Source organism: Schistocerca cancellata, chromosome 1 (genome assembly GCF_023864275.1).
Source record: "Schistocerca cancellata isolate TAMUIC-IGC-003103 chromosome 1, iqSchCanc2.1, whole genome shotgun sequence".
Taxonomy (NCBI): domain Eukaryota; kingdom Metazoa; phylum Arthropoda; class Insecta; order Orthoptera; family Acrididae; genus Schistocerca; species Schistocerca cancellata.
The window spans coordinates 852,709,450-852,781,538 of record NC_064626.1 but is presented as its reverse complement, the minus strand read 5'-3'; positions in this window follow the sequence as shown (position 1 = coordinate 852,781,538).

Genomic DNA, 72,089 nt, shown 5'->3' with positions numbered 1-72,089 from the left:
AGATAAACTACAAACTTCTGACAGCAACAAACACGCCACCGCCTACTGCGTTTAGCCTATCCTTTCGGAACACCGTTAGGTCCTTCACAAAAATTTCGGCTGAACTTATTTCCGGCTTTAGCCAACTTTCACTGCCTATAACGATTTGAGCATCAGTGCTTTGTGTTAGTACTTGGAGCTCTGCTACTTTCCCTACACACATTCGACACTTTTTAACTATTATATCGATGATTCCTGGATCTACTAGCTTCCTGTGTTCGGCCTGCACATTTTGCGACTGAAGCCCTTTTTGTGTTTGTCCGAGACCTTCTGACCTAAAAATCTCCCAGTCCACGCCACACATGCCCTGATAATCCAGTAGTCGCCTTCTGCGTGTAGTGGACTCCTGACATACTGACTTTAAATGAGGGTGAAGTATGTGGGTCAAACAAGTGTGGCTAGAAAGAGTAGTGCAGAGGAAGCATCTTTTGTAATAAGTGTGCATTCGCAATGCGAGAAGTTAGCGTTCTTTTCTGAGAAGGAGCTGTAGGTAGCACTCGCAATGTACTGGAAATTGCGTCGTCATTCTATTTAAAGATGTTCTTAGAAAGCAGTAGCGCCAGCTATCCCACTGACTCATTAGTTAGTGATTTAATAAAACAGCTACAGAACCTAAATATCATTTATCTTTCATGTTTTAAAAATAAAAACTGCTCCTTCTAAAGTTTAGTGAGGCGCTAATGTTGATCAAGAAGAGGGAGGGGGAGGGGCGGTACTAGCTAATAGCTTGTTATAGTCAGGTGTAACATACTCCAGTAGGTATATGTCGAATAGTTGTCAAACGTTGTGTCGAACCACATTTTCCTATGATAACGCATGTGGCTTGGTTTCGTGTGATGCCTGACTTCGTTAAGTTTGAGATCCTTTTCAACGACGTGAAGGTGCCTTCCATTTTCTCTCTGAATGCTCCTGTTTAATTTGTTTTCGGATTTCACTAGCTTCTTCAGAATATACTTCTTCTATGTTTCATTTCAAGGACCAAGATAGGTAAAAGGAAGTAATCAAGTAATTAGCGTGGTCTAGAAAGAGAGAGCATCAGAGAAGAAGCACTGACTCCACATGGGGGAGATTATCAGTAGGGGATATGTCGGGGGAACTATCGCTTCAGATTCCTGAAGTGAGCTAGGAAATGGTAGACAACATAAATGGAGTTAACGTGTCTGAAAGACAAAGATGGGAGTTGCGTGTATAAGAGAGGCGTGCAAATAAGTAATGCAACACATTTTTTCTCGGCCGATTTCGGCAGAAAAAACGCGGAGTTTGTTGTGGGGTATCGTGGAATATTTCCACTTCAGCCCTTTTAGTTCTACGAATTTCCGATGGACTACAGCGCTAAATGTAGCCTTCAAAATGGCGTGTGTAACAGAGGAGCGTTACAAACAGATACACTACTGGCGATTAAAATTGCTACACATAGAAGAAATGCAGATGATGAACAGGTATTCATTGGACAAATATATTATACTAGAACTGAAGTGTGATTACATTTCACACAATTTGGGTACATAGATCCTCAGAAATCAGTACCCAGAACAACCACCTCTGGCCGTAATAACGGCCTTGTTACGCCACGGCATTGAGTCAAACAGAGTTTGGATGGCGTGTCCAGGTACAGCTGCCCATGCAGCTTCAACACGATAACACAGGTCATCAAGAGTAGTGACGAGCCAGTTGCTCGGCCACCCTTGGCCAGACGTTTTCAATTGGTGAGAGATTTGGAGAATGTGCTGGCCAGGGCAGCAGTCGAACTTTTTCTGTATTCAGAAAGGCCCGTACAGGACCTGCAACATGCGGTCGTGCATTATCCTGCTGAAATGTAGGGTTTCGCAGGGATCGAATGAAGGGTAGAGCCACGGGTCGTAACACATCTGAAATGTAACGTCCACTGTTCAGAGCGCCGTCAATGTGAACAAGAGGTGACCGCGACGTGTAACCAATGGCACCTCATACCATCACGCCGGGTGATACGACGGTATGGCGATGACGAATACAGGCTTCCAATGTGTTCTCACCGCGATGTCGCCAAACAGGATGCGACAGTCATGATGCTGTAAACAGAATCTGGATTCATCCGAAAAAATGACGTTTTGCCACTCGTGCACCCATGTTCGTCGTTGAGTACACCATCGCGGGCGCTCCTGTCTGTGATGCAGCGTCAAGGGTAACCGCAGCCATGGTATCCGAGGTGATAGTCCATGCTGCTGCAAACGTCGTCGAACTGTTCGTGCAGATGGTTGTTGTGTTGCGAACGTCCCCATCTGTTGACTCAGGGATCGAGACGTGGCTGCCCGAACCGTTACAGCCATGCGGATAAGATTCCTGTCATGTCGACTGCTAGTGGTACGAGGCGGTCGGCGGTCCAGCACGGCGTTCCGTATTACCCTCCTTAACCCACCGATTCCATATTCTGCTAACAGTCATTGGATCCCGACCAACGCGAGCAGCAATGTCGCGATACGATAAACAGCAATCGCGATAGGCTACAATCCGACCTTTATCAAAGTCGGAAACGTGATGGTACGCATTTCTCCTGCTTACACGAGGCATCACAACAACGTTTCACTAGGCAACGCCGGCCAACTGCTATTTGTATATGAGAAATCGGTTGGAAACGTTCCTCAGGTCAGCACGTTGTGGGTGTCGCCACCGGCGCCAACCATGTGTGAATGCTCTGAAAAGCTTGAAACGTCCCCTTTGAAAAATTATACAAGACTGTGCTTAAACTGACACACAATATTTTTTGCGCAACGCAATCTGACTTTCAGAAATCCCTACAAAGGAATGGCCCTGACTAACATTAACCTGTACCTTTCACAAATCACTTACCTCACCAAAAATCTTCGTTACTCGAACTACTGCAATACAGCGAGCGCCACTACTGCCAGCTAAAGAAAAGATTCAAACTACTGAAGGCACTAACTACTGATAGGCATAGTTAGCAAATGAAAGATTTTAATAGAGAACAAACAATGTATTTACCTTAATAATCATAATATATATGCCATCCAGTCTTACAAATTTCAAATCTCCGCCATTTCTCTCCCTACATCCACCACTGCTGGCGGCTCACCTCCTACTGCGCAACGCTACGCGCTGTTCACATCCAGCTGCCGCTGCCCAACACTACAATGGCAGACAACAATGTAAACTAGCACACAGAGCACTACGTAACGTTGCCAATAAGAAAACATCAACAGCCTACTTACAAGCTAATCATTTGCATATCACAGCATCTTCTTCGTGTCGGTTAAATTTCGCGTCTGTAGCACGTCATCTTCGTGGTGTAGTAATGTTAATGGCCAGTAGTGTAGCTTTCAATGAGTTTCTTTTGGCGGAAAACCAGAGCACACGGGTATTCATAGGCACTTGCTGAATGTCTACGGAGACCTGGTAGAGAACAAAAGCATAGGCAGACGTTGGGCGAGGCATCTGTCATCATCGCAAGAACGTCGCGCAAACTTGTCCGACCTCCCGCGTGTCGCCCAGCCGCACACAGCTCTGACTCCTGCGGACACTCTCATTCGAGGTGTTCGACGGATCACAATCAAACACGTCGTTGCTCAGTTAGACGTCTGTGTTGGTACCGGTGATTCACAAGTTTACCAGTTGGGGTACTCAACAGTGTGTGCCCCGTGAGTTCCTTTCCGTCTAATAGGAGACCATAAAGAGCAACGAAGGACCATCTGTGCGAGATTGATTGGGCGTTACGAAGTTGATCGTCACAATTTCTTGTCGAACATCGTCGCAGGCGATGAAAAATGGATTCAGTACTTCGAACTGGAAACAGAACGGCAATGTATGGAGTGGCCCCACACCATCTCCTTTCTAAGAAAGAGTTCAAAGCTGCACGCTCAGCCGGTAAATACATGGCGACCCCCTTCTGTGACTCTGGAGGTCTATTGCGTTTGATGTCCTCTCTCACTGTGCAACGATCAACTCTGAAGTATATTACGCTCTCCTCAGGGAATTGAAAAAACCGGCTGAGCGTGTTCGTCGCAAAAAAAAAAAAAATGCAAATGAACTACTCCTTTTCTATGACAACTCAAGGCTTCACCCAATTCTGCGCGCCAGACGGGGGCTCACAAAACTTCATTGGACTTTTATTCCTCGTCCACCCTTCGACCCTCATCCATAGCCCGAATCACACGCCTTCCGACTGCCGTCTGTTTGGTCCAATGAAGGATGAACTCCACGGGAAGCAGTACTTGGAAGATGGGAAGGTTATTGATGCAGCAAGACGTAGGCTCCGACGGCGACCACTATAGTAGTGCCATGTGATCATAGAGGCCACCCCTGTAAGGTGGCGCATTGTACGGAGATTATGCTGAAATATAATTTTCTACCGAAAAGGGAAGGGAATAATACAGTGTACTGCAATCCCTCAAATCACCTACAGATTTCGTTATTTGGTATGCCTGCCGGTGGTGCAGTTTAAATGCCGAGAAGTGTACATCGCGTGCGTCGCTAATTTCTCATTACTGCGATGCCCCGTCTCATTCGGCGGTTAATTACTAGTGCGCTGTTTCTGTACTTGCTGGTTTCTTGTTTGTGGGGGATTATGCAGCAGGAAGCTCGTATTTCATATTACAGTGTACTCGCGGAATGTGCCGGAGCCGTTATTTCAGTGCCCGCAGTAATTACCAGCGCGGCCAGGTGCGGCGGCGCGTCCTTCAGGAAGCGTTTCCCTGTCCTGTCCGCACAATAAGCCGCGCCCTCCGGCTGGTCCAGCAGCGCCGGCGCAGCCCCGCGGTCGTCTTCGGCGCGCCTGCCCAGCACAGGCCCGCCCACAGCGCCGAGGCCCCCCTCCATTGTCGCCGACATAATGACGTCCTCCTCTGCACCCCTCTGCAAATTAAGCTTTTATCCCTTTCTGTCATCCACCCTCTCGTCTGTAAGTAATCTGTTTATTTTCCGTCGAGTTCATTGCAGCTGATAAACCGAAACAAGCTGCTATCATCCTGTTCTTTCAGCTCTGTAGGTAGCGTTGTGTACTGGATGTTCAGTTATTCTAAAACATATCCTCATTTCCCCGTTTCATGTGTGTGTGTTGTGGTCGATTTGGACAACGCTTATACGGCAAGGCCACTTTCAATGTGCAACCTCTTTGTGTCAGTACGCTTGCCCCCAATACTTTCTCTGCCGCGTCGGCCATCTTTTTTGAGCGTGTGACTGCAACGTCGGCCATCTTTTTTGGCGGTGTGACATCATAAGTTCACCAATTCCAGAATGAAGCATTCGCTCTTTGAGTGTCCAAAATTTTGTGTGTGTGTTTTTTCTCTGTAACCTGTGGCTCAGGAATATTCTTTGAGTGCTAGTCCAGCACTTAATGAAATTTGTCATCAAAAATATATCACTTTTTCAAACCAACAGCTCAATTCATGGAATCAGTACTAGAAATAAGAATAATCTTCACAAGGATTTAAAGTCACTTAGTCTTGTACAAAAAAGTGTGCATTATTCAGGAACACACATTTTCAATAACTTGCCAGCAGCCATAAAAAGCTTAACAACCAATGAAATTCAGTTTAAGAGAAGCCTAAAGGATTTACTGGTGGCCAACTCCTTCTACTCCATTGATGAATTTCTCAGTAAAACCAACTGATTTGTATATATATATATATATATATATATATATATATATATATATTTTTTTTTTCCTGCACAATTTCAGTGCAGTAATGTGTTCATTGTAAATATGTGTGTGTGTGTGTGTAAGTACAATCTAACTTCTGCTCCATTTCAGTGCAGTAATGTGTTCACTGTAAATAAGTTGGTTGGTTGGTTGGTTTGGGGAAGGAGACCAGACAGCGTGGTCATCGGTCTCATGTAGATAAGTATTATAGTAGTTGTATTACATGTTAATTACCTTATAAATAAATAAAAAAGTTTTTAATTTTAAATTTAGTGCATTAGTATTTGTAAAATGACTCTTTCATATAGTGTTCATTAAAAAATGACGATCATTCCACTTGGGACCTGTGGAATGGTACATTACCTTATTTGTTTTAGTTGCAATTATTTGTCATGTATTGTTGTTTTTCTGACATGTTCCACATCCTGGAGGACCTCCTCACTATGGATCAATTGGAATGAAAGTAAATCTAATCTAATCTAAAAAAAGCAATATATGCAGTGGGAACGTGTTTGAATTTTGCAAGGTATGAGGGAGGTGGGGGTGGATTAAAGCTGTGAGTAGTGTTGCGCATCGTGGCAGAATACCGCAGTCGGTAACATGACTATTTGCGAAAGGCACGGCTGTGGATTTATACTCCCTTTTCGGCTCACAATTTTCATCACTTAGGGAACCTAACGTCTCTCGACGATTATGGCTTCAGAAGTGACATCGCAAATCTTGTTTTTGTGTTAAAAAGAAAAAGTGTTATAACAAGTGAGAGTGAAGTGTAGGAACAGGGAAATACATTGTATCTAACTGTAACCAAACAAGAAAACACATCAATAGTATGCTCCTGTATCATGTGGCTTGCTAATTCCTCGTAGCTGCGCTGCCCTGCCCCATTCGGTGGTTTAGCCTAAGTGCACCGGTGCACCGACTCTCTACTTGCGAGTTCCTTATCTCTGCAAACGTGATAAATATACGCAGCCGGAACGTGTTTCAATTTTGCAAGGTATGAGGAAGATGTGGGTGGATTAAAGCTGTGAGTAGTGTTGCGTATCGCTGCAGAATACCATAGTCGGTAACATGACTATTCGCGAAAGGCACGGATGTGGATTTATACTCCCTTTTCGGCTCACAATTTTCATCAGTCGGGGAACATAACGTCTCTCGACGATTATGGCTTCAGAGGTGACATCGCAAAACTCGTTTTTGTGTTAAAAAGAAAAACTGTTATAACAGTTGAGAGTGACGTGTAGGAACAGGGAAATACATTGTATCTAACTATAACCAAACAAGAAAACACATCAATAGTATGCTCCTTGTCATATGCCTTGCTGATTACTCGTAGCTGCGCTGTCCCTTCCCATTTGGTGGTTTAGCCTAAGTGCACCGGTGCACCGAGTCTCCACTTGCGCGTTCCTTATTTCTGCAAACGTGATAAACACTAGAAAAATCGACAGAAAATACGTTGATCAAATAAGATTAAAAAAGTAAATATCTTGAAGAGGTCATCATCATCATCAGCCAGTTCTATCACTTAATGATGTGGCCTCTTTGAGTCGGTGTGTAACAAAGCATGCCAGTAAGATCTTCCATTTCTTCCGATCCTGATCTTCCCGTTTCCAATTGAATCCCACAGCCTTCCTTTTATCTCTGTCCCACCTGTCTGGTGGTCTGTCCTCCTTTAGGTCTTTTGTGGTAAATTGGGCTCCAGTCTAGGACTTGCTTAGGGCACCTACCATCTCTCGTTCGAGCAATATGACCAGACCACTGCCATTTCAATGTATTCACTCTTTTCATAATGTCGGTGACCTTCTTTGTTCGTCTTATTTCAAATGTTCTCTTCCTTTCTCGTGTTACCCAACACTGATCTTTCCATTCCTCTTTGGGCTACTGTTAGCTTCCTAACAATGAAATTTAATGTCTATGTTTCGCAGCCATAAGATATTACTGGCAATATACATTGGTCAAAAATAGATTTCTTCAGCTCAACCGACATCTTAGATTTCAAAATTGAAGAGTGCCTCCCATAAGCTTGCCAGCCCAATTTAATTCATCGTAATATTTCTGGTTTTAAATCTCGTTTCATGGTTATCAGTTGACCCAGATAGATATAATCTGTGACTATTTCGAGTGTGTACTTCCAGCTGATATACGTACTTCCCTCAGGTGTCCATTCATTTGATCATTATCTTGATTTTGTCAATGTTCATTTTTAGTTCACCTTCAGAGCACACTAATGCAAGTTCGTTAACTAATACTTGAAGTTCTTCTATGTCATTTGCAAATAAGACAATATGATCCTCAGATCTCAAGTTGTTCAGTCTTTTTCCGAAAACTTTAACTCCCTTTTCTACGAAATTCAGTTTAGACATGGCTTTTTCTAAGACTACTGAAAATAGTTTGGGATATATAGAATCACCTTGCTTTACACCCTTTTAAATGAGAAATTCACTAGTATCTTCGGCAACGCTCACGAAGGCTGTTGAGGTTTTGTAGGATTTTGATACAGCTCTGTTCTACTCCTTGTTCTTGTATATCTGGGTGACGGATCGAATCAAAGGCCTTTTCAAAGTCTACGAAAACAAGGAAAAGGGCTAGATCGTACTCATTTGTGCTTCTAATTATTTCCCGTAGCATGAAGATATAGTCAACTGTGCTAAATGCCGATCGAAAACAGGCTTGCCCAATCGGTTGAGCCTGGTCAACTGTAGTGCTCAATCTGGTAGTCAAGATCCTAGTGAAAACTTTGCACACTATGGAAAGTAAGCTGCTAGGGCGATAGTTCTTTATATGTTTGGTACTCCGTTTCTTATGTATTAGAATTATTTTGGCTTTATTCTAGTCACTTGGTAATGTTCCATGGTGAAAACAACATGAAAATATCTCAGCTAAATGCTTTATGGATTCCTCATCCATCAGCTTTAGAACATCGACTGGGAGGTCATCACTGCCTGGAGCAGTCCCTTTTTTCATATTGTCTGTTGCATGTTTGATTTCTGATGGGAGTATTTCTGGGATGTGGAAGACAGAAGCATCCAATTCGTCTAGGATCAGGGTATCATCATTGATTTTACTGTATAGGTTAGTACTGAAATTTTCAACATATTCAAGTATTTTTTCCTTGTCTATAACTCGACCTTGATCTGTGTCTAATGCTCTTAGCTGATTCCTTCCAATCATAAGCATTCGCTAGGATTTCCTTAAACTAGGTTTATCCTCAAGATTGGCTTTTAGCGTGTCTTCTTCGTACTTCTTGACGTCGTCTTTCATGGTCTTTCTCAGAGCTTTGCACAGCTCTGCATGTTATATCTTATCTTTGTCTGTATCAACTTTCATTCTTCTTCTCTTATCCATGAAACCTGTTGTTCTAGTTGCCAGTTTCTTGGGTTGGTTCTGAGATTTACATAAGCCACCCACTTCTTCAGATATGTTGATTAGTACCTTTGATACTTCTTCTGCTTCACATTCTTTTAATTTTCTCTGAATTCTTTCTTGAAATTCCTCTTTCCGTTCTTCAAGAGTTTTGACATTTAAAATTTTACTTTTTCGTTTAATTACTTTTAATTTTTTATATTTTTTATTAAATTCAAATCTTGCTCTTACTAATCGATGATCACTGCTTGTCTTGTACCTGTTTAACACAGTGAAATCTTTAATGTTTTGAGGCATGTTGGTGAGAATGAAGTCTATCTCGTTTTTCACTTGAAAGTTAGGACTCCTCCAAGTCCATTTGCGACATGGGTGCTTCTTGAAAAACGCATTGATAATAGGTGTTTTCATGCATTCTGTAAATTGTATCAGTCTCTCACCTCTGTCATTTCTTTCGTCTATTCCATATTTGCCAACAACTGAATAAACTTCTTTGTATGTTACTACTTTGGCATTAAAGTCTCCAATTATGAATTTATAAAAAAATATCTGCCTTTCTCATAGGTTTCCTTCAGTCATTCGTAGAAAGATTCTACCTCTTCATCTGAGTGAGTAGACGCAGGTGAATATGCTTATACCTGTCTGATATTTTTAGGACCAGTTCTGTTTGAAATTCCTTCTAATACTGTTATCTTGTCGACAATGGTTCTGTTTACTAAAAATCCAGCTCCATTTAATTTTCCATTTGGTTCTCCACCGTAATATAAGAGATTCCCTGAATTCAAGCAAAGGCAGTTTTTGCCTTTACGGTGTACTTAGCCTAAACCAACGATGTCCCAGTTAATTTTCTCTAGTTCCCCTTTTATACCCGTTAATCTGTCATCTCCCACTAGCGTACTACAGTTGTACGTACATAACTGAAGGCATAGCGTCTCTCGTTTTGTAGACTTAGGATTTTGTGACACTAAAGCAGCTCGCACCCGGAGATCCGAAGATGGGGCTGTTTTAACAGCGGATCACATCATGACTCAAAGGTGAGCAGCATAATCACCACGCTTGCTTCAGAACGGACTGGCGATATGACTTTTGCAGCTGGCCTGCTGAATTTCAAATTGATTCCGTATTTCTAGATTTCCAGATGGATGTTCACACCGTACCTCACAAGCGACTTGTAATCAGATTGCGTGCTTATAGAATATTGTCTCAGTCATGCGACTGGATTCTTAATTTCCTGTCAGGGAAGTCACAGTTCGTAGTAACTGACGGAAAATCATTGAGTAAAATAGAAGTGATTTTTGGCGTTCCCCAAGATAGTGTTACAGGTCGTCTGTTGTTTCTCATTTACTCGTATATAAACGACTTAAGAGAATCTGAGCAGCCGTCTTATGTTGTTTACAGATGGTGGTGTCGTTTATCGTCTAATAAAGTCATCAAAACCAATTGCAAACGGTTTAGATAAGATGTCTGTATGGTGCGAAAATTGGCAATTGACCGTAAATAATAAAAGGTGTGAGATCATCCACACGAGTGTTGAAAAGAATCATGCAACTTCGGTTACACGATAAATCAGCCAAATTTAAATGCCGTAACTTCGACTAAATAACAAGGAATTAGGACTACAAACAACTTAAACTGGAAAGAACACATGTAAAATTTTGTGGGGAAGGCAAAGCAATGACTGCGTTTTATTGGCAGAACACTTAGAAAATGCAACAAATGCACTAAAGTGACAGCGTGCATTACGCTTGTCCGTCCTCTGCCGGTGTCGGATCCTTAACAGATAGGATTAACGGAGTACATCGAGGAATTTCAAAGAAGAGCAGCACGTTTTCTATGATCGAGAAATAGGGGAGAGAGTGTCACGGAGATGATAGAGGATATGGGGTCAAAATCATTAAAACAAAGGAGTTTTTGTTGTGGGGAGATCTTCTCACTAAATTTCAATCACCAACTTTTGTTGACGGCGACCTACATAGGGAGAACCGACCATCAGTATAAAATAAGGGAAATCAGGGCTCACACGGGAAGATGTAGGTGTTTGTTTTTCCGAGCCTTCTTCTAGAGTGGAGTAATACAGAATTATTGTGAAGGTGGTTCGATGAAGCCAAGCATTTAACTGTGATTTGCAGAGTACCCATGTAGATGTAGATCTAGATGTACTGTTTATTACTTAATATGAGGGAACAGAGAAAATCATTCATAATATCCTAGCACGGATGTGTATCTAATATATCATCAAGATATACTAGAAAACATTGCAAAAATCACTCTAATTAGTTCCAGAACACTGAAAGATATATTTGTGCAGAGCACGTACAGCGTCTTGCGGAGCAGCATCTGCGTCGATACTTATCTTTCAACAGAAAGGACTACGCAGAGAATGGTAATATGCAATATTTATTACAGGGGTTGCTATCCGAGACGTGAAAGGTTATTTGTAAATCAGCAACTACGTCATTTACCAGGGAACAAATTACGTATGACAACAGACATTCACGTAATGGCGGTCGAAATAAAGTAGTGCTCATGTAGCAATATCAAATCAATGATCAAGAAAGTCTAAATGCAAGAAAGTTTGCCATTTGCAAATATAGGGGTTCTCAGCAACACGCAGACACATGGCGAGTAAACTTGATATGCGGACAACATATGAACCAAAGTGCACACGCCCCACAAAACATTTAAGAATTTAAATAGAATCGGAGAGTGACTTAGTTGACTGAATTTCTCTTGGGACTGAATGACTACATTCGAATTCTGTACCGAGTTGAAGCTACAGACCCGTACGACAAACAGCTCGAGATGGTTTCCGCTCGCGCCAGATACAAGCTATTTACTTTAATCTGTTAAAATCCGACCGCGCACTATAAATAGTTTACGAACACCGAAAGAATTCAGTTTGTGAGTAACCAATGCCTACAGTTTACCAGACTGATAGCCAGCGTCGCCACATTCTACATCTACATCTACATCTACATCCATACTCTGCAAGCCACCTGACGGTGTGTGGCGGAGGGTACTTTGAGTACCTCTATCGGTTCTCCCTTCTATTCCAGTCTCTTATTGTTCGTGGAAACAAAGATTGTCGGTATGCCTCTGTGTGGGCTGTAATATCTCTGATTTTATCCACGTGGTCTCTTCGCGAGATATACGTAGGAGGGAACAATATACTGCTTGACTCCTCGGTGAAGGTATGTTCTCGAAACTTCAACAAAAGCCCGTACCGAGCTACTGAGCGTCTCTCTTGCAGAGTCTTCCACTGGAGTTTATTTATCATTTCCGTAACGCTTTCGCGATTACTAAATGATCCTGTAACGAAGCTCCCTGCTCTCCGTTGGAGGTTCTCTATCTCTTCTATCTGTTTTTTTTTTGGAGCTTCTCTATCTCTTCTATCTGGTTTTTTTTTTTTCTCATTAGTATACTGACTGGTTTGATGCGGCACGCCACGAATTCCTCTTTCCTGTGCTAACCTCTTCATCTCAGAGTAGCACTTGCAACCTACGTCCTCAATTATTTGCTTGACGTATTCCAATCTCTGTCTTCCTCTACAGTTTTTGCCCTCTACGGCTCCCTCTAGTACCATGGAAGTCATTCCCACATGTCTTAGCAGATGTCCTATCATCCTGTCCCTTCTCCTTATCAGTGTTTTCCACTTGTTCCTTTCCTCTCCGATTCTGCGTAGAACCTCCTCATTCCTTACCTTATCAGTCCACCTAATTTTCAACATTCGTCTATAGCACCACATCTCAAATGCTTCGATTCTCTTCTGTTCCGGTTTTCCCACAGTCCATGTTTCACTATCATACAATGCTGTACTCCAGACGTACATCCTCAGAAATTTCTTCCTCAAATTAAGGCCGGTATTTGATATTAGATATTCTATCTGGTACGGATCTCAAAGCGGTGAGCAGTATTCAAGCAGTGGGCGAACAAATGTACTGTAACCTACTTCCTTTGTTTTCCGACTGCATTTCCTTAGGATTCTTCCAATGAATCTCAGTCTGGCATCTGCTTTACCAACGATTAATTTTATATGGTCATTCCATTTTAAATCACTCCTAATGCCTACTCCAATATAATTTATGGAATTAACTGCTTCCAGTTGCTGACCTGCTATATTGTAGCTAAATGATGAAGGATCTTTCTTTCTATGTATTCGCAGCACATTACACTTGTCTACATTGAGATTCAATTGCCATTACCTGTACCATGCGTCAATTCGGTGCAGATCCTCCTGCATTTCAGTAAAATTTTCCATTGTTACAATCTGTCGATATACTACAGCATCATCCGCAAAAAGCCTCAGTGAAATTCCGATGCTTTCCACAAGGTCATTTATATACATATTGTGAATAGAAACGGTCCTACGACACTCCCCTGCGTCACAGCTGAAATCACTCTTACTTCGCAAGACTTCTCTCCATTGAGAATGACATGCTGCGTTCTGTTATCTAGGAACTCTTCAATCCAATCACACAATTGGTCTGACAGTCCATATGCTCTTACTTTCTTCATTAAACGACTGTGGGGAACTGTATCGAACGCCTTGCGGAAGTCAAGAAACACGGCATCTACCTGGGAACCCGTGTCTATGGCCCTCTGAGTCTCGTGGACGAATAGCGCGAGCTGGGTTTCACACGACCCTCTTTTTCGAAACCCACGCTGATTCCTACAGAGTAGATTTCTAGTCTCCAGAAAAGTCATTATACTCGAACATAATACGTGTTCCAAAATTCTACAACTGATCGACGTTAGAGAAATAGGTCTATAGTTCTGCACATCTGTTCGATGTCCCTTCTTGAAGACGGGGATGACCTGTGCCCTTTTCCAATCCTTTGGAACGCTACGCTCTTCTAGAGACCTACGGTACACCGCTGCAAGAAGGGGGGCGGGGGGGGGGGGGCAAGTTCCTTCGCGTACTCTGTGTAAAATCGAACTGGTATCCCATCAGGTCCCGCGGCCTTTCCTCTTTTGAGCGATTTTAATTGTTTCTCTATCCCTCTGTCGTCTATTTCGATTCTGCCAATTTGTCATCTGTGCGACAATCTAGAGAGGGAACTACAGTGCAGTCTTCCTCTGTGAAACAGCTTTGGAAAAAGAGTCTGTCATCCTCTGTTTCAGTACCATTTTGGTCACAGAGTGTCTGGACATTTTGTTTTGATCCACCTACCGCTTTGACATAAGACCCAAAAATTTCTTAGGATTTTCTGCCAAGTCAGTGCATAGAACTTTAATTTCGAATTCATTGAACGCCTCTCGCATAGCCCTCCTCACACTACATTTCGCTTCTCGTAATTTTTGTTTGTCTGCAAGGCTTTGGCTATGTTATGTTTGCTGTGAAGTTCTCTTTGCTTCCGTAGCAGTTTTCTAACTCGGTTGTTGCACCACGGTGGCAATCAACTTGACGCCGAGAACTGCTGGATATATCTACACCGCGCCGAGGTAGGAACCAATGCAGAAAGTGTTTCGAAATGGTAGTAGCACGTGTTAGGGTGCCGTTCGTTGACTGAAGTGCACAGATGACACGTGACCATGCTTCCACCCAAACCTCACAGGAAGAACACCACAAAAATATGGACTATCTGTAATTGATATTGTATCACCGCAGTATCACCGCAGCAAAAATTTTATAACGACTAGATCGCGTTAATAAAGTGCGAACGTAACTGAAGACTGATAGTGGTTACTGTGATGTAATGAAGCGTAATGCAATCTGTGTACTCTGATATTGCTGGATGTCAACTATTTCATCTGTAAAACAGTAACGTCAGACAAAACTGTCTGTACAGAAATGCTGTACTTCACACGTTACTGTTTACATTTCATGTGGTCAGAATAATTCTGGATTTATCGTGAAATTAAGTAAATTTATTGTAACCATGTTTTGTTAGCTATGTATCAGTTAACCTAAACAGTGTCTTTGCCAGCATTGTAAATGATGTAACGTTCTTCCCGTCAAGCGTAATCTCTGTTCGGGCTCGCGTTTGACGGAAGGAGTAGCTGTTGAGAGGAGTCGCGTGGAACCATTTACAGGGAGTAGTTACGTTTTGCATGTGGTTTGGAAGCGAATGAATACAAATTTTCTCAATAAATTGATTGAAGAATGTGCAAATATAAAAGTTAAAATTTATTTTTGTTTCGTAGTTAGTGCTTTCAATCCTGGAAAATTTTGATGTCTTTGTACAGAAAGAATCCGAGACCATCAGACCCCTGAAAATAAGACATCCAGGCTAGCAATAGAAGCAACTAAGTAACAAAACATTAATTTATAATAGTAGGCATGCATTTCAGTTATAATCAAAAATGACGGAAATCATGAGCCACACATTCATTATTGAAACGGTATGTTACATTATATAACAGACAACTTTCAAGCGGCTACAGGAGAAAGGCTACGTAAAACGAAAAGAGCATGTGGTATAATTAAAGACCTTTACAATAAAAAGCGGCTGTCTAAAAATGCAAAAACAAAGCATTAAATTACAGTAGTGAAACCAGAATGTCTACATGCAAGCGAATGTCTGGCGTTAAACTATAATTTAGATAAACTAGAAATGTGAATCATTAAGAATATATTAGAGCCACAAAGAACTAAGGAAGGTTGGAAATTACGAATTAACGATGAAATTTATAATAACATAAAAATCATATCAGAAGTAACAAGAAAAAGAAAGATGATATTTTGTGGACCTTTGTGTCGAATGCGAGACAGTAGATCTTCAATTACCTGTGGAATAAAAAGTCAATAACAAGTGTGAAACCATGCAAAGGATTTGGGAAAAAATGCAAAAGCTGAAGAAAAAACTGACAGAGAAATGTTTAGGGAGAACATACTGAATGTGGAAGGGATCCACAGTAGGAGAGTGAAACACACTTGCCTGAAGTGGCCACAAGACGGGGAGAAAAAACATAGTGAATAGATTATACACTGCTGGGAGAAAAGAACAACGAATAAGGAATTTAAACAGGCACGTGGTCCTTAGTTGACCCTTCTGAGAAGTGACAAAAAGAGCTCAGAAGCAAGAAATACAATGAGTTTTGCAGAAGGCGAAATTTAAAAACCCACGTCAATGATGGAGCTTCACGAAACCTACATTCTTAAATGTTAATTATTGACCTGCATGTCACATAGTCCCTTTTTACGACAAATACTTTTATACGGAAAGTGTCATTAAAACAGTTATATAACTATGTGCTTGCCAGTTACTCAAATATTACTTTCCATTTACTTCTGCTCATCGACTTACAAGCATTATTACTCTCTTATGTCTCAGAATAAAATACTTTTTGCCTCCATACAGACTTCCTTAAGAAAATACGACCGCAACAAATCTTAAAAGATTTTCTGACACGTGGAAAGTAATTTTTAGCTTTCACTCTTCCCTCACTTCGCAGATGAACTAGTGAGGTTCCGCATTACGAAACAGAGAATCGTTGTTCAGGTACAATTACGTCACCCTAAGCATCGAAGGACATCGGTAGATGTAATGGAGAGTATTTTGATCCTCACGTGGTATGTCCTTCGAACACATGAAGCCGGTTTCCCTTGGGAGAGGACTCAGGACGCGCCCTCGAACTACGCACTGCGTGTCAATCAGGCTGCATCTTCAGAAGTGATCTGAGTGAACGACAGTCCGTCTCGTCTGCCAGATTTGATTCCGTTAGTTCTCTCCTTTTCCCTCAGGATTACGTCTCCTGAATGCGGAAGGTTCCAGTCACATTCAGTATAATCAGCATGCAGGCACACCCAGACTGTAGGATTCGCCCTTTAATGTGCTCCCAGCGTTACAGTGAACATCTCACAGACACGTGTTAATATCGTGAGCATCTGCAGAGAAGTCATTTTGAATCTGAATGACAGAACGACTCGCAGATTATTTGTTTGGCGTAACGACGATTGTTACATTACTTATCGAATACACTGCGTGGAAAGAACCATCAGTGGCGAGGAGTGTTGTATCACTTGTGGTGTCGGCCAAAGGAACTGTTTAGCACGCCCCCTGAGGATGGGGAATACCCTGTCGGAAGCTTCTGGCAGGTTCGCGCGGACGTCATCGATCGGCCAGGCGGCATTCCTTGAGTCGCTGCGTCGTCTTCCTTACGGGCAAGTGCAACGGCGTTCGTTTCGGGCCCTTCGGCGTGACTTAATTAACTTGACGATTAAATCAGCAATTACAGCCGCTTTACAGTATGGAAACTTGGCTTCCAGATCAGATGCGGCGCGCCAGTTGGTGCCAGCCGTCATTATAAGGAGCGTTCTCGGAATCGACCTACGCCACTGAAAGCGGAGCTGTTGTACGTGGCTGTCGATCCTGGGTAGTGTCTTCCAGCTTTCTGACTATATGCAGTGGGCGTGTGAAAGCTGTAATGAAAACCTTTACTCACCTTTATTGCTTCTGGCAGGGGGAGACTAATAAATTAACCGATCAAATTAATCTCTTCAGCGAAGCATAGTTTGGTATTCGAAGTAGCACAAGTACAGAATCAGCCATGGTGCACTTCAAACACTAGACAGCGATATCTGTATAACCCACATATTTTTATATCTTGATACTGTTGAGTATAAAATTATATTAAACATGTTGGAATCATTAGGAATAAGGGGAGAAGAAAATGAATGATTCTTATTAAATATCTGAAAAATGGACGACATTGAAAAGAAATTTTAGTAGAAACTTTTTCAAAACTAAAATACGTTAATACAAGACATCTTCACTGTAGTATCTTAGGCCCGTGTTACACTATCAAATTTATGTAACAAAGATCTCTGATCAAAGCTCTTTGGTAAAATCCTTGTCAGTCTACTGGGGAAGTTTTGATCAAAGGTTTCTTTGGTCAAAGATTTTTCTCCAAAGTTAGATCGACGGCCTATCTTTGATCAAAGTTTGCCATATTCTATAATTGCTTTACTCGCTTCCGTTTATTCAAACATTAAAAGACTTCAGACTTTACTTCGTGTGTGGCTACCACCACAATGATAATTTTCAAGTATGAAAAAATCGGTATTCTTCATAACATCAAACACATTGATTCTAAAAACCTCAATTAGCGATTAGACTGCCATAAAGAAATAGCTGCAGCCATCAGCTGTATTCGAAGTGGCTGTGCTGTGGTTGATGTTAAGGAAGAAATTGAAACCAATCAAGGTACCTATGGTGATGTGGAAATAAAAGGGTTGTCAATAGAGTGTAAATAGGTGAAATAAGTATATTTATTTGTTACTCTAACTGTTTCATTTCCTCCTTCTTTTTAAGCATTGCGCTCGCCGTCAATATTACATTAAATGTCGCTTTAGAGACGATTAACTGCTCAGCATCCAGTCTCCATTAACTGTGACGAAAAATTTTACTGTAGTGTAATAGCTGCAGTGAAGTAGTTTGATCACAGAAGTTTGACAAAATCTTTGACAAACATCTTCGATCTAAGAACTTTGACACTGTAGTATCAGCCTTAGGACTATTATTGTTCTTGATGAATGGCATTGACATTCCAGTACATGTTATGTATTGGAAAAATATTGTATTTCCAGATAACACCAACATCGTAATTAGTGATAACAACGGAATTTCTGGTAGAGAAGACAAGTGGAATCTTCAACAATATTTACAGTTGGTGTTAAAGCAATAAACTGACGCTGAACGTAAAGGAAACGGCTTGCATGGATTTCAGTTTGAAGAGGGAAAGTAATACTGTCACATTAAATATATTGAGTGTATCACAAATACGAGTAATAGTGAAAACTGACAGGGACGGAAGTATGTAGCAGTAGAAGCCAAAATGTGCCAGCAAACAGGGGTCAAAAGACAAGCCGTTTACAAGATAATTCCATGTATGTTTGCGCGTTCCCACCGGACTTAAGTATGATATGTTGTCCTGATTAGTAAAAATATACTGAAAATGTAAACAATTCCATTAATTCTGCATCTAGCTGCACTCAAAATTCACTCACGGTCCATGAGTATGGAATGTCATAGATGCATAAGACGGTATCGCCACATTTTGCTGCTGATTTAAGACATCTAACGCGCCAATATGTTTCAAGCTGGATGCATCATGCAGCACCTGTAAACTGGCCTCCGACATCATCTGACCTCAACCCTCTCGATTTTCCTGTCTGGTGTCGTATCAAAAGTGAAGTATATAGCCATCATTTATACGGTTGGAGAACTAGAGCATTAAACTGTACCGTTTTGTGAAGATTTACCAGAAGATTCAGGCTTGTCTGAACGAACACTGCATTGTCGACTGCAGTATTGCAACCTATTGTGCAGGCTACACATGGAATACATGATTTAAAACGGACGAGCCTAGAATAAACTGTAACATGTAACGCGCTGAAGTAGTATTATATTATTTTTATTGCTAGTCAAGAGCAACATTTTAGCACAGTAACATGGGCAGTTAATTAAAAATATATTTCTCAAATGCAATCCTACCAACTAGGACGATATTACGTGCTGAAGTCAGTGGCGGCTAGTAACCACACATTGGCAGTTATCTCGTAAACAGCTTGTCTGCGGACACATGTATACGGAACGTTTTTGCTTCTTGTAGCGTACATTTTAACACGTGTCAGTTTCTGTTATTACGATACACCCTGCATTTGATAAGTCCATAGAGTGTATGGAAACTGAAAATTTTCAACAAAGAAAATGGCGTTAGTAGATTATGTCCTAAGTGTCCTATCATCAAGCTGTATCAACAAGTGCCTCGTACTTACATACTATTCGTACCATAACTATGGTACCACATTTTGGGATCAAGTACACGAAAGGTCACAATAGTTTGATTTCTGCGGAGAGCCATAAAAATAATAAATATCAATTATCTGGCTAATGATAAAAATCTGTTTCGCGAACTGGGAATTCTAATTACGCCACCTGAGTACATCCACCTATTCATTACGCACGTTAAGAAAAATGCTAGTAATTATCGCACTAACAGCTCTGTTCATGAACATGGAACAGCTTATACGCAACCAGGAAAAGTTTATCAAAAATCTCAGGACGATATGTTACACTACAGACGCAAAATGACTAATAAATTACTAAAAAAAGTTAAAAGCAAAGTATATATGTTATTCCACAAAATACTGTAAAAAGAAAACTATATATGTTATTCGACAGTATGCTTTCAGAGTATTTGCATAATTGCATAAAAAGATGGTAGTGCCATATCTCAATAAAGATCTTGAAACATTTAACTCTTGACAGGAGCGTGTAGAGTAAGTACGGCTAAAGTTTAGAAGAATAGTTCACCAAGCACTGGATATTTATGTACCCAATAGAAGACTGTGACGGAAGGGACCCACCTTAGTATACGGCCTGTGTCAAGAAACTTCTAAAGAAGCAGGTTACACACACAAAACTGCTAAATGGAACGTGTTTGTCTGTCAAAAGGACTAAACACGAAGCCTTGAACGACTATTGCAGTACAATCTTATCGAAATATCTCTCACATGATCCAAATGAATTCCGATCATATGCAAAGGCAGGCAACTTGTACAAAATCAGGAAAACCTAAAGAACACAGTAGATACGATTTCGACACAAATGGACACTTTGAAACTTGGTTCAGAAAAACACACGTAGGAAATCAGTACACTAGCGAAAGAAGTAGTCGAACTTTCGGACCAACTAACTAATTTATCTACGAAGGTAGATGATGATCTGAATGATATAAGACCGGTAGCCTTTACTGACACAGAAGAGTACGAACAAATTAGGAAATTCGAACAAAATCATAATCAAATCAATACACAGAACAAAAGAGAAATGCAGGAAGTGCAAGATCAGTTGTCTCACGTAATACAAGTATTACACATTTCAGGGCACTCGCGTTCTGACACGGGAAGAGGGATTCAGAAATAAGGAAAAGTCATAAAGTAACAACACATGGTATTTTGGAGTTTTTGAAAGAAGTTGGCAATGTGCACCGAATCTTGAGACGGAATCGCCCACACGACGATTTGTAACTCGCCGACACGATGATTTTGACTATAAATTCTTTATCAATACACGTAAATTTAAAACATTCAAAAATTCCGGTAATGATATACATCCACAAGTTTGGCTTCATCAGTTTGCTCATTGCTTTCCTCCTAATTGGTCATTGGAGCACAGATTATAATTTATGTGTGCCTATCTAGAAAATGAACCAGCAGTAAGAATGCGATCGGTCTTTCGCGACTGTCACAGTGAAGGAGGTTTCTATCATGTCTTCCTTTCTGCATATTGGTCACAGGCTACTCAAGATAGAGCAAAACACAGCATTATAATGATGAAACATTTTGTACAGTCTAAATTCTCCAGCCCTATAAATAGTTTGAAGATATGTTGCACATACCTCAGTATTTGTCAAACCCGTACAGCCCCTCAGAATTCATCCGCATTTGCTTAATTAAATTGCCTGAACATTTAAGAAATATTATTTTGGCAGGACGTTGTAAAGACGACATCGAAGCTTTTCAGGGACTTTTACAAGAATTGGAAGTCCCCAAAGACTGTCACGGGATGCGAAAACAGGAAAACACCAATGACAGGTCACATCCGCCACAATTCCGTGACGATAGAAATAATAACCGGACATGACAAGACTACTTAATATCAATAGTTACAGGGAAAGATCACGTCTTCGTGGTAATGGTTATGACAGAGACAATCGTGGAAACAAACAATGTCGTAACCAGAATAATTATTATCAAGGGAGACAGAATAACCTCAGACGCAACGGTCCACCTCGCAGTTACGATTCCGGGAGAAATTCTCCACCACATAACCGACAAGAAAGAAACAATTGACATGACGACAGACGATATAATCATGTCGACAGATCTGAATTTAATCAGAACTGGTGGGATTCAAAGACGGCAGGGCCCTCTCGACAAGTTGAAATTGTAGAGGTTTGATCTCCAGATCCCAGTAATGATGCGCGAGAACAAAGAGGTAAGAGACAATGACTCGCACCACTGGCAGCCACAAAATGTACTTATGAAGCTGACGACGTAGCTGCCGCGACTTTTAATTACGCGAAAATGGTAGACATTAGGGACATCTTACTCTAGGAAAACGACATAAATCAGAACTATATTGCATATCCTGTAATTCACATCATAGCAAATGACATAAAATTTACAGCTGTACTTGACTATGGCAGTCCTATTTCAGTAATTAGTGAAACAGATTTAAGGAACTGCAACAAACAGAACAACTGCCCCACACTTCCTTTGTTGTTGTTGTTATGGTCTTCAGTTCTGAGACTGGTTTGATGCAGCTCTCCATGCTACTCTATCCTGTGCAAGCTTCTTCATCTCCCAGTACCTACTGCAACCTACATCCTTCTGAATCTGCTTAGTGTATTCATCTCTTGGTCTCCCTCTACGATTTTTACCCTCCACGCTCCCCTCCAATACTAAATTGGTGATCCCTCGATGTCTCAGAACATATCCTACTAACCGATCCCTTCTTCTAGTCAAGTTGTGCCACAAGCTCCTCTTCTCTCCAATTCTATTCAATACCTCCTCATTAGTTATGTGTTCTACCCATCTAATCTTCAGCATTCTTCTGTAGCACCACATTTCGAAAGGTTCTATTCTCTTCTTGTCTAAAGTATTTATCGTCCACGTTTCACTTCCATACATGGCTACACTTCATTCAAATACTTTCAGAAACGACTTCCTGACATTTAAATCTATACTCGATGTTAACAAATTTTTCTTCTTTAGAAACGCTTTCCTTGCCATTGCCAGTCTACATTTTATATCCTCTCTACTGAGACCATCATCAGTTATTTTGCTCCCCAAATAGCAAAACTCCTTTACTACTTTAAGAGTCTCATTTCCTAATCTAATTCCCGCAGCATCACCCGACTTAATTCGACTACATTCCATTATCCTCGTTTTGCTTCTGTTGATGTTCATCTTATATCCTCCTTTCAAGACATTATAAATTCCCAAGTCCTTTGCTGTCTCTGACAGAATTACAATGTCATCGGCGAACCTCAAAGTTTTTATTTCTTCTCCATGGATTTTAATACCTACTCCGAAATTTTCTTTTGTTTCCTTTATTGCTTGTTCAATGTACATTACCTCATACGTGGACGATTTTTAATACAGAAGCCTCTTGGGAACAACACAATCGTATCCTCAACAATGTGTTACGTATTTTTGTAGAATCTGGAATCACAGTTAACCTGTAAAAGTCTGAATTCGGTAGGACAAAGGTGAAGTTTTTGGGACACATTGTTTATGAAAGCATTCAGCAACAAGTCCGCAGTTTTCTAGGTCTTGTGAATTTTTACCGTCGTTTTCTGAATATGCAAATTCTAGTAACACCAAACTTTATTCTCTCACTGGGAAAAATAAAATTAGGAATTGGGACGAATAGGCACAGTTGGAATTCAATTCTTTTAAAGAAGCGCTGCTTAATGCGCCAATCTTAGCTCACCCAGAGTTGTCACAAGATTTCTGCGTTAGCACGGATTCCTCTAAAGTTGGTCTTGGTGCCCATTTATTTCAAGAAGCCACAGAAAATGACACTATTGTTCAGAAAATCATTGCTTTTGCTAGCCGCGTGCTAACAAAATCTGAAAAAAATTATTCCGTCACTGAATTAGAAGCTTTAGCTATCGTTTGGTGCCGGTCAGAGTGGCCGTGCGGTTCTAGGCGCTACAGTCTGGAACCGAGCGACCGCTACGGTCGCAGGTCCGAATCCTTCCTCGGGAATGGATGTGTGTGATGTCCTTAGGTTAGTTAGGTTTAGTTAGCTCTAAATTCTAAGCGACTGATGACCTCAGAAGTTAAGTCGCATAGTGCTCAGAGCCATTTGAACCATTTTTTGAACCTATCGTTTGGACATTTGACAAATTTCATTTCTTTCTTTCTGGGAAACACGTAAAAGTTTATAGCGATCACCGTTCATTACGATTTCTTATGTCATCAAAATTAAATCATGATAGGCTGAAACGTTGGGCATTGTTTCTGTAAGAATTCCGCTTCACAATAGTCTACAATCTTGGCAAGGAAAACATTGTTGCGGGCGCACAGTCACTTGCTCCGGTTGGGCTTGAGAAAAGTAACACAGAAGGCAGCCTTGAGAAAAATTTCAGTGTTCTTTACATTCAAAAAGAAGCCTTTGAAAACTTCATCACTGCATATTTAAAGGACATTGCTTATGAACAAGACAAAGATCGGATTTGGAAAGATATCAAAAGTAAATGGCATGAAAAGACACACACGCAGATTCGGCATTATTATCCGGTTAGAAACAACATACTGTTCAAACGTTGCACTGTTGATGATAAGTTATGGGTACTTTGTATTCCTGACGATTTTGTTAATTAGCTCATCTGGTACATTCATTTCAGCTACGCACACTTTGGTCCACGAAAATGTTATCATATTCTTCGGACGACTTGTTATTTTAACAATATGGAAAAGCGAATTCGGAGAGTCTTGTCTATTTGTAGACTTTGTCAAAAGGCGAAACCATCTACTATCTCACATCGTGCTCCGTTGTTTCCTATTATTCCTTCTAAATTAAAAGAATTTGCTGCTGTTGATCTCTTGGGACCCCTTGTCAGAACATCTAATGGATTTTCGTACGTTCTAGTCGCTGTTGAGCTTACTACAAAATTTGTTTCTTTCACACCGTTACGCAAAGCCACTGGACGGTCTGTAAACAACGTCTTTGTTAAAAGTTTCTTACGTGAAGTTGGACATGTTGCTAAAGTTATTTCAGATGATGAACCACAACTCAGATGTGCTATTTGGTCACACATGCTTCGGAATCGTAAAATCAAACCTGTCTTTATTTCAATGTACTCACCACATTGTAACCCGTGTGAACGGATTATGAAAGAAATCAATAAACTTTGCAGACTTTATTGTCACAGGAAGCATCAGTATTGGGACAGATACTTACATTTATTTCAAAAGGTGCTGAATGAAATGCCTCATGACTCCACTGCTTTACCACCTGTTCTTGTACTGAAGAATGAGGAATCGCCGAACAGAATTAGAGAGCTTGTTCCTTTTCCAAATACACATAAACTTCTACATAAAGACATAATTGATGTGGCTATTAAAAATATAAATTCTGCTGTAGACAAAAGGAGAAAATTACACGGTAAGACAAATGCAAAGAACGTATTGGTCAGAAAGTTCTCATTAAAGCCCATTCATTGTCACATAAGAAGAAACATTTGAGTCACAAATTATTTCTGATTTACGATTGACCTTATAGGATCCGACGTATACTGCATGATAATTTTGTTGAAGTTGAAACTCTGCGCACTAAGAAAAGTAAAGGACTACACCACATTTCTCATGTAAAGCCGTTTATTGAGAGATGATTTGATTTCTATCTTAGTCTTTGCTATAAAATTTTTATATTTCACGGTACTATTGCGCTTTGTCATACTTAGAAACTGTTAGCATGCAACAGTGTTTTGAAGTCAAATATCCAGTCAAGAACCTATGGAACTTATTAAAACAATTTTACTAGTGCGTTTTTATAGCGAACAGACGACACTGTCTTAGTGTGTTTACGTTTTGCCTGTTAGTTGTACGATTAGGATTGTCTTTAGGGAGTGTGAGGACAATATTTGCTTTTGACCAACAGTGCGTTAATCATCGTGTGCATATGATCTATTTGAGATTGTTAATATAAAAAGTTTTAACAAATTGATCGTGGCCACTGCCCAAAATAATTAGTAAAATTTTTTGAGGGTGAGCAGGGGGGGTATGTAAATGGGCTGCTTCTGTGTTGGCAGCGCTTTGCATTGGATCTCTGACTGAACTTTCTTTGTAAGAGACTCTGTGGCTGGTTGGACTCGTTGGAAGTTAATCGCCAGTAGTGTTGGGCGGTTGGAAGTTAGTCGCCAGCAGTGATGGAAGCTATGTTGGACATTTGGAGGTGAACAGCCAACAGTGACGGATGTTAGATGTGAGAAGTTAGCATTGACGCAGGGTAGAGGTCTGAAGTGTTAGCATAGGCTAACGATCTGTACATGTTCGACTTGGAGATTGAATATTATTCACGATTATATACCTTTGTACTAGATGTCAATGACGATTTATATTCGTGTTTGGATGTCACATTATTAAGGTACAAAATATGTTATTTGGTTTGCAACATAATCTTTCCTTTGCTAACCACATGCCTATTAGTAAGTGGCTTTAGTAGTTAGAATCTTTTATTTAGTTGGCAGTATTGACGCTCGCTGTATTGTAGTAGTTCGCGTAATGAAGATTTTTGTGAGGTAAGTGGAGGAGGAGATTAGTGTTTAACGTCCTGTCGTCAACGAGGCCATTAGAGACGGAGCGCAAGCTCGGGTGAGGGAAGGATGGGGAAGGAAATCAGCCGTGCCCTTTCAAAGGAACCATCCTGGCATTTGCCTGAAGCGATTTAGGGAAATCTGTGAGGTAAGTCCTTAATGAAATGTATAGGTTATTGTTAAGATTTCTTGTTAGTCAGGGCCATTCTTTTGAATTAATTATTTGAAGTCAGGTTGTATTTTTTTTCTAGTTTTCTTTGAGCAGTCAGAATTCGTTGCGCTAGAATATTGTGGGTCAGTGTTGACATGACAAGAAAAAGTGAAGAGAAAGTAGGATCAGTACGTTCAGTTTTACTCAGCTGTTTCATCTTCTCAGTCACTCTGCAGTTTAAGTGCAGACACACTATTTTAAATAAAGAAGTTTCAAAACGAATGGTCACATGTTTGTTTGACCCATGGGAGAGTGTCACGGAGATGTTAAAAAAATTGAAATGGCAGACCTATGAAGATAGATGCAAACTCTCAGCTGGAAGCTTACCTACAGCGTCTGAAGAAAAAAGTTTAAATGAGGAACCTACAAATATGCTACAATCCCGACGTATCGCTCTGGTGGGCATTGCGAAGACAAATCAGACTAACTGCAGCGCTCACAGAGGGATCTGAGGGATCAGTCTCCCTGCCCTCCACACGTGAATGAAACGGGAAGAAATGGTTATAAGTGGTACAATGACAAGCACTCTTGCCATCCACTTCACAGGGTGTTAACGGCAATAGATGCAGAGGCAGACACTGCAAAGCTGTATGCCGAAGAGACCTACTGGAAAATTCAAACCGCTTTTCGTCTTCCTGAGCTCAACATCCCCTTCATTGTGCCGGCGCGATAGTTCAGTTTTCCAGACAGACTAACGGCAAAGCACAATGAGGGTAATGGAGAGGCAGGGTTTTCATCATTGTCCTAATGTCAATCGATAGAGTGTGGGCGTAGTTTGAACAGTAAGGGCAATGTGCGCAGTGTCTCATGATGAAAAGCGATTTAATAGTGTTTCATTAGGTTCGTAACAATTAGAGATGCATGTTTATTGATATTTAAAAATTTTTATTGGCTTATGAAGATGACATATCTAGCATCACAGCAAAATGATTTATAGACGAGTAGCTACTAGTAGTACATAGAACGATGTAGTGCCATGGTTAAGTTTATCAGTGGATAGAGCATCTCTATACTTTTCGATTCATTACACGTGCCATAGCGTTGTAGCGGAGCTCACCACTGTAGCTGACAAGGCGTAAGCTGACCCCTGACAGTTGCAATGGGCTGGGCGCAGCATCTGCGTGGGCCTACCTCAATAAATAACGTAACGGGATTTTGTAAACGTCTCTATGGAACGCCTCAGTGTTGTCACAACTCTGAAGATGGCAACTGTTTTGGCCTGCAGCCGTTGGAGGTTCGCAGGGGAGCTTCTTACACCCTGTGGACTACAGGTGGCAGACACGTCGAAACTTGCAGACAAATTATCTGCTCCGTATTTTTATAGCGAATTAGTTCGCGCCTGCAGATAGGCATCTCAGAGAACAGATTCCCGAAGCTGGCTGCGGCAGTTGCACCTTCCCATGCAGCCGTACCACCGACTTCCATGAATGCACATGATATTCTGCCTGTATTGACGTTGAGCAAAATACTTGGAGAGATGCTGTCTCGACTTATATGAGACTATTTTCTATACGTCTTGACGTCTCCTTCTAGCGAACTTCTGAAACTGTGGAGGTACTTCGGAATAACATCGTGGTCATCAGCGCCCGTACAAGTTCCAACGTTTCCAATTCCAGTCTCGCCGCTACCCGAATGACGATGAGATGATGAGAACAAGAGAGATGGTGAGAACAAGAGAGAAAGTTCCCTATCCTGCCGGAAATCGAACCCGAGACCTCGTGATCCAAAGGCAGCAACACTAGCCACTAAACCACGAGTTGCGGACAATCCCCATCGTGCGGCCATAATCATTTCCGAAACCTTTTCACATGAATCGTCTGAGTACAAGCGACAGCTCTGCCAATGCGCTGCCGGTTTATACCACGTGTACGCGATACTAATGCCACTTTATATATGCATATTGCCACTTTAAGACATTTGTCAGCTCAATGTATTTGGTGCCTGCAGACGTAACATTTGTAAAGTTACACTTAAAGGCAGCCATTCAGAAGAGTCGGTCTTTTCCACTGCAACATTTTCTATTTTACATAGTTAAATTTTCATTGAGACGTATGAATCTCAACTTTATCTACGACAGAAGCTGAAGAAATTAATTGAAATCTGTGCTACGACTAAGAGTTGAAGCCAGGCCTCCCGCTTGCTAGGCGGAAGTGTTAGCCAGTACACGACTGTAGTAGTTCAGGTGCCTCAGCTGCACAGACTACTGGAAAGCCTGGATCACACGGACGTACGAAGAAGGGGAAAATAGGCTGAAGGGCTGAAATGAAGTTTTGTGTTAGGGAGGACACTGGACTAGGATGGTAAATGCACTGCGATACCTATACTGGCTATGATAGTGTGATGGCTAACACATTTGCCTAGTAAGAAGTAGACCTGTGTTCAAGTCCGTGCTGTGGCACACATTTCAGTCAATTTCTTCAGCTTCTTTCATTATTTTCTATTCTGTTATGTCAACTGAAGGAGACTTCTAAATCACTGAGTGCCATGCCCTTGTGACACTGTACGTAAATCGCCAGAAATGTACAGTGAAACTGTAGCAAGTTACTGGATTTTCGTCTGTATTTCACTAACAGCAACGTCTCGTTGATGTTGACGAAATTACCACTGTCACTACCTTGGTTTTAACAAACTATTCAAGTGGGGCTCACTAATCACGAATTGACTTGAGAGTGAATTTAATAAGTAGCTGTGAGACAATCAATTTTTTAGCAGTCGGTTAGTGGGAAATGCATTTCCAGGTCAAAAAAGAAGAAGTAAAACTGTGTGGTCTATACGATTTTAAATATTAATCATACGGAATTACATTAGCAGTGTTCCCAGGAAAAAGTGAGGTGCCTTATTACAGAAATGTGTGACATTATTTGACATACTCAACTTGCTGTTACGTCATTAGTGAACAAGCTAGACTGTAATGACTTCGTAGTCGATGGGACGTTAAATCTGTACACAAGCTAAAGATCTTTCGGGCCTTATTTTTTCTGTAGACATCTTTTAGGGTGCGTTGGATGTTCACTCACAGACTTGTCTCCAGGGTGGCTATTTTTGCAACAATCATGCAGGTCAAAATGAGAAACTGGATGCCAAATGTCTAGTCCCATCATAATACAAAGTTTGACAACTGATGCTGTTTGGCTCTGTGCTATACCGACTTTGAGACGTTGCAGTACGCGTTCACAGCAATATTTGTTACACATTGGTGGGAAGGTTTAAGATCTGTTAGATAAGTGTGGCACAGTTTTTAACTGCTGAAGGTATTTCACCAACTGACACCCATCAAGATGCGAGGGAGGTGTATGTGGGCAACCGCAAATTTCTCGCGTGAGTACGAGTGTGCAACGTTGTAGTAACGAAGATGATCAGCACAGGTGTGTGACTCGCACTCTGATCATCCCCCCTCCTACTAGGAAAATAAACTTAGTGGCCAAAACACACGGGAAGAGTTGCTCCATTTGAATATGTGCTGCGTGTAACACCGAAATATTGCTACCAGATGTGTGTGATGCAGGTTTAGACATGATGGGTTGATAATCGGAGCAAGAGCCTAATGTCTTGGCATATCGCAAGGTCGACAGTGTATGGAATTGACCTCTAATTCGCAGACAGAGACAATGACCCCACAAGCGTAATTCTCCGCACGGGACAAGAAGTGTTTCACGAATGGACGCCACTTAGCCATACGCGGATCTGTAGGGAACGATTGACGCTCTACTGTAAGATCGCCGTCGATTTCAATACGGCAGGTTAGGAACTCATTTCTGCCAGGACTGCAGGGAGACAAAATTACCACACAGCCTTGAACAGTCGATGACAGACCGGCGTTCAGTGTCTTTAAATGACTTTTGGCCACTTACGTAAGTAGCTCTTCGACTCTCAAAACAGAAAATGTGGCCTCTGTACAAGTCGTAGATAGGTCTTCACTGCCTGTCTTTTATCACTGTTGCCAACAGATTTTCAAAGGAGTAACCCTGCCAACACTGTCAAAAACTGTCTCTAAATCTACAAATCCCATAAATTTGTTCTGTCTTTCGTCAGTTTATCTTCTAAGCTAAGACTTGGGATCACTATTGCCTCGCGTGTTCCTGTATTTCTCCAGAAGCCAAACTAATCTTCCCCGAGGATGGCTTCCACCATTCTTGTGTAAATAATCTGATTCAGTATTTTGCAAGTGTGACTTATTCAACTGATGGTTAGTAATATATACACCTGTTGGTTACAGTCTTTTTGAGGTCTGAGGGTATGTTCAAAAATGGTTCAAATGGCTCTGAGCACTATGGGACTTAACATCTATGGTCATCAGTCCACTAGAACTTCGAACTACTTAAACCTAACTAACCTAAGGACATCAAACAACAGCCAGTCATCACGAGGCAGAGAAAATCCCTGACCTCGCCGGGAATCGAACCCGGGAACCCGGGTGTGGGAAGCGATGAGGGTATGTCATTAATTTCACAGTTTCTGAAAGTCAAGCCATAGTTGAGAAGGGAGAAAGGCACGTTTTTAGCCTGTCTCCAATGTTATCTAAGCTGTAAAATTACCAAGCAGTAAAGCAAACCAAGGAGATATTTGGTTGCTCTGTTTGGTGAGCGTTCACTCACACTTCAAGGTGGTGCTAGTTTCGGTCATGCAGCTTGAGGCTGTTGCCAACGGGCATCACTGTGGAGCGGGAGGGAAGCGGCGCACGTGAATCCTTACCTTAAAACAGTTCTTTAAATTAGGCTGAAGGCCCAAACAATCTTATGCCTTAAGGGCAAAACAACCTTAATTTAAAAATCGGCTAGAAGCCATACAAATACAAACAAAAAGAACAAGTAAGAAAAGGCAGTACACCCAATGGCGCTCAGAAGTTTCTGACGGCCGGCCTGGAATTCAAACACTAACGCTCACTTAGGTGAGACAGGCAGTCGGCCCAACCATTCTCGATCCGAGGAGAACCCAACTGACAGACGGTCTACGGACCCACCAACAAGATAACTTGCGCTCCACCCGACCAGCACACAACAGGGAGTTCAATAGAACAATGTAGAAAGTATTGGCGTCCACAACCAATTATACATTGAGCCATCAAACTACACACCATGCTGGACAGCGACAACATGATGCCGTAAACACACTGCCTGAATTTACATCAACAGCCAGGGCAGGTAACCGGAACGTTAACGGCCACAAGGCAGAAGATTCCGCTGGTGCACTTCAATTCAAATAACCATGTACAGTTAAACTCCACCGGAGGGTGGCTAAAATTTGACAGCTTGGAAAGACACGTTGTTGCTCGCGGGAATGTCTCAACAGCCGACAACGAAATCCAAACGACACAATGTGAACAGTCGTGACTTGCTGGTAGATCAAGCCAAAACTCAACTTTCGTATCCTGGATCGGTGAGGCATGGTCCTCATAGCAATAGGAGCAGCCCCACACACTCCGACCGCATGTCACCAGCGGCCCCAGCCAAACCACGCGCCATGGAGATTTCCTCGCTGCTCTACGCCAACCGACTAACCCCCCGCCCCCGCACACAGCACAGCCGGAAACTATAAGCGCCAGGCCAAAGATAGTACAAGGTGCGAATAGGGAATGTCGATACACACCGCTGCTGCCACTCACGGAGAGAGAGGTTAAGAGCATAATTGCGATAACCGCGGGAGATTAAACACACAATAGCAATCAAGGTTTAATCCAACGCATGAGCCAGACACAGCTCAGGATGCTTCTTGATGCCATAAAGAACACAGGAAGCAGCCACCTGCAGGTTGTGACTCATGCCAGTACTAATGACGTGCAATAATTAGCATCATAAGAAATTCTCTCTGGTTGTGAGCGGCTTGCTGCAGTGACAAAGACTGGCAGTCTTGCTCGCGAGATGAAGTTAGAGCTCACTATCTGTAGCATCGTCGACAAAATCGACTGTTTAGATTAGATTCAGTTTTTGTTCCATAGACACAAAAAATGAGATGATTCTCGTGAGTGTGCAACATTATATCATAAAAACGTAAAGCATTAGAACCTAACACTTACTACCCGGATCATCTGTCAGGTGAATACAATGCGGTAAACTGGAACAGCTAATATTTACAGAATTAACATGCTGTCAGAATGAAACACTGTTAAGCACTATTAATAAATTTATCATACACAAAATACCTAATCCTGACTGTTGTCATCAAGTGCCATCAGAACTGAAATCTAACAGATAATTTTACTTAATCTGGCTTAACATTCTCTGTTAAGATATTCATCTATGGAGTAGAAGGCGTTGCCTATCAAAAAGTCTTTCAAACTCTGTTTAAACCGTGATTTATCAAAACCAAGATTTTAATGGTTGCTGGCAATTTATTGAAAATGTATGTTCCTGAATATTGGACCTCTTTTTGGACCAAGGTAAGTGATTTTAGGTATTTATGTAGATTGTTCTTATTCCTAGTATTGATACTAAGTATTTAGCTATTGGTTGAAAACAGAGATGAATTACGTGCAACAAATTTCATTAAGGAATAAATATGCTGAGAAGCAGTGGTTAGAATACAAAGTTCCTTGAACAGGTTTCTACATGATGTTTTTGAATTTATACCACAAATGATTCTTATCACACGCTTTTGCACCGTAAAACTTTTACTCGGTTTGATGATTTTCCCAGAATATGATCCCATATGAGATAACAGAATGAATGTAAGCAGAGTATGCAAGTTTTTTTTTTTATATTTATATCTTCTACATCTGACATCATTCTCACGGCAAATACAGACTTGTTTAGCTGCTTAAGCACTTCTATGATATGCCCTTATTATCGAGTTGCAAACCCAGAAATTTAACACTGTCAACCTCTGCGATCTGCATCTCTTCATATGTTATTCACATGTTGGAAGGAAATCTCTTACAGGTTCTGAACTGTATATAGCGGGTCTTCTCAATGTTTCATGACAGTGAATTAGCTTTAAACCACTTATTAATGTCAGTGAAAATTTGATTAGCAGCTGTTTCTAATTCTGTACTTTACTTGCTACTTATTGCAATGTTTGTATCATTTGAAAACAAAGCAAAATTAACATCTGGCAATGTAACAGATGACAGGTCATTAATGTACACAAGAAAAAGCAATGAACCCAAGATGGAACCTTGAGGAACACCACATGTAATTAATTCCCAGTCAAGTGAAGACTGACTGCTTACTGTACAGGTATTTCGCAACGACGCCCTTTGTTTCCTGTTAGATAGATAAGACTCAAACCATTTCGCAGCATTACCAGTGACACCATAATATTCTAATTTACTTAAGAGAATGGTGTGGTTCACACAATCAAAGGCTTTTGACAGGTACCAGAAGATGTCAGTAGCCTCTAATTTATTATCAAATGAATGAAGTACATTCTCACTGTAAGTGTAAATAGCTTTCTCTATATCAGAACCCTTAAGAAATCCAAACTGTGACTTGGACAATATATTATTTGCAGTCAGATGCTTTAGGTGACGCTTGAACACAACCTTTTCAAATCTTTTTGAGAATGCCGCCAAAAGTGAAATTGGTCGGTTGTTTGATGGTATCTCTTTATCTCCCTTCTTGTAAAGAGTCTCAAGTTCAGCATATTTTAGCCTGTATGGAAATGTTCCGCAAATAACTTAAGGTAGAACTCAACTCGTATGAGCACTCTTTGAATAACTTCGTTGATATGTTATTATACCTACTGGAATACTTAGATTTTAAGGATTTTACGATGGATGCTGATTCTTTGGATGACATGAGTGTCATTTCCATTTTATTGAGGTTATTTTAAACACTGGTCTCAGATGCTCCATTGCACTGTTCACTGGACCTGATATCCCCAAGCTGTCAGTAACAGCTGTCAGCAACTGTGATCCTTTGGTACAGATCCGAGTGGAGGATCTGAATCACAGGCTCAAACGGTTCTGTGAATATGTAGGCTGCAAATTTGCTGATGGGAAAAAATGTGGGAGGGGAGGATGGGGGGTAGAAATGGAAGATGGAGACGAATGGTTGAACACAATAAGCATGTTTGAATGGGTGTATCTTGCGATAGTTATGCAGAAAATAAAATGCTCCCACAGGAAGGGCTAGATAACTGAAGACTACAATAACAAAAACAATTAAAAGACAATTCGTAGCAGACAGTCTGATCTGAGATGTACAAAAGCGGAACTTGACAACGTGTATCACAAACTTTGCGTTAGTCAAGCCTGAAGTGTGTGCTGTGTCAGTCATGACTGCAGCAGTACCGTAGAAGAAGCGAGATTTGGGGGCTAACATGTCTGCCAGATAGAAAGAAATGTCATTGATTCGGACTGATTTTATAACATTTAATGTGCTGTACGCAGAAGAATAATTACTTCTTTGCTCTTATGATGACACAGTATGAAATATATTGAACGCATTATGAATTTCACTTATAGCGACGCAGCGTGCTATAGAAACGTGACATTCCGCTGCATCCTACAAAGCTAAAGGAGAGATTAATACTGTCTGTTGACTAATATTGTCGTTTTCTGGGCCATTTCATGGTGAAAGAACAACCTGTCACGTCTGTTCCACACACAGAAGTCTTTTGTACTCACGCGAACCGCTACAAACAAGCGACCGAGAGGTTTGACTAAAGTAGCCGTTTTGTTGTCATATTGTGTCGAACCACTCAGCGTCCCACACGATTCGGAGGTGTATTGGAAGAAAATAGATTATCTCCCTTATATCCCTAACGTATCAACATGCGACTTTCGGAGTTTAACGAACTAAAGGGTAATGTGGGCGAGTGGCGCTATGGAACGGATGCAGTCATAACTGGGGCAGTGAAGCTGTAATTCATTCAACAATCGAAAATACTTTACAAAGTGCCGCAACTGTAGCGGTGACGAAAATATGGATCCCTCTACACATCGTTATTGTGCTGTACACCCATATACTATTCTGCATCGGATTAGAAGCATAAAACCGTCCTTTTGCTGTGATGTTGAGTATTTAATTGAGTCTGAATAAAGTATTGGTTTCAATGCATTTTACGGTGTAAAAAATTATCGCGTAGTCTGAGATTTCATTTTACTTAGTATGCTTCCGCGGCTCGTCCTGTCAGTTCCGTTTTACAACACGGGAATTTGGCGGTGGTGCGGTGGTGCGTCATCCCGTTTCTGCGTTTCTAGCACACCTGTTTTCCCTCACATAGAATACGAAGTAGCTAAGTTACGCTGTTTCGTACGCTCGTTGTCCGGTACGCACTTGTTTTTTGGGGAGCATTTCTTCCCAGCATACCGGTGGAATAAACTGTTAAATAAGTTATGATGCGAACTGACTATGAAATCAGGCGAGTACATGCATATTTAAAACGTGCAAGACCTTCTGAAACGGAATGTGTAATACACTACTATCGTTCAGAGAGTATACATTGGCGGAGGGAATATTTTGATATTGATTCAGTCCGTAAGCATAATTTACTGTTAACATCTCACACGATAAAAGCTCCTTTCTGCTTCTCCTTGTTAAATTTTTCACGATGATCCATTAGACTGCACTCCAGATAAATCTCTGCGGGAAAAATTTCCGGTACAGTTGCGACACAAAAAACACAAGCCAATCCGTTTCATACCGTCCCTTTTTCAGAGACCCATTGAGGTCACAGGCGATATACTGAGGAAAGCGGATATTTGTATTGAAACTTGTCGAAACTCAAAACCGTCCATAATCTTCACACGTTTCTATTGTACCTTTCACACGGGTTAACGGGCTTGCTTTAAAAAGAAGTGCCTGTTCACTGACTATGTGGCACAGCCATCTCCCACTGCAGTTTTATTCCATTACCCACCTATAGACAGCAGTTCGCAGAAAAGTACAGCAACGCATCACGTTGAAACTGAAAATATTAAAAGTGTATTGGATTTAATCGCTCAACAATAAACGTAAATATCGCGTACTCTGAAATAACGGAGTTTTTTGAATCGTTAACTCTGATTTTCTAAAATCACAGTTATATACTGTAATGACACATTACGACGCAGAGAGATACAATACTTTAAATTCTGCGCCTAAGATTAAATTGAGAGGAATGTAGAAAATAATGTCTGTAATGTTCATATTTGATTCACTTTTGTTTTGTACTCCAAGAAGGGGTTAAAAACCACTCTCGCTTGTTACCTTGTATGCGACGGATGCGACTTTTTTTTCTTTTTTTTTTAGTGAGCTGCAAGGCAGCCATATTGTCAGTATTCATGATTTGTGCGACGAGTGTAAGAAAAGTCTTAATGTCTCTTGAGTAAAATAGTGAAAAATATTCCAGTCTTGTGAGAATTATTTCAGTCGACGTAGCATTGTATTACTTTGTTCTACCGTCTTCGCTAAAGAAGCCGACGCCGCCTTAGGAAGATACGCACGGTCAACAAAGAGAGGGACAGTTATGGCGACCTACGAATTAATATTGTGGCAGAAGAACTAATTCCCCGTTTAAGGTGTCAGAATAAATCGACAACGGCCCAAAATTCCAAAATATTGTTAATCGGATATGTGCATTATATTTCAGGCAAAATTCAATCAGCATTGAATTTGTCCGCATTCTAAGCCAGTCACTGCAGTCTTCTTTAAAAGCCTTTCATAAATTCTAAAGTTAAAGTTCCATATCCATATTTTTTCTTTTCAAAAAAATCAATAAAGTAATTTTTTTTATTTATTTCGCCACAATACGAAAGCGAATTACAAGTTGCAGGAAAACCTAAAATGACAAAAGTTGAAGAATCTTAAAAGCGGGCGCACGTGCAACTAAAATAAAAAGTAGATCTCAGAAATGCAAATGACATGAAGAACGGGAACTTCTGATAAAAGAAAAGAAAATCCTAGAAACTACAAGAAATCGAATCGACGTATTTCATTGTAAGAAAGTTAAATGTGTACAGCATTTCTTAAAGAGGAAGTGGTCTAAATTATCATTGTCTGGAAATTATGACATACAGAAAGCGTCCTTCTGCCAAGCTGAATTAAGTTCCATATCTACCTATTGCCGAGTGTAACCTGCAATACAACAAAAATTAATTTTCAATCTATTTTTTTAATTTACCCGATTATATTGTTCGAATCATAAGATCTGAATTGTCAGGTACTCCCATAAGTAAAACGGCAAACGCCGAAAATCAGTTTTTCTTAGTTTTTCGTGACCAAGTACCATAACATCAAATCTTTGGAAATCAGGTGCCATGAAGGAGTGCATGATGTTCAATGTATGTTAAACAAAAGGTTGCAGCATCGTATAATCTATCCACAGTGACAGTCTGCGATGAACTTTTAATTTCGAAGAAGTAAGTGTCGATAACCCAGTGAAACGAAACTGCACACCACCCCGTCCCTATGCTGTTACGTAAAGGGCGTTAATTAACCTCACCATGACTACTTTCGGCTGAGAAACAACAGTGTAACTTGTTCACATAATTTACGAGATGAAAATGGGTCTTATGCAACTTTCACTGAGTATCCAGATCTTCAGTGTCTCTATTGACGTTTGTTTTTATTTGTTATGAGGATACTAAATTCATCACGTGATCGCTCTCCCACAGTTCTCACACAATATTCTGCCACCTCGAAACGACGAGAGTGCCGATATTCTGTGAGGAATCGCCACTCTACTAATGTAAGAGCTGCAGGAGAGCACTTAGCTGAAGCTAAGTGAGGATTTAGTGGAAAAGCATGCGATCAATCTTGGCGTCATACTGTGCAGTTTCGGTAGTGTCCATAAAATAATCATCTTGATAGCTTTTTAGAAAACAAATATAGCGGGGCTGTTCACCAACAACACTGGTTGTGTTGATCCCAGTATTTGAGATTCAAAGCTGAATCTGAAATTGCTACGAATGTGACTCATATGTGATTGAGTTCTGTTCACAGATTGGCCCCATCCTTCGGATACTGGGAGGCTAACGTACTGCCACATGCAAGCTTCTATGACGTCGGTTTTCCGGACTCGGCTATAGAATGTTGGTAGTGGATTGAGGGGATTCAGGCAATACTTTAGGCGAGAGCGAACGTTTATCTACATTTGCGCATGCATCTGCTTTACGAATTCGACTAAATAAACAATAACACGGAATTTCGACACCCATCTGCTTCTACACTGTTTATTTACGGACGATGCACTGCTGCGCTTTAGGATTCGAAGCCAGATTGATGGAGTTGAAAGACAAGTTAGGCAACATCAAAGACCACATAGTGTGATTGGAAATCCTGCGAAAGAAGTAAGAGCCAATACAATTAAATTGTAGACATCGGTTTTATCACAGAGGGGCGGATCAGGGAGGCAGCTCAGGAGTAGGGTTTATTGTCAGCAAGAAAATTAGAACTATCCATACTGGCGGAATCTGCAACACAATTACGAAATTTAGACGCGAAGTCCGTGCACCAGCGCACTTAGAGTCTTGTAGCAGAAACCTATAGAAACCGATAAATGACAGCAAATGTCACTACAGTTGTTAATTCGAAATTTTAATGCAAAAGAAAGACAGAACTGAACAACAGTTCTTCAGTGGAAATCTTCGGATTTGATAGCCGAAATGACAGAGGTTGTGACGATATGTGTCTCCTAAATAAAGAACCTGACATGAGATTCGAGTAGCCAAACGGCATATTGTCAACATCTTGGTATTAGATTTATTTGTTCTCGTAAATTCACTAAATAGGTACTGGTATCTTGATAAACAGCAAGGGTAATACTGAAGACACTAATCAACGGAAAGGGTCGACGTACAGAAAACCATAATGTAAGAGTGAGGTTTCGATTCAGAAATCAGTAAATCATTGGCACCAAACTGATATGCATAAAGAAAATAGCATTAGAAAGGTATCAAAGAGAGCGAAGAAAGAAGTTGAATAACTTGTGTTCTTCAGGTAACAGATATTCTTTCAAACAATCGCATCAGAGAGAATCCATAGTCAGTAATGAATATCTGAACTGAGTGCTTGCTGTTTAGAAACATTCCGACATTTAAACGGGGTATCGGACTGGGTTTCGAATCGCTACCTTGCCTGTCGTGGGCATCTTCTAGTCGAACGAACTATACTGGCAAGAATGACGGCCCTCTAACACAGCTTTAATTCTGCCAGTACCTCTTTGGAACTAACTAAACTTCACACAAGAACCTCTTTCATGCTTTGCTGCACTGGCATTTCTGAAAGAAAGGATGCAGCGGAGAAATGGCATAGCCCTAGGCGGTTCTTTTTAAAATGAATATTTCACTCTGCAAAGGAGTGTCCGCTATTCAGAAACTTCGCGGCGGATTAAAACTATGTACACGACCAGAACTAGTGCCATTAGTTTTCCTTTTGGGCACAATACACTTGTCGGTAGAACAAAAACGGAATACACCAGCCAGGTATTAGACCATTACTTTTTAGTCATACAGCAAACTTATAGTTAACATTTATCATTTTCCAGCCATCGTTTATCAGCTTCCCTTTGTGAATTACTCATTTTATTAATCTAAACGTGAACCTTAAAGGAAATATTTAAAATATCTTTTAGGACAGTTGCTTTAGTGGTAGGAGTGGTTATCTACAGCGCTTTGGTAATTAAGAATGAAGAATGTACAAAAAGAGATCCGTACGTGTTGTAACCTCTTTTACATAATTCCATTTATATTTACTAACTTTATCATATAGTAATTGTCTGCGTATGGCGTTACTGGCCAGGAGATTCCATCTGGGATGTTTGGCCGCCTGGTGCTAATATACTAGTATATTTATTTGACGCCACTTCGTCGATTTGCACGTCGATAATGATCAGGAAAACACACACACACACACACACACACACACACACACGCACACGCAGTCCCGAGCGGAGAAAATCCCTGACCCGTGCGGGTCTAAGCACAAGACGATGAACTGCTTGCTATATAGTAAGGTGATTTAAATTGTAGGCACCACGCTACACTGGAAGAAAGAAACAAAAAAATAAATAAATGTCCATCGTGATTTGACAAGTACAACTGCACCTACATCTGATTTCGATAAGCCAGTGCAGCTCTAAGCGACTCCAGTATCTGAGCAAATGTTCATTTCGCTGTAGCAGGAGATGATGCTTCTGTGAAATACCGCCAGCGTAACCTCCAGACTTGACAGTGAAATAGAGTTTGTCTACTTCCATCTATTAACTAGAAGTCACCTGAAATACGCAACTATTTCATTAAGCGCATGGAACTACAATATCATTTTCTGCATATTCTTTCTGTGTGTGGGACAGCAAAAGAAGCACCTGGTGTTTATAAGTAGAGATCTTGTATATTGTACGTAGAGAAGGAAAAAAGGTCACTTTACTGTTGTGGTATATGACCCCTCCTCCTAAGCCGGTGATGTTCAGAATTAAGTGTACTGCGTGGTACACGATGCCCTGTTCCGCTGCTATAGGTGTTTTCGACTCATTTCATTTGCTTTTTTGGTATCCCTCTTTTCCTCTTTCAAAATAGCTTAGTAACTATCTCCACTTTAATCAAATAGCAGAAAACAGTGTCATAAAGTAACTTTAGTGGTGGCACTTTCTTTTCAACTAATGTTCCAGACAGAGGCATCATCATATTTCCATGTTCTAACCTACTTATTCGTACTGAAAAGTGAGACGGATCGAAGACTGTTCACTACAGCTTGTTCGTAAAAGATACTCCGAAATTCGCTTCAGGTGTTATTGGAAATCAATGTAAAGCTTTAACTTGAAACGCAAACCCGCATAGGAACTGCTGTTCACTTCATTTCTTATCATTGCATTAACTTCAAAGTTGTGAACAAAGGTCGTAACTTAGATCTTGGAACGTTACTGTAATCACAGCTCATACGAACATCGATTTTTGCATTCGAATCAAGTGACCGTTGGCATCAACGAGTTGTGTGAGTAAGTAGAATTATATCCCTGGCCACAACAATTGGTAGATTCTGTCCTGTATTTAGAGCTGCAGGCAGCAGGAATCGGTCAATGGGATCGTTGGCGAACGGTCATCGAAAATTGTCCTGCAGGTCAGTAGTGATAGTTTGAGATGACTCGCCTGTCAATGATAGCAGAAGTGCTCTTACGAAATGATTCAGGTTTGGTTAAACTGCTTAAACTGCTTGTTTAAGAGCGGTGGCGCACAATTTTCAGTCAAGTTTTGTTACACTTGAGGAAACTAACAGTAACAATAAATGTTTATTACCATGCGGGAACACGGTGTAAATCCAAATTAATATCTCGATTGCACTGCATCCTTCTTTAGGTCAGGAGAGATGGAAGTGACCTATGGCATGGCAAGCAACGAGAGTATAATGGTAGGGACGTCACAAATACGACCGTGACAGAGCTTTGATGTCAGTGCAGTCCTTGGAGACAGTAGATGCTGCTAAACTACATTATCTAGTGTATTTCAGCATAGCCACACGTCGTTTTCATGGAAAAGGCATTAAATAGGGGTGTGACAGTTAGCTGTGAAATGTGACTATATGGGAACAAGACTAAAGATCTTGTAATAGTATTAACAATGAACGACACTAGTGGTACCAATTACAATGCTGAAGCTGTAAATATGTGGAGCGCTTCTGTAGCTCGTGTAAAATCAAACGCGGATTCTTACTTGATTTGAATTTGTATGTCCGCTGATGGTGGCCCAAAAAATACGCAAACAGCAATGATGGAAAGAGTTTATTTATCAAAAATAAATAGCATGTCTACTGCGATATGGACTGAAATAAAACGAAAAATAAGTCACTTCTGTAAAGAGAACAATAATACTTCTGGTGGCTGAAGATCAGTTAAATCGTCACTGAGTCTAAGTTCATTAAACACACAATTAAACAGACCACAGTCCCATAGGAGGCTCCGAGTTACGGTACAAACTGAGTGGACAAATTTTAAGTCCTGCAGGGAGATAAACTAAGTCCAGCATGTAGCTATTAGCAAGTCAAACAAAAATAAATTTAGAAGCCCATAAGTCTGTCACGGCGACAGAATCCCCGCCTTCTTTGGCAATGATACCAGAAGCATTCTCAGTCCACTGATAGCAGCTCCTTGGGTAGCAAAGTCAGACGTGAATAGCAGCGACATCATAGAGGCATCTCTCGAGTTTCAATCCTGATTGATGGAGTCCTTATGGACTTGGGGCGTGGCCCAGGACAACTCACTCAGAACAAACCACGGGACAGTAGGACACAGATGGGCCTATTTTCGATTACTTGTCTTACTAAGAAGAATGGGTCCGTGCAGCCTGCGACCTCGAGTGGCACTTGGGTCACCTCCTGGTGAATGGTCAGAGCGTGGTGTCGTCCTTCTGAAAACGGTCCCCCGAGTGTTAGGCATCGTAAAAGCACCGGTACAGCATGAATAATGAAAACATAATGTGTAACAGTCTAGAAACTGGGGAACCGTTACTAAGCTCAACAAAGAAATCAATCATGCCCCGCCTAGTCAGGGACTGGCAAGTGTCCGCCTTAATTAATTTATTGTTTGAAGAAAATGAGCCATAATATGAAGCAAATCAAAAATAATATGAACCACAGTCTGTTAACAGTTGAACAAACTATTCAACAGAGAAACAATGAATTAAGTCGTGAACTAAAACGAGAACTAAACCAAAACAATTATAAGATGATTATTGGTTTGTAGGGCGCTCAACTGCGCAGTCATTAGCGCCCGTATAAAGTCCCAATTTTTGCACAGTCCAGTTTTTTACACAGTCCAATGTAGCCACTGTCACGAATGATGATGATGAAATGATGAAGACAACACAAACACTCAGTCACCGGGAAGAGAAAATTCCCAACCCGGACGTTAATCGAAGACGGGACCCCGTGATCCAGAGACAGCAACGCTAGCCATTAGACCACGAGCTGCGGATAAAACAATAATAGATTCGAAAGGTTAGATAACAGACTCAAGATGAGCACTCTTGAAATTCGGAAGATGGTTGAGGATACATCGAAAGAACTTACAGAAACATTCACAAATAAACGATCAGATTTATGTTACGAAGTCCACGTTGAGCTGAAAGAAATTAAATCTGATCTTGCTCAAGGTACAACAGCAAGAAAAGGATCGAAAGAACGTACAGTGTTTATTCGATTAAGTAGCAGTAAAAACAAATGAACAAATCGTGGAGATCGCAGACACAAAATGCAGCTGTTAAAGAAATAAACAATCGCTTATAAAGACTGTGTCTGAAGTAGAAGAAAAATGAGCACACTTGGAAATAGAGCTAGAGCAAGTATGACAGGTCAATGATGAAAGAATTCTGTGTCCTATTAAATAAGAGTACCACTACAGCAGAGGATTATTATCGTAATAATAATACCACCAACCCCTTTCCGCTCACTTGTGCATGAAACCCTCGGCAAAACATTTGAAGCAAAACTCAAATCTGCTGAACACCAAAACTTTCAACCACTCTCTGACCGCTGTTACATTAATATTCACCTTCCTATAACTTGCCCTGAATAACCATCAGCACACACACACACACACACACACACACACACACACACACACACACACGCGCGCGCGCACACACACGCACACAAGATGAACAGCAGCAAACATTTAACGAAAGACGTTTTGATTAATCATCTGTACCAGTTCTGTATTGTCTCAATTTAGACCAACAGTTCTTCCTTGAGAGAGACAGCAGCGAATATGCTGTTGGCTCGGAGTTTCTTATGAAATGAAACATGACCTGAAATCACCCAACACGATGGGCGCTGGCGCTTAAGCAGCACGATTTTGAAGTTGCTCAAGTACTTATTTGTGCGGGAGACTTTCTTGAAGTATGTTACATTCTACTATTTGTGGAAGGTCGCTACAAAAATTACCATCAAAAAATCTCGAAGACGATTACTTTATGAACACAGTCAACTTCAGCAGCATCATGTCACATGACGGATCGCTGTTTAGGTCGCGAGAATTGAAAGTTTTTTGGAGGAGAACAGTACAAAGCCGATTTTAATTTCCACATATCGACCAGGATGATGCCCTATGGAAAGTGGGATCAGAGAATTCCTGCGTCTCTGCAAAGCACATTGTGAAAAGCCACAAAGAATTGGGCCAGGAAACCGGCAGACTTTGAAGATGTGATTAACAAAAAAATGGTTGAAATGGCTCTGAGCACTATGGGACTTAACTTCTGAGGTCATCAGTCCCCTAGAACTTAGGACTAATTAAACTTAATCAACCTAAGGACACCGCACACATCCATGCCCGCGGCAGGATTCGAACCTGCGACCGTAGTGTTCGCGCGGTTCCTGACTGTAGCGCCTAGAACCGCTCGGCCACCCCGGTGATTAACACGAGGGGCGTTCAATAAGTAATGCAACACATTTTTTTCTCGGCAAATTTCTGTTGAAAAAAATGCGGAATTTGTTGTGGGTTATCTTGGCATATTCTCGCTTCAGTCGCTACAGTTTCATGTAGTCCCGATAGGTGGCGGGGCTGTACATGGCCTTCAAAATGGTGTCCGTAACGGAGATGCTTCCCAAGCAGAGAACTGTCATTGAGTTTCTTTTTGTGGAATACCAGAGCTTCGTAGTTATTCATATGCACTTGTAGAATGTCTACAGAGACCTATTAGTGTGAAAAAGCACGGTGAGTCGCTGAGTTAAGCGCCTGTTATCATCGCAACAAGGTTGCGCAAACATGTCCGGTCTTTTGCGTGCCAGCCGACGGCACACAGCTGTGACTCTTGCAATGTTAGAACGTGCGGACACTCTCATTCCTGGACGTCTGTTGGTACCGCTGAGACACTCGGCCACCAAAGAGCAGCGAAGCGACATCTGTGCGGAATTTCTAGCTCGTTACGTCTCTGATCGTGACAATTTTTTGCAGAACATCGTCACAGGCGATGAAACATGGGTTCATCACTTCCCTCCGGAAACAAAACGGCCAATAACTGAGTGGCATCACACCACCTCTCCTCCGAAGAAAGAAGTTCAGAGGTGCGCCCTCAGCCGGTAAAGTCATGGCGATGGTCTTCTGGGACTCTGAAGGGGTTATCTGTTTAATGCCATCCCTGATGGTGCAACCATCAACTCTGCAGTGTATTGTGCTACCCTCAGGAACTGAAGAAGAGACTTCAGAGTCATACTTGCTACAAAATGAAAACGAACCTCTCCTCTTACTTGACAACGAAAGGGCTCACACAAGTATGCGCAGCCTAGAGGAGGTCACAAAACTTTATTGGACTGTCCTTCCTCACCCATCCCACATTCCGGATGTCGCACCATCTGACTTCCTTCTGTTTGGGACAATGAAGGACGTACTGCGCAGGGAACAGTATCTACATCTACATCTACATTTATACTCCGCAAGCCACCTAACGGTGTGTGGCGGAGGGCACTTTACGTGCCACTGTCATTACCTCCCTTTCCTGTTCCAGTCGCGTATGGTTCGCGGGAAGAACGACTGCCGGAAACCCTCCGTGCGCGCTCGAATCTCTCTAATTTTACATTCGTGATCTCCTCGGGAGGTATAAGTAGGGGGAAGCAATATATTCGCCACCTCATCCAGAAACCCACCCTCTCGAAACCTGGACAGCAAGCTACACCGCGATGCAGAGCGCCTCTCTTGCAGAGTCTGCCACTTGAGTTTGCTAAACATCTCCGTAACGCTATCACGCTTACCAAATAACCCTGTGACGAAACGCGCCGCTTTTCATTGGATCTTCTCTATCACCTGTGTCAATCCGACCTGGTACGGATCCCACATTGATGAGCAATACTCAAGTATAGGTCGAACGAGTGTTTTGTAAGCCACCTCCTTTGTTGATGGACTACATTCTCTAAGGACTCTCCCAATGAATCTCAACCTGGCACCCGCCTTACCAACAATTTTATATGATCATTCCACTTCAAATCTTTCCGCACGCATACTCCCAGATATTTTGCGGAAGTAACTGCTACCAGTGTTTGTTCCGATCTCATATAATCATACAATAAAGGATCCTTCTTTCTATGTATTCGCAATACATTACTTTTGTCTATGTTAAGGGTCAGTTGCCACTCCCTGCACCAATTGCCTATCCGCTGCAGATCTTCCTGCATTTCGCTGCAATTTTCTAATGCTGCAACTTCTCTGTATACTACAGCATGATCCGCGAAAAGCCGCATGGAACGTCCGACACTATCTACTAGGTCATTTATATATATTGTGAAAAGCAGTGGTCCCATAACACTCCCCTGTGGCACGCCAGAGGCTACTTTAACGTCTGTAGACGTCTCTCCATTGAGAACAACATGCTGTGTTCTGTTTGTTAAAAACTCTTCATTCCAGCCACACAGCTGGTCTGATATTCCGTAGGCTCTTACTTTGTTTATCAGGCGACAGTGCAGAACTGTATCGAACGCCTTCCGGAATTCAAGGTTCAAAGATGGCTCTGAGCACTATGGGACTCAACATCTTAGGTCATAAGTCCCCTAGAACTTAGAACTTCTTAAACCTAACTAACCTAACGACATCACACACACCCATGCCCGAGGCAGGATTCGAATCTGCGACCGTAGCAGTCCCGCGGTTCCGGACTGCAGCGCCAGAACCGCTAGACCACCGCGGCCGGCCCGGAATTCAAGGAAAATGGCATCTACCTGGGAGCCTGTATCTAATATTTTCTGGGTCTCATGAACAAATAAAGCGAGTTAGGTCTCACACGATCGCTGTTTCCGGAATCCATTTTGATTCCTACAGAGTAGATTCTGGGTTTCCAGAAATGACATGACACGTGAGCAAAAAACATGTTCTCAAATTCTACAACAAATCGACGTCAGAGATATAGGTCTATAGTTTTGCGCATCTGCTCGACGACCCTTCTTGAAGACTGGGACTACTTGTGTTCTTTTCCAATCATTTGGAACCTTCCGTTCCTCTAGGGACTTGCGATACACGGCTGTTAGAAGGGGGGCAAGTTCTTTCGCGTACTCTGTGTAAAATCGAATTGGTATCCGGTCAGGTCCATTGGACTTTCCTCTGTTGAGTGATTTCAGTTGCTTTTCTATTCCTTGGACACTTATTTCGATGTCAGCCATATTTTCGTTTGTGCGAGGATTTAGAGAAGGAACTGCAGTGAGGTCTTCTCCTGTAAAACAGCTTTGGAAAAATTTCATCTTTACGCGCGTCATCCTCTGTTTCAATGCCATCATCATCCCAGATTGTCTGTTTCGATCCACTTACTGATTTAACCTAAGACCAGAACTTCCTAGGATTTTCTGTCAAGTCGGTACATAAAATTTTACTTTCGAATTCACTGAACGCTTCACGCATAGCCCTCCTTACGCTAACTTTGACATCGTTTAGCTTCTGTTTGTCTGACAGGTTTTGGCTGCGTTTAAATTTGCAGTGAAGCTCTCTTTGCTTTCGCAGTAGTTTACTAACTTTGTTGTTGAACCACGGTGGGTTTTTCCCGTCCCTCACAGTTTTACTCGGCACATACCTGTCTAAAACGCATTTTACGATTGCCTTGAACTTTTTCCATAAACACTCAACATTGTCAGTGTCGGAACAGAAATTTTCGTTTTGATCTGTTAGGTAGTCTGAAATCTGCCTTCTATTACTCTCTTTTTATATTCCTATTTACTTCCATATTCAGGGATGCTGCAACAACCTTGTGATCACTGATTCCCTGTTCTGCGCTTATAGAGTGGAAAAGTTCGGGTCTGTTTGTTATCAGTAGGTCCAGATTATCTCCACGAGTCAGTTCTCTGTTTAATTGCTCGAGGTAATTTTCGGATAGTGCACTCAGTATAATGTCACTCGATGCTCTGTCCCTACCACCCGTCCTAAACATCTGAGTGTCCCAGTCTATATCTGGTATGTGGATGACGGGGCGGTTATTGATGCAGCAAGACGTTTGCTCCGACGTCGACCTGTGGAGTAGTACCATGCGGGTGTACAGGTCCTCCCAGTAAGGTGGCGTCAGTCCGTCGCATTGAATGGAGATTATATTGAAAAATAGATTTTTGTAGTCAGAGGAATGGGGAATAATACGGCCTACTGTAATCCTGAATACAAACAACCTACTTTCAAAAAATGTGCTGCATTACCTGTTACACCCCCAGACTGGATGATTGACTGATCTGGCACTGTAACACAAACCAAAACGGCCTTGCTGTTGTTGTACTGCGAACGGCTGAAAGCAAAGGGAAACTACAGCCGTAATTTTTCCCGAGGGCATGCAGCTTTACTGTATGATTAAATGATGATGGCGTCTTCTTGGGTAAAATATTCCGGAGGTAAAATAGTCCCCCATTCGGATCTCCGGGCGGAGACTACTCAAGAGGACGTCGTTATCAGGAGAAAGAAAACTGGCGTTCTACGGATCGGAGCGTGGAATGTCAGATCCCTTAATCGGGCAGGTAGGTTAGAAAATTTAAAAAGGGAAATGGATAGGTTGAAGTTAGATATAGTGGGAATTAGTAAAGTTGGGTGTCAGAAGGAACAAGACTTCTGGTCAGGTGAATACAGGGTTATAAATACAAAATCGAATAGGGGTACTGCAGGAGTAGGTTTAATAATGAATAAAAAATAGGAGTGCGGGTAAGCTACTACAAACAGCATAGTGAACGCATTATTGTGGCCAAGATAGACAGTAAGCCCACGCCTACTACAGTAGTACAAGTTTATATGCCAACTAGCTCTGCAGATGATGATGAAATTGATGAAATGTATGATGAGATAAAAGAAATTATTACGGTAGTGAAGGGAGACGAAAATTTAATAGTCATGGGTGACTGGAATTCGACAGTAGGAAAAGGAAGAGAAGGAAACGTAGTAGGTGAATGTGGATTGGGGCTAAGAAATGAAAGAGGAGCCGCCTGGTAGAATTTTGCACAGAGCGTAACTTAATCATAGCTAACACTTGGTTCAAGAATCATGAAAGAAGGTTGTATACATGGAAGAACCCTGGAGATACAAGAAGGTTTCAGATACATTATAATATGGTAAGACAGAGATTTAGGAACCAGGTTTTCAATTGTAAGACATTTCTAGGGGCAGATGTGGACTCTGACCACAATCTATTGGTTATGACCTGTAGATTAAAACTGAAGAAACTGCAAAAAGGTGGGAATTTAAGGAGACGGGACCTGGATAAAATGAAAGAACCAGAGGTTGTACAGAGTTTCAGGGAGAGCATAAGGGAACAATTGACAGGAATGGGGGAAAGAAATACAGTAGAAGAAGAATGTGTAGCTTTGAGGGATGAAGTAGTGAAGGCAGCAGAGGATCAAGTAGGTAAAAAGACGAGCGCTAGTAGAAATCCTTGGGTAACAGAAGAAATATTGAATTTAATTGATGAAAGGAGAAAATATAAAAATGCAGTAAATGAAGCAGGCAAAAAGGAATACAAACGTCTCAAAAATGAGATCGACAGGAAGTGCAAAATGGCTAAGCAGGGATGGCTAGAGGACAAATGTAAGGATGTAGAGGCGTATCTCACGAGGGGTAAGATAGATACTGCCTACAGGAAAATTAAAGAGACCTTTGGAGATAAGATAACCACTTGCATAAATATCAAGAGCTCAGATGGAAACCCAATCCTAAGCAAAGAAGGGAAAGCAGAAACGTGGAAGGAGTATATAGAGCGTCTATACAGGGGCGATGTTCTTGAGGACAATATTATGGAAACGGAAGAGGATGTAGATGAAGATGAAATGGGAGATATGATACAGCGTGAAGAGTTTGACAGAGCACTGAAAGACGTAAGTTGAAACAAGGCCCCGGGAGTAGACAACATTCCATTAGAACTACTGACAGCCTTGGGAGAGCTCGTGATGACAAAACTCTACCATCTGGTGAGCAAAATATATGAGACATGCGAAATTCCCTCAGAGTTTAAGAAGAATATAATAATTCCAATCCCAAAGAAAGCAGGTGTTGACAGATGTGAAAATTACCGAACTATCAGTTTAATAAGGTAAGGATACAAAGTACTAACGCGAAACTGGTAGAAGCCGACCTCGGGGAAGATCAGTTTGGATTCCGTAGAAATGTTGGAACACGTGAGGCAATACTGACCCTACGACTTATCTTAGAAGAAAAATTAAGGAAAGGCAAACCTACGTTTCTAGCATTTGTAGACTTAGAGAAAGCTTTTGATGATGTTGACTGGAATACGCTCTTTCAAATTCTGAAAGTGGCAGGGGTAAAATACAGGGAGCGAAAGGCTATTTAAAATTTGTACAGAAAGCACATGGCAGTTATAACAGTCGAGAGGTATGAAAGGGAAACAGTGGTTGAGAAGGGTGTGAGACAGGGTTGTAGCCTCTCTCCGATGCTATTCGATCTGTATATTGAGCAAGCAGTGAAGGAAACAAAAGAAAAGTTCCGAGTAGGCATTAAAATCCGTGGAGAAGTAATAAAAACTTTGAGGTTCGCCGATGACATTGTAATTCTGTCAGAGACAGCAAAGGACGTGGAAGAGCAGTTGAACGGAATGGACAGTGTCTTGAAAGGAGGGTATAAGATGAACATCAACAAAAGCAAAACGAGAATAATGGAATGTAGTCGAATTAAGTCGAGTGATGCTGAGGGAATTAGATTAGGAAATGAGACACTTAAAGTAGTAAAGGAGTTTTGCTATTTGGGGAGCGAAATAACTGATGATGGTCGAAGTAGAGAGGATATAAAATGCAGACTAGCAATGGCAAGGAAAGCGTTTCTGAAGACGAGAAATTTGTTAACATCGAGTATAGATTTAAGTGTTAGGAAGTCGTTTCTGAAAATATTTGTATGGAGCGTAGCAATGTATGGAAGTGAAACATGGACGATAAATAGTTTAGACAAGAAGAGAATAGAAGCTTTCGAAATGTGGTGCTACAGAAGAATGCTGAAGATTAGATGGGTAGATCACGTAACTAATGAGGAGGTATTGAATAGAATTGGGGAGAAGAGGAGTTTGTGGCACAACTTGACTAGAAGAAGGGATCGGTTAGTAGGGCAAGTTCTGATTCATCAAGGGATCGCAAATTTAGCATAGGAGGGCAGCGTGGAGGGTAAAAATTGTAGAGGGAGACCAAGAGATGAATAAACTAAGCAGATTCAGAAGGATGTAGGTTGCAGTAAGTACTGGGAGACGAAGAAGCTTGCACAGGATAGAGTAGCATGGAGAGCTACATCAAACCAGTCTCAGGACTGAAGACCACAACAACAACAACACCCCCTCGGAATTCTCATCAAGTAGCAGAGGTTTTGCTCCATGCACAATCTTCTTTGGAATGAATGCAAGCAGTAATTTTGAACAGCACCTTCAGTCCCCTCAACGACTGATATGACGCAAGTAGAAAAACAGAAGGTGGCGGTGACGAGCATAAAACGAAAAGATGCTAAACGCAGAAATGCGCATGCCAAGCTAAGCAAGGAATATCGCATATAAAGCTGGTGATTTAATTCTTTGTACTTCCACACACAAAATCATCAAAAATTAATGATGAAACATGGGAATTTCACCACAACTACATAGGACCATTCAGGATAAAAAAGGTAGCACATTTGAATGCCGTTGCCGATGAATACCTCAAGAGTGGTAAATACTACGGTCTCCGGCATTTTGAGGTATATCAAGCAGTATTACTATAAAGATTATCAGGTTAACTAAACCTATAAATAATTATCAACGCTCGCTGCCATTCGCTATGAAAATATTTTTTTGTTCTGCGATTTCGTAGTGTAATGGATTGAATCCCGCAGTTCAAGTTGTGTCTTTACAAATGGCTAGCAAGCATAAATTCTAAAGGCACTAAATTTTGTTTCACTTCACTGATGGCTGCCGCTGGGCACTGGGTATGTATAAGCAAACCGTATCAATGTATCAATATATCGATATTCGATGTCTCGATATTATACACTGTTTATCGAAAGTTATATTTTTTACTGACTGCATTTTCTTGCCTCATAGGCACTGTAGTTCTCATCGACTGAATTCTTGCCCATTCCAGCTATTACCAAGCGTTACAGTCTAATAATAAATGTCTTACAATGGGCTTAATTTAATTTCACATTCAGTACTACAAACGAGCAGCATAGTTGCACATGAATGTGTCTGTACTGCATATTCATGAATGTTTGTTACTTCCATGTGTCCTTTATGCCATTGCAAATGACAGGCACGAGGTGCAAAGCGAATCGTTCGGTGGCGGCGCTGTATGAGAATACGATATTGGTGTGCCTTATGTTATTCTGATTACGATTACGAATCAAAGTTCCTTAGGGCATGCATGCATGTCCAAAGGAACAGGCACTGCTGCGTCCACAGTCGTTATGAAATACATTAACTCAATTCGCCGTTGTGAAGAAAGACGAACATTGGTTGTACAGTGCAGTGACGACAATGCAAATTTGTGCCGGAACGGGACTCAAACCCGAATTTCCAGCTTTTCGCAAGCGGTCGCCTTAGCATTTGGCTATCCGTGCACCACCTACGGCCATTCCATTCTATACCTGATGGTTGTCCTCCTTCGCAAATGCGAATTCAGTTAGTGTATTTCGTAACTGCTGTAGTCGCCGCAGTGCCGGTTCTTTGGACATGCAAGAATTTCCAAAGCAGCTTTCCATCGTAATAGGAATAAAACAGACACTGCAATATCGTATTTGTGTGCCAACACCGGGCAAGCGAGTTTCAAGTACAACGTCTGACCTGTACGGGAATATACATAATGTATGTACGAGTACAGGTCGGAGACGCGTGGTTGACGACATGTGGGAGTTTGGGTCTGGTCGTATGTCGTGCACGGATATCCAAATGGTAGGACGACCGCTCGTGACAAGCGGGAAACCCGGGTTCGAATATGGTCCGGAACAAATTTTCATTGTCGTCATTCCATTCTACAGTTGACGATATTCGCAATTGCTAATTGACTTTGAAAGGTGGCTACACTGAGCCACAGCGCCAAAGATCGCGCCAGAGAGTATTGTTCCGCCGCCTTCACTGGCAGTGCTTATTGAGACGTAGCGGCAGGCAGTTCTTACCGAGAAGTTGTGGTGGACACTGCTTGTCGTGAAGACAGAGTGAGATGTGGTAGTGGAGAGTGTTGTTCCATGTTTTATGCAGTGGTTTGATGGGAGAGATAGCAGATGTTGTTCTAATGGAGATATTGTAATGGTCAGAGTGCATTTCGTCAATATATATGGAGGTATTTTCTTTTATTCTTTCAGTGACCTGAATAATGTGTCATTACAGGTTCAGTCAACAAAGCATCTGGCGTGGGTTCTTGTATTAGAGTGTAATTCTGATTTTCTTGCGCAATTATAGTATTTCTAATTTTCTTTTATTACGTCAGTATAATTGGTATTTAAAAATTCTTGTCTTGTTGAAGAAGAACCGTGCCAGATGTGCGTTGAGTCATACTACCACATACAGAACAGCTACACTTGTGTTTGTTGTTTCGTAGGTTTTATAGTTGCTGGGGACTTAATTAATTAATTGTGCTAACAGAAATTTCCTTACATTCTTTGTTGTCATTCTAAGCAGTCAGATTGCGTACTAAAACTAGACAGGGCCAGCCGTTTACGAAACAGCGTAATCGTACATACAGCGACAGAAAATTAAAAAGTATTTGCATTGCATTCTTATATCTTTATTATAATTAAGCCCCCATGCAACTTAATGTACTGAATGAAAATGGTGGAAGTTACCAACCCCTACGCCCAACTGACGCACAATGTGCAGTTTCGTTACCGCTTGAGTGCCTGGACTAAGAATATATTGACTTACTGTTAAAGTAATGTAAACTCGGCACAAACGTCACACACATTACTGCACTGATATTTAATGGAAAATGAACTCCTGTTTTTTGAAATGTTTGTGATAAGTATAATGCTTCGTGCACAAAACTCATAGCAGAAGTACTTCACTACCGAGACTTTTCTCGCGGAGGAATGGGCAAAATATCGAAATATCAATGTATCGATATTTTTGTCCCAAATATTGGTATTTTTTTTATAAACATCAATACAATGAATACCGATTATCCGTTTCTAGTACTAAGACGTCCATATCTTACCTGGAGAAGTGCAAGCGGCATGAGAGAGATGTGTTGAGAAAGGAAGTAGTGGTCAGTGAGAATTTCGCAGATGGACGTGTTACTACGCGAACAGCAGTGCTTGTTGTGGGAGCTAAGAGGATCGACCCAGTGAATTAAATATAATATTTACTGGAAATACATAAAATGCCTTACAGACTTTCTACGGGAGTTGAGGAAGTGAGATGAGCTCATTGCAATTTAAACTGTGTGTTCAAACACAGTATTTTAATAATTATTACAGTTTATAAATATTATAGCTACTGAATCTATTACACAATTTTCATGCACGATACATCAAATGGAAGCTTATGATGACAGCATTTACGACAACAATCTACTATTGCTGCTAAACAAATATTTTAATAATTATAAACAATTTGTTAAGATGCATTCAAGCAGTGCCATAACTACGAATTCTGCGACATAAACACATAAAATCAGCATGAGTATCCCAGTTACTTAGCCAACTAATTTCTGCGTTAAGGTAACCACAATTCGATGTGTATAATGTAGTTAAATTTCGGGAATTCACTAAGAGGCACACAGTAGCACCGGATGTGGTTATCATTTCGTAAGACTTTGTACTTGAAGGAAGACAACTTTTCAGCCAAGATGGCATTTGTAAAATCTTTATTTACAACGATCAGTTTTGGTAAAGCACAGTTTACATCATCTGATTTGTTAATAGCGTACATAAAGTGTAAAATATTAAATCATGAAAAATAATGTCATAAATATGGTATGTAGACTGAATTATTTCTAAACATACCTCGGTAAAGGTTAATGCAAGTACCAAATTGAAGCTATAAATATGCTCCTAATCTTAATTTGCTGGATATCTGGCATAAGATGCACTGGCATGTGAAAGTTGAAAAGAAACAACAAAAATTTTATAACTGTGTACTGAGCCTACTTTCTCTACCAGTTACCACATTTCATTAAAATTTCACATTTACATTTGCAATTGACATGAATCTACAGGCGACCTCTAGCGACACTAAATGTCAGCAGGCTCTCCAGCAACTTCCGCCGTTTGTCAGTTCAGCGGCGCTCTTGCATCAGTGATGTACTCTGTGACTTATAATGTGGTACGGATATAGTTGGCGAAACATATGAAACTTCTTTATTTAAATGTGTTAATCTGCACTCAAACTACTGAACGACTGAGAAGCTGAAACTTCTACGTTATTTGATTCTGAAACAGCTGAGTAAAACTGAACGTACTGAGCCTACTTTCTATATACTTTTTCTTATCATGTCAGCACTGACCCACAATATTCTAGCGCAACGCAGTCTGACAGCCCAAAAAAAAAAAATTACAACCTGACTTCAAATAATTGGGTCTAGTGTAGCAGGGGATACAACCCGTCGGCTTTGAACAATGACGTCACAAGTCGCCAGAGAGCATGTATTACAAAGATGAAAGAGCTGAGGAGAATGTTGAGAAACAAAGGAATGCGAGAGAGATAAACTTTATTTCACATATGTAAGGGCCAGTAGTATTTTCACGTTAACGATATCGCGTGTTTGTATCTTAGTATTTCTCCGCAAAATACAATGGAAAGAAATGAATGAAATTACTAGCAAAGAATACATCACGTTACATGTATGTCAGTTGTATTTCGAAAGTCTTTCGAACTGTATTGCTTAACTGCAGTACGGGATACAAGTTCAGCGTAGTCGATTTCCTAGTTTCAACTAGCATTGCTGTCCTGTTGTTCACTTGAACTATGTATCCCCTGCTTCACTAAACCGCAAATGAAACCCGATACAAATTAAAAGCTCATTCGAAGTGTGTTGCTTAAGTGCAATCCGGAATACGAGTTTGTCGTAAGGCGATTTCTTCGTTTTGACTAGCATTACTGTCCTGTTCTTCACCTGAACGATGTATCCTCCGCTTCAGTAAACCCTAAGTGGAACACGGGATACAAATTGTAGATGTGCTGTTTATTTCGTCTCCGCTATTACTAACATAAAGTACGATCAGTTTATTCTATCTCGTGAGTTTTTTTTAAAAAGCCAAAAAACACTTATCAGCTACTGAAGCATCGTGAGATTTTTTTTTAAAAAGCCAAAAAACACTTATCAGCTACTGAAGCATCGTGAGATTTTTTTTAAAAAAAAAGCCAAAAAACACTTATCAGCTACTGAAGCATCTGTATCTTCTAATGGGTGCGGGAGTTCCGACTCCTGGGGAGGTGGGTGGGTGTGAGTTGGAACTCCCGCACCCATTAGAAGATACAGATGCTTCAGTAGCTGATAAGTGTTTTTTGGCTTTTTCAAAAAAAATCTCACGAGATAGAATAAACTGATCCTAAGATACAGATCCTTCAGTAGCTGATAAGTGTTTTTTGGCTTTAAAAAAAAATCTCATGAGATAGAATAAACTGATCCTACTTACGAATAGGTGGAAATACACGTACGTTAAATTTTCAACCTCTGAATAAGAAACAAACAATTAACTTAATTAAATCACACTTTTAATGATTTAGCGAATATCAAGCGATCGCTTTTAGATTCACATTTAATTATTTTAATGATAGCGCTTATTAGAACACAGAACTGCTTTATTATCTATGCCTCGAAGTGAAGACATTACTATCTATGACTAAGGATTTACGTCATTGTTCAAAGCCGACGGGTTGTATCCCCTGCTTCACTAGACCCAAATAATTAATACAAAAGAATGGCCCTGAATAAGAAGCAATCCTGACAATAACTTATACATTTCATTAAGCACTTACCTAACAAAAATCTTCATTACGCGAACTACTGTAACACAACGAGCGTCAATACTGCCAGCTAAATAAAATATTCGGGTCTAGTGCAGCAGGGGATACAACCTGTCGGCTTTGAACAATGACGTCATTCCTTAGTCATAGATAGTAATGTCTTCACTTCGAGGCATAGATAATAAAGCAGTTCTGTGTTCTAATAAGCGCTATCATTAAAATAATTAAATGTGAATCTAAAAGCGATTGCTTGATATTCGCTAAATCATTAAACATGTGATTTAATTAAGTTAATTGTTTGTTTCTTATACAGAGGTTGAAAATTTAACGTACGTGTATTTCCACCTATTTGTAAGTAGGATCAGTTTATTCTATCTCGTGACATTTTTTTTTTTAATGCCAAAAACACTTATCAGCTACTGAAGGATCTGTATCTTAGGATCAGTTTATTCTATCTCGTGAGATTTTTTTTGAAAAAGCCAAAAAACACTTATCAGCTACTGAAGCATCTGTATCTTCTAATGGGTGCGGGAGTTCCAACTCACACCCACCCACCTCCCCAGGAGTCGGAACTCCCGCACCCATTAGAAGATACAGATGCTTCAGTAGCTGATAAGTGTTTTTTGGCTTTTTTTTAAAAAAAAATCTCACGATGCTTCAGTAGCTGATAAGTGTTTTTTGGCTTTTTAAAAAAAAATCTCACGATGCTTCAGTAGCTGATAAGTGTTTTTTGGCTTTTTAAAAAAAACTCACGAGATAGAATAAACTGATCGTACTTTATGTTAGTAATAGCGGAGACGAAATAAACAGCACATCTACAATTTGTATCCCGTGTTCCACTTAGGGTTTACTGAAGCGGAGGATACATCGTTCAGGTGAAGAACAGGACAGTAATGCTAGTCAAAACGAAGAAATCGCCTTACGACAAACTCGTATTCCGGATTGCACTTAAGCAACACACTTCGAATGAGCTTTTAATTTGTATCGGGTTTCATTTGCGGTTTAGTGAAGCAGGGGATACATAGTTCAAGTGAACAACAGGACAGCAATGCTAGTTGAAACTAGGAAATCGACTACGCTGAACTTGTATCCCGTACTGCAGTTAAGCAATACAGTTCGAAAGACTTTCGAAATACAACTGACATACATGTAACGTGATGTATTCTTTGCTAGTAATTTCATTCATTTCTTTCCATTGTATTTTGCGGAGAAATACTAAGATACAAACACGCGATATCGTTAACGTGAAAATACTACTGGCCCTTACATATGTGAAATAAAGTTTATCTCTCTCGCATTCCTTTGTTTCTCAACATTCTCCTCAGCTCTTTCATCTTTGTAATACATGCTCTCTGGCGACTTGTGACGTCATTGTTCAAAGCCGACGGGCTGTATCCCCTGCTACACTAGACCCGATGCTTCAGTAGCTGATAAGTGTTTTTTGGCTTTAAAAAAAATTCTCACGAGATAGAATAAACTGATCCTAAGATACAGATGCTTCAGTAGCTGATAAGTGTTTTTTGGCTTTAAAAAAAAAATCTCACGAGATAGAATAAACTGATCCTACTTACAAATAGGTGGAAATACACATACTTTACATTTGCAACCTGTTTCATTTTATATGTTTTGATTGTTTATTTAACCTTTGTCTTTCACTTGTCTTTTGCTGTTATGTTTTAGTTTAGTTTTTTATTGATTCCTTAATAAAGTAGGATCAGTTTATTCTATCTCGTGAGATTTTTTTTAAAAAGCCAAAAAACATTTATCAGCTACTGAAGCATCTGTATCTAATATCAAGCGATCGCTTTTAGATTCACATTCAATTATTTTAATGATAGCGCTTATTATAACACAGAACTGCTTTATTATCTATGCCTCGAAGTGAAGACATTACTATCTATGACTAAGGAATGATGTCATTGTTCAAAGCCGACGGGTTATCCCCTGCTTCACTAGACCCAAATATTCTAACTACTAAAGCCACTAACTACTAATAGGCATGCGGTTAGTAAAGGAAAGATTCTGTTGCAAACCAAATAACGTATTTTTTACCTTAATAATGTGATATCCAGTTTACACACGAATATAAATCGCCATTGACAAAGATATATAATGATGAATAATTTTCTATCTCCAAGTCGGATACTTCCAGATCGTTAGCCTGCGCTAACACTTCAGACCTCTACGCTCCATCAATGCTAACTTCTCACATTTAACATCCATCTCTGCTGGCTGTTCACCTGCAACTGTCCAACAGTACTTCCATCACTGCTGGCGACTAACTTCCATCTGCCCAACAGTACTGGCGATTAACTTCCAACAACGAATCCAACCAGCCACAGAGTCTCTTACAAAGTGGTGTCAGAGATCCAATGCAAAGCGCTACACAGCGCTGCCAACACAGAAGCAGCCCAATTACACGTATTGTAAATGTGGATTTTAGCTTCAAGATGCCAATGCGTCTTACGTCAAATATATATACAATTAAGTTATGATTTACATTTATTGCTCTAATTGCCTACTTGTATTGACCTTTACTGAGGATCTTTAATAACAATTCACTCTATGAACTGTGTTTATGACAATGTGTGTTGTTTTTCATACTTAAAATTTTACGCTTTGTGTACACTATTCTCAGATCAAATGATGGTTACTCTATTTTACCAAGGCCAGTGATGGTAAATAAAGGTCTTACAAATGCGATCTTAGCTAAGAAGTTGTCTTCCTTCATGGTGAATATTTACGGTTCGCCCATTCTACTCAATATGAGCAAGTTAAGTTACTCCCTACTGAAAAATTAGATTTCTTTGTTGTATTATGAGGTCGCAATTTAACTATGAGTATTTATTATGTTTCTAATTCGTATATATGCGAAATTTATATTCAAATTTTTTGATGGTGGTCATTTTGTAGGTAAGTGTGTCGGGCAGAGTAGTGCTGAGGTGACCGAATCCTTAAATAAGTGTGCACAGTGGAGGTGGGCGGCCTATTGGACAGTGTTCCCAAGTGAGGTAAGATCTTCAGACAATGAGCAGTCAGATCAAGCAGGTGGTGAATGCAGTTGGGCGACAAGAGCTTCGCATCACCTAATATCGCTTTTGTGAGAAATTTTGTGACCGGGAGTTGAATATTTCTAAATATTTCGAGACTCTGATGTGGGTCGGTACTTAGAATTTACAAGTCACTTGCTGTGTTTGATTCTTTTGCAACCACGTAAACTTTATTAATTTAATTGTTTATTATCAGCTGGGAATTTTAATAACTTTTCCATATTTCTTATTTCAAACTGGTTTGTCGATTGTTAACTGTAGATTTCACTGTGAGTTTCAGTGAGATTGCTTGCCAGCTATCTCTGAGATTTTTGTACTGGTTATTCACAAATTAATGCGCTGTTATATGCACTCGTTAGCCAACGATCTCGCCGCAGTGGTAATTCCGATTCCGTGAGATCACCAAAGTTAAGCGCTGACGGGCTTGGCTAGCACTTACTACCACGGGTCTGCCGGGTGCTGTTGGCAAGCGGGGTGCATTCAGCTCTTGTGAGGCCAATTGAGGAGCTACTTGAAGGAGGAGTAGCGGCGCCGTTCACGAAAACTGAAAACGGCCTTCCATATTCGCATCTGGTGACGCCTAAGGTCTGAGAATGGCACGGCGGTCGGTCGGCCCCGTTGAGTCTTTGCAGCCTGTTCAGACGGTGTTTGTTTCCATACGCACATGTTACTGTCTGTAAATTCTCCACTTCCAGGATGTAAGTACATTTTCCAGTGCTCATTTAGCTGCTAACCAGTAGATTTATTGAATTCATCTAAGTAAGACCACCTTTTACCTATTCATGTGTAAGTTGGTTAAATCAGCTTTTGGCTCAAATTTAAAAACAATCGGGTTTAGTTTACATTACTATTCAACTCATTTGTACATTAGGCCCTTACCCAATTATTTATTTATTACACGCTTCATTTGCACACTAAGAAAAGAAAACGACCTACTGGTAAGGAATTAGCTGCATGGGATAGAAATCCGTAGATATGGTTAAAATTCCAGAAAAATTGGATGATTTATTCAATTGGGCAAATAAATAACCCGTTGCTCCATCTCTGGCCCTTATGTACACCTGAGGTACACAGTGCCAAATTCTGTCCATTGGCGCTTAGTCAAAATCCCAAGGTAGCTGGAGGGCTCTGCCCACAATGCCTCAGATTTTCTCACTGGGGAGAGATCCAGCGACCTTGCTGGACAAAGATGGGTTTAGGAAGCATGAACACAAGCAGTAGAAGCTCTCGTCATGTGCGGGTTGGCATTGTTGTTGTTGTTGTCGTCTTCAGTCCTGAGATTGGTTTGATGCAGCTCTCCATGCTGCTCTATCCTGTGCAAGCTTCTTTATCTCCTAGTATCTACTGCAACCTACATCCTTCTGAATATGTTTAGTGTATTCATCTCTTGGTCTCCCTCTACGATTTTTACCCTCTCCGCTGCCCTCCAATACTAAATTGGTGATCCCTTGATGCCTCGGAACATGTCCTACCAACCCTGATCCAGAACTTTATTTACGCAACTAGCTCCTAAATGTTGTAGCACAGTCCTGTTTCATGGGCCTTGTTGTTGTTGTTGTTGTTGTTGTTGTCGTATTCAGTCCTGAGATTGGTTTGATGCAGCTCTCCATGCTACTCTACCCTGTGCAAGCTTCTTCATCTCCCAGTACCTACTGCAACCTACATCCTTCTGAACCTGCTTAGTGTATTCATCTCGTGGTCTCCCCCTACGATTTTTACCCTCCACGCTGCCCTCCAATACTAACTTGGTGATCCCTTGATGCCTCAGAACATGTCCTACCAACCGATCCCTTCTTCTAGTCGAGTTGTGCCACAAACTTCTCTTCTCCCCAATCCTATTCAATACCTCCTCATTAGTTATATGATCTACCCATCTAATCTTCAGCATTCTTCTGTAGCACCACATTTCGAAAGCTTCTATTCTCTTCTTGTCGAAACTAGTTACCGTCCATGTTTCACTTCCATACATGGCTACGCTCCATACAAATACTTCCAGAAACAACTTCCTGACACTTAAATCAATACTCGATGTTAACAAATTTCTCTTCTTCAGAAACGCTTTCCTTGCCATTGCCAGTCTACATTTTATATCCTCTCTACTTCGACCATCATCAGTTATTTTGCTCCCCAAATAGCAAAACTCCTTCACTACTTTAAGTGTCTCATTTCCTAATCTAATTCCCTCAGCATCACCCGACTTAATTCGACTACATTCCATTATACTCGTTTTGCTTTTGTTGATATTCATTTTAAATCCTCCTTTCCTGACACTGTCCATTCCGTTCAACTGCTCTTCCAAGTTCTTTGCTGTCTCTGACAGAATTACAATGTCATCGGCGAACCTCAATGTTTTTATTACTTCTCCATGGATTTTAATACCTACTCCGAACTTTTCTTTTGTTTCCTTCACTGCTTGCTCAATATACAGATTGAATAGCATGGGGGATAGGTTACAATCCTGTCTCACTCCCTTCCCAACCACTGCTTCCCTTTCATACCCGTCGACTGTTATAACTGCGATCTGCTTTCTGTACAAATTGTAAATAGCCTTTCGCTCCCTGTATTTTACCCCTGTCCCCTTCAGAATTTGAAAGAGAGTATTCCAGTCAACATTGTCAATAGCTTTCACTAAGTCTACAAATGCTAGAAACGTAGGGTTGCCTTTCCTTAATCTTTCTTCTAAGATAAGTCGTAGGGTCAGTATTGTCTCACGTGTTCCAACATTTCTACGGAATACAAATTGATCTTCCCCGAGTTCGGCTTCTACCAGTTTCGCGTTAGTATTTTGCATCCTTAACTTAGTAAACTGATAGTTCGGTAATTTTCACATCTGTCAACACCTGCTTTCTTTGGGATTTGAATTATTATATTATTCTTGAAGTGTGAGGGTATTTCGCCTGTCTCATACATCTTGCTCACCAGATGGTAGAGTTTTATCAGGACTGGATCTCCCAAGGCAGTCTGTAGTTCTAATAGAATGTTGTCTACTCCCGGGGCTTTGTTTGGACTCAGGTCTTTCAGTGCTCTGTCAAACTCTTCACGCAGTATCATATCTCCCACTTCATCTTCATCTACATCCTCTTCCATTTCCATAATATTGTCCTCATGTACATCGCCCTTGTATAGACCCTCTATGTACTCCTTCCACCTTTCTGCTTTCCCTTCTTTGCTTAGAACTGGGTTTCCATCTGAGCTCTTGATATTCATACAAGTGGTTCTCTTTCTCCAAAGGTCTCTTTAATTTTCCTGTAGGCAGTATCTATCTTACCCCTAGTGAGATAAGCCTCTACATCCTTATTATTATTATTATTATTATTCAGCATTATCTTGCTGAAATGTAAGCCCAGGATGGCTTGCGTGTAACGCACCAAAAGCGTTACGGTGGTATGAATCAGGATGGCGACATTGGGATTTTTGTTTCTGCCATGTAAATGTCTAAGGTCGTAGCCATTACATCTCACACTGGCTTACACTAAAATTTGTCTGCGCAATCAGCAGTTCTTATTTCCAGCGAGTAGATTGTAGTAATCACATTTGTTAATCATCCTGATTATATCCGTTGAGAGGAAGCAGTAGGATCCGTCATTTGCGTGTTGTTTACTCACTGTCGCCCGATCCTTTACGGCCGTAACGAGCTTCATTTACGGCGTCCCTTCCGTGCCCGAGAATAGCCGGCCAGCGGGACATTTGGAAGTAATCTACAACGCTTTTTTGTGGTTTCAGTAATTCTGTTGAAATGCGCACTGTCGCGAATGAATCAATTATTTTCGTTACATCCCACGCTCGGCGCCGCACCCCACGTGTCCTCTAGCGGGAAGAGCGCACGTATCTTGCATATTTTACGCTTTGTTTGCAGTGCAAGTTGAGCTTGACTGGTAATGCATATAAATTGTGTGCGTTATTCATGAGCTGGGAACGTATGCGAATGTATTCAGAATTCATTATTAAAATTGCAGCTCCTTGCTCCCGAGTTCTGAATATTTTATCTCCGTGTAGTGTTTAGTTCATTGAGCAGTGTACGACGATTAAGAGTGGCGTTTGCGTCCTCCGGGGATTCGCCGCTCCACGGCACGCTAAGCTAAGCTGTTAATACAGCTCGGGGCACATCTTTTGATCCCCAGCCAGGCGACTTCCCTCTTTGCAGTGTGATCCCCTGTCGTAACAGCAATCTGAGGTCGTGCTACGTATCTCCTCCACTTTATGTCGCTCCTGAAGAGGAGGACCATGTGATCAAGATGACCGATGTAATAGGCGCATTCTGACGTAGGTAGTTAAGAGAACTTTCGCTAGTGTTTGCCTAATTGTGTCGTAATTCCATTACTTTAATGTTGATTTTACATGTTCCACTGCGCTGTTCTTCGTAACTACGAGGTCAAGTCAACAAATCAGCGATTTTTTTCTGTTCTGTAGGTTGACAACACTGACACAACAATGGCATGCGTAAACCTCACTGCTGTTCTTGTGCGTTAGGAGTGTTGATTCGGCTGATATTACACTATCAAATCCATTTGACAAAGCTGATTTGCCCAGTATATTGGACGTAGTGAAATTGAGGACTTTTGCCGAATGTCGCCGTCCACCCAGTTTATTTGATCAAATCCAGCGCCTCGTTTTAGGTTTGACCAAAGAATCGTTCGTCTTCTGTTTACTGCAATGAGAAATGTAACCGCTTGGAGCGTTAGCATCGCTGCAGCTGTCTGACATCTAGTGTTTACCAACATGGCTTCGAAATTTATATCTAGATGTACATCTATATCTATACTGTGCAAACCACGGTGAAGCGCATGGTGCGTCGTATCTAAACCGAAAAGCTATTAACACATTGTAGAGCCCATTAGCCGTGAAGTATTTTATTTGCCTTAAGATAGTCCTCCTTCAGTGTGTTATAAAAAGCTTCACATGTTTCTAGAATTATTTCCTTCAGTGTTCGCTGCGGTATTCGAATGCTATGCTGTAAACTGCAGTAGCTGTCTCCTGTCGCAAGAAATCGCAGTGTTACGACAAATCTGGCCCTTGCGGATATAGTATTTCCGAGGCTAGTGTTCTGTGCCGGCCGCGGTGGTCTAGCGGTTCTGGCGCTGCAGTCCGGAACCGCGGGACTGCTACGGTCGCAGGTTCGAATCCTGCCTCGGGCATGGGTGTGTGTGATGTCCTTAGGTTAGTGAGGTTTAAGTAGTTCTAAGTTCTAGGGGACTTATGACCTAAGATGTTGAGTCCCATAGTGCTCAGAGCCATTTGAACCATTAGTGTTCTGTTTCGTAATGCGAGAGCCACTTCGCTGAGCACAGACTGAAATGTGCTCTAGTCCATTCGTAAGTAATTTTCATGCGACTTTACATCCTCAACTTACAATTCTCGTAACAGATTTTGTTGTGTGCTTTTATTACCTAGCCGTGATTCATCCAAGTATGTCTCCTTTTCCTTTTTTTCCATTCATCTTCCAAATGCAAATACAATGCAATTTTAGTACATGTAACAAGTTTTTGAGCGCCATTCTGAAACTTTGGCGAAATATTGGATGAGAGCGTAATATCAGCTTTTTGCGCGTCGTCAAAGATCTTTGTCGAATAAATTTGATTGTTTAACAGCTTGTCGAATAAATTTGATAGTGCAATAGCTCCCTTCAGTGAATAGCTGTATTCGTAGTTATTTTAGAGCACTTCGTTGTCCCATAAGCATCGATGTAGGAATTACAGGAGTGATTGTTTTTCCTATACTGTGAAGAGACTAAAATTCATACGTATTATGATGATATAACAGTTCACTGAGTCAGTTTAAAACGCGTCTGCTTCGCAGCATACGTCAGCTTTATGCAGTCAGATAAATTGCACAATCTCCAGGTTCAGGCTGGAGTTATTATGCTGGCCTTTTTTTACACGATTTTGTGAAAAGTTAATAACGTTATGAAAAATAGTACAGTAATAATTATTTAGGTAGTCAGAAAAGCTTACATCGTTATTGGTACTTGTTTAGGAATGTCAATTTCAGCATTGTGTTCTCAATGGTATGCATAATTTGACTATTGTGTGTTTTTCAACCTGTTCGTCAACTGTGTGTTTTGCAGTTTTGTGTTTTTCAAAAATCAGTTACATAATATTAGCTTTCAGAGTCAGGAATAACAAATTATAAAAGGAATCTTGGTATGTATGGCGTGGATACTTTCGCGAGTTAAGTATATTAGTGAATCAAAAAATTACGACGCCGTTTCCACATTTATAATATGTATGTTTTCTATTTGGGACAGATTTGACTAAAATTAGATAGTGTTTCATTGTCTCTACCTCCCAACCTTTCGCGTATGATATGAAGTTCCAAAATATAAAATAAATTATAATTTAACATAATTGCAAAATTTGTAACTTCCGTCTTTTGGTTTGTTATTGGAAGCAACATGGCTATTTTCATTTGTTAACACTCAGAGACTTAGTTACATGCAATATGTATGATTTATGTTTCCTTAATAAATGCGTTTTTCAAAATTTGATGGCAAGCATGCATTGATGACAGTTTTCGATAATCGATAAAATGTTATTTAACTAATAATATATTTCTCGAATATAGTCCTTATGAAGTGCCTACGAATGTTATCTACAAAAATATCGCATGAATAGAGTAAGTAATTGGAAAGATTTATATCGACTCTAAATCGTGAAGTTGGACCAGAAATCGTTAATGAGTCTGTCGGTACCATGTCTGTAATGTTACACTCTTATGTCATACACTGTTAGCATTCCAGAATGAGATTTTCACTCTGCAGCGGAGTGTGCACTGATATGAAACTTCCTGGCAGATTAAAACTGTGTGCCGGACCGAGACTCGAACTCGGGACCTTTGCCTTTCGCGGGCAAGTGCAGTGTTTCATTGTTAGCATTATTTAATTCCGCGAATGTGTTCGGAGGGTTTTCAACATGAACTAGTCATAATATTTTATATGTGATTAAATATTCGCTAAACGCCAAACAGTACTGGACATAGTCACATTCAGAAGCGTCAAATGAAATTCAAGTCAGCCATTTTGTACTTGAGCTTTATGTAACAAGTTGCACGGCTATTGAAAATTAGCCCTTGCAAATGGAACACGAGTTAAATTAATCATCCTAGTATTTCAAAAGTGTATGTAAGAATTTATGTAAAATTACCAGAAGTATCTCTTCAATTATTTCCCTAAGTGCACCTATCCTATCACAGATCGCTTCCCTTAGCCATCTCCCGGCGGGGTCAGGGATTTTCTCTGCCTCGTGATGACTGGGTGTTGTGTGCTGTCCTTAGGTTAGTTGGGTTTAAGTAGTTCTAAGTTCTAGGGGATTGATGACCATAGATGTTAAGTCCCATAGTGCTCAGAGCCCAATAGTGCTCAGAGCCATTTGAATCATTTTGAACCCTTAGCCATCGGGTCACAAGCCGCTTATAAATTGGTTCATCGCAATCTTGATGATGGTACGATTTTTGATGATGGACACGTTACCCAGTTGCAGCAATCTGTGAGCCGAGGTGACTCGGAGAGCGTCACCGAAGAGTGTCAGAAGTGGGGTTCATCGGGGTTGGTACTGGTGGTCTTGGTTTATCTGCTTTCTCGTCCCGCTCTCCAGTACTGCCTTGCTCTCAGGTCAGGTCAACTCAATTGCGACCAGCACCGTAAGGTTAGCTCTACAGATGCGTTAGTCATCAGATCAACGGCTGAAAGCAATGCCTAGTTTTACTCTCCGTTGTCAGCCATTATCTTTTGGTGGTAGATGCCGTTTCTTCTTCCAGTCACTTAAGTTGTTACACTGCTTCCAGTATTGTAAAGGAAATCGATATAAAGGCATAGGTACTTTCAAGAAATTAATATTATCGGTTGGAATAATGTGCACACTATCTATGCAATAGTGCGAAATCCAGTATACCGACAAATGCAGTCAAATGGTATCGCATTTGACGTCAGTAATACAGAATACGTCAACGAGTCAGTTGGTAAAGGGTGGAATTCGCCATAAAGGCCATCAATTTTGTGGGCTGTTAGTGTGTAGGACGCGCTTTTACTGCAGGCAGGAAACAGACGCCATTGTGTGTTGTGTGCATAAATTGCGATTGTGACAGTGCCACGCGGAAAACAATTATCATGTGACGAAAAAGCAAAAATCGGTACTTAGAAGGAAGTGGAACTCTCTAATCACCAAATTGCGAAAAAGTTCAACTGTTCAAGTAATGACTGATAATAATTTAGTTTCATTGGGCGCACGATAGAGCAGAACGGAAAATATGGGCAAAGTAGAAACTTATGGGAGACATAGAAAGGGCTACTTTTGCCCAAATCAGGAGCCACCGTCATTCTTCTCAACTTGTTACTGAATTACAGCTGCCAGTAACTGCCAGACGATTACAACAAATTTTTGTCACATGACAAATATCTTGCATTCAAGGACCGACTGCAGAAACCTGCTTAAACACGCAAACATAAACAGGTTAGATTGGAGTTTGCTGAGAAACGTATGTTATGGACTCACAAAGGGATAAAGTTGTCTTCAGTGATGAGAAGAAGTTTAATTTAGATGGGTAGGATGGAGTTCAGTATTGCTGACATGATCTGAGGGAAGGCCAGTAGGTAAAAATGTCAGAAATTTTGATGGTGGAAGTGTTATGATTTGGGCAGCCTTCTGCGCTGAAGATAAGTCATACATTACTTGGCTGAACTCTAGAATGAACTCTAACATGTACACTGAGGTGCCAGAGACAGAACTGATTAGAATGTATTAGAACCTAGGGGACAAAAATTTAATGTTTCACATGCTACGTCACATGTGACGTAGCATGTGAAAGTTGCTGGATTTGGACGGGTTACTCCTGTAACTGAAATATCAGATCTGAAGATGGTTCTCAATGAACCGAAACCGGTCATATGAATAATAAAAAATTTTTTTTTGCAATCAAGACGGATTTTAAGTAACATTATAGAATTCCTTAGGACGGAAGGGTGTGATACTGATTGGAAGTGGGGGGGGGGGGGGGGGCAGCGAGATATGGGGGTCATAAGAACCGCAAACAGTCATGTTTGACAGCATCACTTCTGTCATACTTTTGTGTGTTGACAGAGCATTCGTTCAGTTCGAATATTTTTCGGTATATTGTACTACTTGCCTATATCTCAGGACAAGCATGGTCCGCGTCGATAGTTGCGTTGTCAGGGCGACGGAATGCCATGCTAAGGGGCTCGGGTTCGATTCCCGGATGGATCGGAGATTTTCCTCCGCTCAGGGATTGGGTGTTGTGGTGTCTTCATCATCATCATGTCATCCCCATCGACGTGCAAGTCGCCGAAGTGGCGTCCAGTACCCGATGGGAGGCCCTAACCACAGGGCATTTTATTTCATTGCATGCGATGGCAGACGATCTATTGCACTTCAATAAGAGGAAGAGAGTGCACCTGTTTATCAGCTTGATGTCTACCAAAACTGAGTAAACTAGGTGCAAATCGAAGAGGGGCTCTGTGAACTTATGGTAAATGTTAGTCATTTATCTTCCAAATAAACGGTTCACCTGTTTCAATTCTTCCCTCTCTGGCTTGCTTCTATTGGCATGTTTCCTGTCATTCTTTCAGATGCCCGAAGTACCTTAACGGAAGGCTCCAAAATATGGCTCGTACACCGGTCATTCGTGCTCAGTTAGCAGTTTTGTAAAATGTACACTATAGTAATCATGAAGGAAAGGGCAGAAAGACATGTTCTGTTTCGAACTTGCTTAAACAAACAGTAGCTCGACCTATTGTGCCTGGCGAGGTGGTGCAGAACCGGTCATCCATATTTAGGATATTTAGGATTTTCCTGATTTCCTTAAATCGCTCCAGGCAAATAGCGGAACTTTTCCTTTGACAACGGCGCCGCGGATTTCCTTCGGCATCTTTTTGTAAACCGAGCTTGTGCTCCGTCTTTAATGATGGCGCTGTGGACGGGAATTAAACTCTACTCTTCCTTCCTTCTTTCTTAACCTTTTGCTATGAGTTTTCCCGTAACTGTTGGTCAGTTAATTTTGAGAGCGAAATAATTAGGGTTAACAGCGCCGGGAAGTTTTGCAATTCCAATATTTTCGATCCTCATTCCGCAGGAACGTGGAGCGGAGCTGGAGATTACGTCCAGTCACACAGAGGTAATTACAGACAGACCATTAATAGTTGAGACCGGACGTCAGCCCCATTTCTCTCGAATGCGTGTACAATTCCATTTTACTAACATGTATATTACTTCATTTCATCCGTGCTTCGAGGTAACATCTACTATGCTTGGCTAACAAGGGGCACCTGTTAATCAAGGAATTTGATGAGCTTCAGGTATATCGTAGAGGGACCTGTCCTGAGTAACTGGCAAATGGTATTTCACGCGACAGTCCCTCGTTTCCGAGAAAATGGACGGTGAATTTTCATGCGTAACTCCTACGCCAGTAACGTCAAAACAAATTTCGAGTAAGCGGCTAAAATTCACACCTATTACGCTCGCCGTGTGGGTTCGAACTCATTTCATCGAACGCAATGTCATTAAATAGTATATGTCACGCAAAATTATCCAAAAACAGTCATTTTGCCGTAGTATAAATAATTACATTAATAAATCAATTATTACAGTCCACTTTCTTCATCTGTGTTATCCGTTTGCCATTCGTCAGCAAGTACTTCGTCAGCTACGAAAAGTTCGTAATGCTGAACGCACGAGCTGCGAAAGGATTCCAGATACAGGCAAAACTCCTCATCCTTAATTTTGAGGCAGGTTATGTAATTCAAGCCTATGAAATCGGCTGCCAGTACCAATCGACATACAATAGTGCGTATGTGGAACAAGGAGCGAAAATCGTCCCCGTCCAGAAAAATATTTGAACAACAGTTGTCATTCCTTCACAACACCACATACTATAACCGCCAAAAAAATATTGCCGTACTTTATTTCATGTGTACAAGAACTAGCTAGGAACTTTATTCAAAAAAGAGTTGACGGACTGCAAAACAAATTTAAAAATGTAACTGTGTCTCGCACGAAATCAAGGAAGCTCACGAAATTGGTGCACGAATAGTTTTTACGATCTGTGACTCTTTGGTATGTTGGACAAGAAAATTTTTTTTACCTTATTGATTCATGGGGAGGCCAGACTGGTCAGATACTTTACGGTCCAATCTTTGTAGATGTAAAATAAAAACATGAACATGCAACGTAAATATTATCCCACAGAAATGCACATCACTTATTAGTTTTGCAGGCAGGTCGAAATTTTCGCGAAAAGTAGTCAAAATGCTCTAAGACTTGATAAGGAGTAATAGACGAGTAGTTTTCGAGGGAAGATTCCATAAAAACACATTTTGTAAAAATTCTGCGGCAGCGTAGAGCAACCGCTTTCACTGGAATGATCCAACATGTGTAATTCGCATCAAAGTTGATCGAATAAAGAACAATCTTTTCGAATTTAATCGAACTGTGATTTCCGGTTGCAGTTCTGAAAAATCCGTCTGTCTGAAAGGCAACAGCTTTCATTAAATATGCTTAGTGCTTTCCGAAATCTGTTTAGTTTGTTTCGACGATAAATGCCACCTGGAATTCTGTCCTAGTACAGCAAGCGATGCAAGCTGTAGCGAGTATGTTATAACAAACGGAATAGCTATACCGAGCATTTTGTAACAAATGGAATATACTGTGTATATGAAGATAGTTTGCTGTAATTATTGATTTATTAATGAAATTACTACGGCAAAAATGGCTATTTTTGAATAATTTTGTACAGCATACACCATTTAATGATATTCTGTGCGATGAAATTAGAAAAAAGTACACAAGCGGATATGGTGGTCGGGAA